Source organism: Ornithorhynchus anatinus, chromosome X1, assembly GCF_004115215.2.
Source record: "Ornithorhynchus anatinus isolate Pmale09 chromosome X1, mOrnAna1.pri.v4, whole genome shotgun sequence".
Classification (NCBI taxonomy): Eukaryota; Metazoa; Chordata; class Mammalia; order Monotremata; family Ornithorhynchidae; genus Ornithorhynchus; species Ornithorhynchus anatinus.
In genome coordinates, this window is record NC_041749.1 from 122103365 (window position 1) to 122175453 (window position 72089).

Consider the following 72089-nt stretch of genomic DNA (forward strand, 5'->3'; position numbering starts at 1 on the left):
TTTACAGAGTGATCGTTGTGTGCCAAGCACTGAACTAAGGGCTTGGGAGAAGACAGTGTAATAGAGTGGGTATCTTACAATTGAGCGAGGGAGACAGGCACTCAAAAACATTTCAGGTAGGAGGAAGCAACTCTAGAATCAAGCTATGCATATAAGTGCTGTGAGGGTGGGGGGTGGGGAAGCTAAGTGCCCAGGTGACATAGAGGATCTGAAATGACAGTTGATGGGGAGATGGATTAATCATAGAAGGCCTACTGGGGGAGATATGATCTAAGAAGAACTCTGACAATAATAATAATTGCGCGATTGGATAAGTAGTAATACTACTTCTCGCAAAAGTCGTTTCCAACACCACATTTCAAAAGAATCGATGTTCTTTCTATCCTGTATTTTCACTGTCCAGCTTTCAGATCCAAACATTGTCACTGGAAACACCGTAGAGTTGACAATTTGTATTTTTGCGGCAATTGCTACAAAGGCATATTGCATGACTTTTTCCAGGCTCTTCATAGCAAATCTTCCTAACATTAATCTTCGGGCATATTTCATGGCTGCTAGTTCCTTCATTATTGATTATCGATCCCGGGGGAAAAAAAAATTGTCAACTCTTTCAACCTTCTCTCCGTCCACTACGAACGCTTTAAAACTTCCGGTTGTTATGATCTTTGTTTTCTTGACATTCAATACAGGCCCATCTTTTTGCTCTGTTCCTTAACTTTGAATAATAAGCCCTCCAAATCTTCTTCACTTTATGCTAGTAGGATTATGGCAGAGGACAGGATGTTCTGGAGGAAGTATATCCATGGAGTCGCCCTGAATTGGAAATGACTCGATGGCACTTAATAATGAAGTATTACTACTACTGCTGCTGCTTCTGCTCTTACTATTTCTTCTCTTACTACTACTTCCACTATTATAACTATGGCTGCTACTACTCCTTGAGGAGACGGAACAGTGTGAAATGAAAACACTGTTTTCTCATTTCCAGGAACTCTAATCTGCCTCAACCAGGATCAGTACACAAGATAGTCAAATGTTCATCACCTACACTTGTCCTCCGGCCTACCTCATTCATTCATTCATTCATTCAATCGTATTTTTGGAGTGCTTACTGTGTGCGGAACACTGTATTAAGAGCTTGGAAAGTACACTTCAGCATCAAAGAGAGAAAATCCCTATCCACAGGGGGCTCACAATCTAGAGGTGGGGAGGCAGACATCAAAACAAGTAAACAGGCATCAATAGCATCAATATAAATAGAATTATAGATATATACATATCAAAACAAGTAAACAGACATTACTATAAATAAATAGAATTATAGATATGTATTCATTCAGTCGTATTTATTGAGCGCTTACTGTGCACAGAGCACTGAACCAAGCTCTTGGAAAGTACAATTCAGCAACAAATAAAGACAATCCCTACCCAACAGCAGGCTCACAGACTACATATATACACCAGTGCTGTGGAGTGGGGAGGGAAGGTAGAGCAAAGGGAGCGAGTCAGGGCAATGGGGAGAGGAGGGGGAGCTGAGGAAAAGGGGGCTTAGTCTGGAAAGGCTTCCTGGAGGGGGTGAGCCTTCAGTAGGGCTTTGAAGGGGGAAGTGTGCTGGTTTGTCGGATAATAATGTTGGTATTTGTTAAGCGCTTACTATGTGCAGAGCACTGTTCTAAGTGCTGGGGTAAACACAGGGGAATCAGGTTGTCCCACGTGGGGCTCACAGTCTTAATCCCCATTTTACAGATGAGGGAACTGAGGCACAGAGAAGTTAAGTTACTTGCCCACAGTCACACAGCTGACAAGTGGCAGAGCTGGGATTCGAACTCATGAGCCCTGACTCCAAAGCCCGTGCTCTTTCCACTGCGCCACGCTGCTTCTCAGATGTGAGGGGGAGGGCGCTCCAGGCTAAAGGTAGGAGGTGGGCCAGGGGTCAACGACAGTATGGATGAGAAGGAGACATAGTGAGAAGGTTAGCGGCACCAGAGGAGTGGAGTGTGTAGGCTGGGATGTAGAAGGAGAGAAGGGAGGTGAGGTAGGAGGGGACAAATTGATGGGGAGCTTTGAAGCCAATAGTAAGGAGTTTTTGCTTGATACAAAAGTTGATAGGCAACCACTGGAGATTTTTGAGGAGGGGGGTGACATGCCCAAAACATTTCTATAGGAAGATAATCTGGGCAGCAGAGTGAAGCATTGATTGAAGTGAGGAGAGACAGGAGGTTGGGAGATCAGAAAGGATGCTGATGCAGTAATCCAGTCGGGTTAGGAAAAGTGATTGTACTAATGTAGTAGTGGTTTGGATGGAGAGGAAAGGGAGGATCTTGGCGGTGTTATGAAGGTGAGACTGGCAGGCATTGGTGATGGATTGGATAGGTGGGGTGAATGAGAGAGCGGAGTCAAGGACTACACCAAAGTTGCAGGCTTGTGCGACAGAAAAGATGGCTGTGCCATCCACAGTGATGGGAAAGTCAGGCAGAGGACAGGGTTTGGGAGGAAAGATAAGGAGCTCTGTCTTGGATATGTTGAGTTTTAGGTGGCGGGAGGACATCCAAGTGGAGATGTCCTGAAGGCAGAAGGAGATGCAAGCCTGGAGGAAGGGAGAGAGAACAGGGGAGGAGATATAGATTTGGGTATCATCCACACAGAGATGATAGTTGAGCTGTGGGAGCAAATGAGTGCACCAAGGGAGTGAGTGTAGATGGAAAATAGAAGGGGACCAAGAACTGACCCTTAAGGAACCCCTACAGTTAGGGGATGGGATGGGGAAGAGGATCCCACAAAGGAGATGGAGATCATTTTTGTTAAGTGCTTACTATGTGCCAGGCACTGTAATCAGCACTGGGGTAGTTACAAGATAATCAGAACAGACACAGTCCCTGTCCTGCATGGGGCTCACAGTTTAAGGGAAAGGGAAAACTATGATCAAATTCCCATTTTACAGATGAGGAAACTGATTCACAGAGGAGTTAAGTGACTTGCCCAAGGTCACACAGCAGGCCGGTGGTGGAGGCAGGATTAGAACACAGGTCTCCTGACTCTGTGTCCTGAGCTCTTTCCACTAGGCCATACTTCTTCTTAACCTAACCATCAGGTTTTCTTATTTAACCATTACCTGGGTTTGGCTTTCCTTGACAGTCAGTTCTTCACTTGACATCTTCTTTTTACTGGTTTAACAAAGTTCACTGGATCTGCTTAGCTACTGATACCATTAATTAGACTTGACAAATTCACATTATACCATATTAACTATCTTTTATAGAAATATTTTTAAGAGACCGCATGTTAACAATAGTAATCTTTAAGGCGTTTAAGGCTAACTGGAGAGAAGTAAAAGTCATCCTTAACAATCTCGATTCGTGTTACTCTATCATATTCATCTTTAATTTTAGAGACTACGATATTAATTACATAGAGTACATGCCATAATGAAAACATGGGAGGGAAGGGAAGGGAAAAGAAGAGAAGACTCATCTATATACCTGTAATTTATTTTAATGTCTGTCTCCCCCAGTATATTGTAGACTCCTTGAAGATAGGGATCGTTTCTACCAACTCCATTGTACTCTCCCAAGTGCTTAGTACAGTGCTCTGCACACAGTGCTTGATAAACATCCCTGAGAGATTGATCAGCACGTGACCATAATGAACATGGTCTCTCTGAGGAAAATATGAGTTTGTTGAAGAAGCCAAGGTGGGCATGGGGTGGTCTGTATTGAATTGAATAAGACAATGTTTAATTGGGAATTATTTTTCTGGCACGTCCTACCACATCTTTTCTTCCACTGAATAGAGCTAAACTTATTTTTTTGTTAATAACATTTATCCAGTACTTACTGTGTGCTGGGGTAATAATAATGGTAATAACTGTGGTATTTGGTAAGCACTTACTATGTGCCAAGCACTGTACTAAGCATTGGGACAGATCCAAGATAATCAGGTTCCACATGGAGCTCACAGTCTAAGTAAGAGAGAGAGAAGTTATTGAATTCACATTTTGCAGATGAGGGAACTGAGGCACAGAGAAGTTATATGACTTGTCCACGGTTCTGTAAACAGCAGACAAGATAGAGAAGGGTAATCAGATCACACATGATCCCTATCCCATAAGAGGTTCACAGTCTAAGAGGGAGGAAGAATAGAGCTATTATCCCCTGTTGAGAAGCAGCATGGCGTAGTGGATAGAGCACGGGCCTAGGACTCAGAAGGTCATGAGTTCTAATCTTAACTCTGCCACTGATCTGCTGTGTGACCTTGGGCAAGTCACTTCACTTCTCTGTGCCTCAGTTACCTCATCTGCAAAATGGGGATTGAGACTTTGAGCCCCATGTGGGACAAGGGGCTGTGTCCAACCCACTTAGCTTGTATGAGCCCTGGCATTTAGAACAGTGCCTGGCACATAGTAAGTGCTTAACAAATACCATCATAATTATTATGAGAAAGTGATAACCAGAGAGGTTAAGTAACTTCCCCAAGGTCACACAGCAGGACAGTGGCAGAACTGGGTTTAAAACCCAGTATTCCCAACTCTCAGTCCGCTGCTCGTTTGACTCTATCTATTAGTTAATTTCTGATGGATTCCTTATAATGTCTCTCACACACACAAACACACACACACACAAAAACACTCTGTTCGCTTCTGATCAATCCACCACAGACACAACTTGAGCACTGGGCAGAACTGGGGAGAAAGACACAAGGATGGAACTGAAGACTGCTCCTAACATCTTGATTAAGCAAGATGGTGGAAAATGACTTCTTTCTCCCCGCCTGAAAGTAGCAGTGTCATTCACCCTCCTCCCCTACCTGCCAGGTGCTGGAGTGATTGTTCTGCCATGAACATGAGGCGGCATAATTGGGAAAAGAGAAGCAGATGAGGTTGATTTGAGTTCTCGCTTTCACCCCTAAGAAACTAAATCCATCCTTCATTTTCCTGACAGTCTTGCTCAACAAGTCAGAACTGACAGAAGCTGAAATTGTCTGCTGCCGTTTGTCAGGTAGCTGGATGCATATCATGCTTGAACAAGTGCAAAATGAATTTAAGAGTGAAAGAGACATGACTGAAAATTGCAGTCTACAGGGGAGGGAATATGTAGAAAGCTTTCCCATGGACAAACATATGGTGGCAAACCAGGCTGATCCAGATTTTAACTGCAGAAATGAAACCAGGTATGCATTCATGCAGATATGCTAACTTAGGCTGCTGCAAAATCAATCGATCAGTAGTATTTATTGAGCGCTTTCTGTGCACAGGACACTACTAAGGGCTGTTAAAGATAATGTTGTCATCCTTATCCCCCACACACTATGCTCCAGCCACATCTTAGACAACTAGGGGAACTCCATCAATCGATCGATCGATCAATGATATTTATTGAGCACTTCCCAGCACTTGGGAGAGGAAGATATAACAAAGTTGGTAGTCACATTCCAAATCCACAAGAAGCTTGCAGTCTAGAAGGGAAACCAGAATTTACAATCTAGATGGCCACAGTATTTCAATAGTCTACTAAACTACTTGTGGGCAGGGAACACATCTACCAACGCTCTTATATTGTCCTTCCCAAGCATTTAGTACAGTTCCCCGCACACAGAAAGCACTCAATAAATTCCATTGATCGATCGATTGACTAATCACACTTTCTACCATGGAAGTTGAGGCCCAACAAATGAGACGTTTATCCCAACTGCGAAAGGAGACTGGAAACTCCTTAAGGATCGTCTACCTCAATTGCATTTTTCTCAAATTACTAATACAAGGAGCTTACAGACTTGAAGGGGAGACAGCATTACAATCAAGTACTGTTAGGGAAAGTGGCAGAGGATAAGGATCAGGACATAAGTGCCAATCATGCTTTGTTGAAGCTTAGTACAGTCCTCTACGCATAGTAAGTGCTTAATAAATAGGATTGAATGAATGAGAAAGGCTGGCCAGTTAGGGAATTTGTAGAGCCTCTTTGGGTGGCAAAAAATTAAGTTGACTGACAGCCTTAACAAGCAAAGAGAACAAATAAACTGTGTCCCACCTGATTATCTTGTATCAACCCCAGTGCTTAGTACAGTGCTTAGCCCACTAGTAAGCGCTTAACAAATTTCACAATTATTATTTTCATTAACACATTATGCAGTAATGTAATGCTACTTCTTCATAAGGAAACTGAAGACATCGCTGTTGAGAGGCCTGAGGATGTTTTCCTATGTAGGTCTCTGAAAAAGACATTAGACCTCAGGATGGCTTGCCAGGAACAACATGCAATTTTGGTAGAAGGAGGTTTCAGTTCATTTAGGAGGTTTATAATGAAGTGGTTTCAATGTGTTTCCATTAGCTTGAACTAGCTAGTCTTGCTTTATGCATTTTACCCGGTCGAATTTACTCTCTCTGCTAAAATCATGACAGCAAACTGAAATAAGATTGAGATCTTGGTCTTTGGTAAGTACCTTGCAGCAGGGTAAACTAAATTCATTGGCATTCACTCATCCAATCCGTAGTATTTATTGAGTACACTGGACTAGGTGCTTGTGCAATAAAAACAGGTGCATTGTACAATAAAAGTAGAAAAAATAGTCCCTGCCCTAGGGGAACCTGCAATCTAATTGGGGAGAAAGGCAGACATAAACTGTCTATATCCCTGTGGTGCAGGAGGAGAATTATAGACGCAACCTGTGTTGGCCGCGTGGCCTAGAGGATAGGGCCTGGTAGTCAAAAGAACCGATGTTCTAATTCTTGCTCTGCCACTTGTTTGCTGTGTGACCTTGGACCAGTCACCTAATAATAATTGATAACAATAGTATTTGTTAAGCACTTACTAGGTGCCAGGCACTGTACTAAGCACTGGATACAAGCAAATGGGATTGGATGCAATCCCTGCCCCATATAGGACTCACAGTCTCGATGCCCGTTTTACAAAAGAGGTGACTGAGGCACAGAGAAGACTGAGGCACAGAGAAGTGAAGCGACTTGCCCAGGTTCACACAGCAGACAAGTGGCAGAACCGAGAATAGAACCCATGGCCTTCTGACTCCCAGGCCCGTGCTCTATCCATTATATCATGCTGCTTCTCTAATAATTGTGGTATTTGCTAAGTGCTTACTATGTGCCAGGCACTGTATTAAGCACTGGGGTGGAAACGAGCAAATTGGGTTGGATACAGTCCCAGCCCCATGTGGCATGTGGGGTTCAGAGTCTCAATGTCCATTTTCCAGATGAGCTAACTGAGGCACAGAGAAGTTAAGTGATTTGCCCAAGGACACACAGCAGGCAAGTGGTGGAGATGGGATTAGAACCCATAACTTACTGACTCCCAAGCCTGTGCCCTATCCACGACACCAGGCTGCACCACTTCCTTTCTCTGTGCCTCAGTTCCTTCATCTTTAAAATGGGGATTAAGTCTGTGAACCCCATGTGACCCTCTGGACTGTAAGCTCCTTGTGGGCAGAGAATGTGTCTGTTTATTGTTGTGCTGTACTCTCCCAAGTTCTTAGTACGGTGATCTGCATACAGTAAGTGTTCAATAAATATGATTGAATGAATGAATGACATGGCCTTGTGTCCAACCTGATTACCTTGTATCTACCCCAGGGCTTAGAACAGTGCCTGGCCCATAGTAAGCACTTAACAAATATAAAAAAAGAGTATGGAAAAATGTAATCAATAAACATGTTGTGATGGGATGACATGGGAAGGCCACCTGCGGGGTGAGTTTTCAGTAGGGCTTTGAGAAGCAGTGTGGATAGAGTATGGGCCTGGGAGTCAGAAGGACCTGGGTTCTAATCCCACCTCTGCCACTTATGTGCTGTGTGACCTTAGGCAAGTCACTCCCTTCTTTGTGCCTCAGTTACCTCATTTGTTAAATGGGGAATAAGACTGTGAGCCCCACGTGGGACAGGGATTGTGTCCAACCTGATTTCTTTGCTGAATTGTACTTTCCAAGCACTTGGTACAGTGTTCTGCACACAGTAAGTGCTCAATAAACACAATTGAATGAATGAATGAACTTGTATCAACCCCAGTGCTTAGAGCTGTGCTTGACACATATTAAGCACTTGACAAATACCAGTTAAGAAAAAATAAAAAGTTGGGGACAGTGGCATTCTGGTAGATTTGAAGGGATGGGGGAGACGGGGAAAAGGCCATGAGAGAGGAGTTGGCAGTGGGAGGGGTGAGGGAGCTTGAAGCCCACTGAGTAGATGACTGCAAACTGAAGAGACTTTGTGATGTTCCTTTCCATTTCTTCACTCCTTTTTTATGCTAAATGCAGGTGAAATCCTATTCTGTGGGCTTTGAGGTCTTTAGCCATCGGATGGGAATCTCTGCTTTCTCATTCCAATAGAGAATTCCACTTCATTTGGTAAAATATTCACCATCTTTGGTCAAAGGAAAAGCTCAGTGCTCGAGTGATAAACACAATTTACAGCGAAGTGGAAGAATTCTTCCTGACTGAAATGCTTAGAAATATAAACTGAGACAGATGATTTTTTAAAATCTCATACCGAAGGTCCAGATGGTGACGCATTGGCTCTGTCGGATGTTGAAAATCTCTGCTTCGCAAAATTCACTGGTCCTTGAACCATGTAGCCCTTAGCTAGAGCAAGGGAGAATATGACTTCTTCCCTCATTAATTCCCAGCTCCCCCAGTCACGTGTCTACTTACTTGTACACGCCCTCAGCACGTCTGTATACAGAGATCTTAGACTGTACCGTCTCCATTTGGATTACTCCGCACTTCTATGCGGGCAGGGAACATGTCGACTAAATCTGTTCTTTCGCATTCTCTGAAGCACTTAGTACAGTGTACAGTATTGACTGGAAGCGCTCAAGAAACACCACTGATTGATTGAATATATGTCCCTGTCCTCCGGAAGTGCCTTATGGGCATAGAACATGTCGCTTTCTCGTTGTGTCCTTCCCAAGTACTTATGCAGCAAGTATCTACCATTACTACTGCTGCTGCTGCTACTACTACTACCACCTCAACTCTACTACTTCTAGTACTAGTATTCCTACTACTGCGGCTTCTGCTGCTACTCTCCAAGTCACTTCACTTCTCTGGGCCTCAGTTGCCTCATCTGTAAAATGGGGATTGAGACTGTGAGCCCCACGTGGGGCAACCTGTTCACCTTGTATTTATCACAGTGCTTAGAAAGTGCTCGGCACATAGTAAGCACTTAACAAATACCATCATCATCACTACTGCTACTACCACTGCTACTTCTAATGTTACTACTACTATTATTACTACCGCTACTACTACTAGTAGAAAAGCAGCGTGGCTCGGTGGAAAGAGCCCGGGCTTGGGAGTCAGAGGTCGTGGCTTTGAATCCCGGCTCTGCCACTTGTCAGCTGTGGGACTGTGGGCAAGTCACTTAATTTCTCTGGGCCTCAGTGACCTCATCTGTAAAATGGGGATTAAGACTGTGAGCCTCACGTGGGACAACCTGATTACCCTGTATCTACCCCAGCGTTTAGAACAGTGCTCTGCACATAGTAAGAGCTTAACAAATACCACCATTATTATTATTACTACTACTTTTAATACTACTACATCTACTGCTACTACTACTACTCCTACTGCTGCTCTACTACTATTACTTTTAATACTACTACTTCAACTGCTACTACTACTTTAACTGCTGCTTTACAACTTCTACTGCTACTTCTACTACTGCTACTACTACTCCTACTGCTGCTCTACTCCTACTAATGCTACTTCTGCTAATTAGAAGCTAATTAGTAGCTTCTGCTACTAATGCTACTAATGCTATCTACCCCAGTGCTTAGAACAGTGCTCTGCACATAGTAAGCGCTTAACAACTACCATCATCATTACTTCTGCTACTACTACTGCTACTCCTACTTCTACTGCTGCTCTAGTTTAATAGTATCTAAGTAGTTCATTCAATAGTATTTATTGAGCGCTTACTATGTGCAGAGCACTATACTAAGTGCTTGGAATGAACAAGTCAGCAACAGATAGAGACAGTCCCTGCCCTTTGACGGGCTTACAGTCAAATCGGGGGAGACGGACAGACAAGAACAATAGCAATAAATAGAATCGAGGGGATGAACGTCTCATTAAAACAATAGCAAATAAATAGAATCAAGGTGATGTCCATCTCATTAACAAAATAAATAGGGTAATGAAAATATATACAATTGAGTGGACGAGTACAGTACTGAGGGGATGGGAAGGGAGAAGGGGAGGAGCAGAGGGAAAGGGGGGAAAAGAGGGCTTACCTGCGGAGAGGTGAAGGGGGGGTAAAGGGAGCAGAGGGAAAAGGGGAGCTCAGTCCGGGAAGGCTTCTTGGAGGAGGTGAGCTTTAAGTAGGGTTTTGAAGAGGGGAAGAGAATTAGTTTGGCAGAGGTGAGGAGGGAGGGCATTCCGGGACCGCGGGAGGATGTAGCCCGGGGGTCGATGGCTAGATAGGCGAGAACTGGGGATGGTGAGGAGGTGGGCGGCAGAGGAGCGGAGCGTGTGGGGTGGGCAGTGGAAAGACATAAGGGAGGAGAGGTAGGAGGCCTTCTCTCTGATCTCCCTTCCTCCTCTCTCACCCCGCTCCAGTCTATTCTTCACTCCGCTGCCCGGCTCATCTTCCTGCAGAAACGATCTGGGCATGTCACTCCCCTTCTTAAACAACTCCAGTGGTTGCCTATCAACCTCCGCTCCAAACAAAAACTCCTCACTCTAGGCTTCGAGACTCTACATCACCTTGCCCCTTCCTACCTCTCCTCCCTTCTCTCTTTCTACCGCCCACCCCGCACGCTCCGCTCCTCCGCCGCCCACCTCCTCGCCGTCCCTCGGTCTCGCCCATCACGCCGTCGACCCCCGGGCCGCGTCCTCCCGCGGTCCTGGAACGCCCTCCCTCCTCACCTCCGCCAGACTGATTCTCTTCCCCTCTTCAAAACCCTACTTAAAACTCACCTCCTCCGAGAGGCCTTCCCAGACTGAGCTCCTCTTCTCCCTCTACTCCCTCTACCACCCCCCCTTCACCTCTCCGCAGCTTAACCCTCCTTTCCCCCCATTTCCCTCTGCTCCTCCCCCTCTCCCTTCCCATCCCCTCAGCACTGTACTTGTCTGCTCAACTGTATATATTTTCATCACCCTATTTATTTTGTTAATGAAATGTACATCGCCTCGATTCTATTTAGTTGCCATTGTTTTTACGAGATGTTCTTCCCCTCGACTCTATTTATTGCCATTGTTCCTGTCTGTCCGTCTCCCCCGATTAGACCGTAAGCCCGTCAAACGGCAGGGACTGTCTCTATCTGTTGCCGACTTGTTCATTCCAAGCACTTAGTACAGTGCTCTGCACATAGTAAGTGCTCAATAAATACTATTGAATGAATGAGTGAATGAATGAGGGGGATACTACTACTTCTACTACTGCTTTACTCCTACTAATGCTACTTCTGTTACTGCTCCTGCTACTCCTACTCCTCCTGCTGCTCTACTGCTACTACTATTACTTTTAATCCTACTACTTCTACTGCTGCTTTACTCCAACTACTGCTACTTCTGCTACTACTGCTGCTCTACTACTACTACTGCTACTTTTAATACTACTACTTCTACAGCTACTACTACTCCTACTGCTGCTTTACTACTACTACTACTGCTACTTCTGCTATTACTGTTGTTCTACTATTATTACTGCTACTGCTGCTTTACTACTACTGCTATTTCAGCAACTACTATTACTTCTGCTACTACTACTTCTGCTGCTACTCTACCATTACTACTACTTCTGCTATTACTACTGCTACTGCTACTATACTACTACTGTGCTACTACTACTGCTGCTACTTCTGCTACTGCTACTACTGCTTCTGCTGCTATTCTACTCCTACTTCTGCTATTACTACTGCTACTGCTACTATACTACTGTTCTACTACTACTACTGCTACTTCTGCTACTACTACTGCTATTACTACTGCTACTGCTACTACTGCTACTTCCGCTACTACTACTGCTATTACTACTGCTACTGCTACTACTGCTACTTCAGCTATTACTACTGCTACTGCTACTACTACTTCTTCTGCTACTACTACTAGCAGCATGGCTCAGTGGAATGATCCCGGGGCTTGGGAGTCAGAAATCATGGGTTCGAATCCCGGCTCTGCCACTTTTCATTCATTCATTCATTCAATAGTATTTATTGAGCGCTTACTATGTGCAGAGCACTGTACTAAGCGCTTGGGATGAACAAGTCGGCAACAGATAGAGACGGTCCCTGCCGTTGGACGGGCTTACGGTCTAATCGGGGGAGATGGACAGACAAGAACAATGGCAATAAATAGAGTCGAGGGGAAGAACATCTCGTAAAAACAATGGCAACTAAATAGAATCGAGGCGATGTACAATTCATTAACAAAATAAATAGGGTAATGAAAATATATACAGTTGAGCGGACGAGTACAGTGCTGTGGGGATGGGAAGGGAGAGGTGGAGGAGCAGAGGGAAAAGGGGAAAAGAGGGTTTAGCTGCAGAGAGGTAAAGGGGGGGTGGCAGAGGGAGTAGAGGGAGAAGAGGAGCTCAGTCTGGAAAGGCCTCTTGGAGGAGGTGAGTTTTAAGTAGGGTTTTGAAGAGGGAAAGAGAATCAGTTTGGCGGAGGTGAGGAGGGAGGGCGTTCCGGGACCGCGGGAGGACGTGGCCCAGGGGTCGACGGCGGGATAGGCGAGACCGAGGGACGGTGAGGAGGTGGGCGGCAGAGGAGCGGAGCGTGCGGGGTGGGTGGTAGAAAGAGAGAAGGGAGGAGAGGTAGGAAGGGGCGAGGTGATGGAGAGCCTCGAAGCCTAGAGTGAGGAGTTTTTGTTTGGAGCGGCGGTTGATAGGCAACCACTGGAGTTGTTTAAGAAGGGGAGTGACATGCCCAGATCGTTTCTGCGGGAAGATGAGCCGGGCAGCGGAGTGAAGAATAGACTGGAGCGGGGCGAGAGAGGAGGAAGGGAGGTCAGAGAGAAGGCTGACACAGTAGTCTAGCTGGGATATAATGAGAGCCTGTGTGACTCTGGGCAAGTCACTTCACTTCTCTGTGCTTCAGTTACCTCATCTGTAAAAATGGGGATTAACTGTGAGCCTCGCGTGGGACAACCTGATTACCCTGTATCTATCCCAGCACTTAGAACAGTGCTCTGCACATAGTAAGCGCTTAACAAATATCAACATTATTATTATTATTACTACTACTGCTGCTACTATTTCTACTGCTACTCTACTACCACTACTTCTGCTACTACTACTGCTACTACACTACTACTGCTGTTCTGCTACTACTACTTCTACTGCTACTGCTACTTCTGCTACTGCTATTACTACTGCTACTACTAGCTGCTGAGAAGCAGCATGGCTCAGCGGAGAGAGCCCGGGCTTGGGAGTCAGAGGTTATGGGTTCTAATCCTGGCTCACCTGCTGGTCCGCTGTGTGACTTGAGGCAAGTCACTTCACTTCTCTGCGCCTCAGTTCCCTCATCTGCAAAATAGGGATGGAGACTGTGAGCCCCACATGGGACAACCTGATGACCTTGGATCTACCCCAGCACTTAGAACAGTGTTTGGCACATAGCGCTTCACAAATACCATCATTATTATTATTACTACTTCTACTGCTACTCTACTACTACTGCTAGAGAAGCAGCGTGGCTCAGTGGAAAGAGCATGGGCTTTGGAGTCAGAGGTCATGAGTTCGAATCCCAGCTCTTCCACTTGTCAGCTGTGTGACTGTGGGCAAGTCACTTAACTTCTCTGTGCCTCAGTTCCCTCATCTGTAAAATGGGGATGAAGACTGTGAGCCCTACGTGGGACAACCTGATTCCTCTGTGTCTACCCCAGCGCTTAGAACAGTGCTCAGCACATAGTAAGCGCTTAACAAATACCAACATTATTATTATTATTATTTTATACCACTACTGCTACTTCTGCTACTACTACTGCTCCTGCTACCTAACGAATCTTTGTCCCCCCGAGTTGCTCTTTGCCCATCTTTATCTCAACCCTGATTTTAATCTGATAATCCCATTGCTTGGAAGGAGTGGGCTGTTTGATCAATTAGTGATATTTATTGAGCACTTACTGTGTGCAGAACACTGCATTAAGCACTTGAGAGAGCACAGTGCAACAGAGTTGGTAGACATGACCTCTGCCCACCAGAACCTCACATACTAAAGGGAAAGACAGACTTTCAAATTATTTACAGATGGATGCTTACGTAACTGTTGTGGACCTGGAGAAGAGGTGAGTGCATTGGACTGTGACAGGACTCGCAAACACTGAAATGTGAGAAAACCAAAGGAGGAGAATCGGTCGAGATGACCTACACGTCACTGCCAGTTGGACAAGGGATTTCTGGCCAAGTTGTTTGTTCTTTTCGTGTTCCTGGAATATCGGTTTTGGATTGTGAGTTAGTTTTTCCAAAGATCCCTTAGCTCTTTTCATCCTTGCCCGTTGTTTCTTCTTTGCAGAAAATGAAACCCCCACCTGAGAAGTGGATGCTACCCTGCCTTTGATGTAGCCAAACCTTCTTTCCCATATTAATATTTGATCTGGAATCCTAAAATTCTGAGGTTCGAGAATAACTTCACTTTGGTTTCCCTATGAAAAAAAAACCAAGAAAAATGTCTCATAGCATCCCAAGCTTTGCTCTCTACTGATTAGGTCTGTCTTTATCTTCTGATGGACAATTTTGGTTCCTTTCAAGGTAATTACAAAGGATAAAGTAAGCCCACTTCCATTTTTCAAGATGCTGCTTGCTGTTATGGGATTTTTCTCTGTAGGTGGATGGAAGAGGAGAAATATAACAAGGAAAAATTATGCCCTGGTAATCATAGTCATAGTTCTCCTATACTAATTTCCACCCTTTCTTATTATACTCTGTCTCTATTTCCTGGCATGGGTCTATTTAGCTAACTGCCTTTTTAGGGCATTTCTCTAGGTTTGGTCTGCTTCCTTTCCACTAAATGAAGACATATGATATACTTCTAGGAGCTATGCCTTTTAGGACAAGAGAAGAGAATAGGTTAGGAGACTATCTATGAGCATCGATATGTTGGCTTTTTGTAGCTCTAATTATGACTTGGAGCCTTGCTACAACTCATCTCTTGACTAGAGTATCCTAATTGAAGCCTGAGGCTTTTGAGGCTGGGCAGAGACAATCTCCTAGCATCGGAGACCAGAGATGATCGGGGAGGAAATGCTAGGATCCCCGAAGAAGCTAATAGTCACTCTTTGGAAAGGAAGACTGTAAGCTCACTGTGGGCAGGGACTGTGTCTGTTAATTGTTGTACTATACTCTCTCAAGTCCCCCCTCAGGGTCGCACCTGTAGAGTTTCCAGTAGTCTACCAGTCTCGGCTACAGGAGGGAGAGTCAAGCAGAGGCCTGTCCATTCCATTCCTAGCTTGGGCAGTGGCTAGCGAGTGGAAGGCCATCTACTACAAGTCAAAACTCACCCGTGCTGGGCAGCAGCGGCACGGGAGAGAGACGAGGGCGGAGATTCGAGTTTATTGTGCGGAAGGCAGCAATGGTAAACCACTTTCGGATTTTACCAAGAAAAATTTATGGAAAATTCACTATCAGAGTGATTGCAGATAGAGAGCGGGGCGTTCTGGGAGAGATGTTGTCCGATGTGTCGTTATGGGTCGGAAATGACTCGACGGCATAAGCCAGTACAAGACTTTGCCAGGAGCTCAGTACAGTGCTCTGCATCCAGTAAGCGCTCAATAAATATAATTGACTGACTGACGTAGTAAATCTGAAAATTGACCATAGTAATCTGGACCCTGGCTGGTTGAATTACTCTGACTTTGATGCGACCAGATGGAATCTTCCTCCCAGGAATTCCTTCCCCTTCCCTATTTAGTAGACCACTACTCTCTCCACCTTCAAAGTCCTCTTAAAAGCACATCTCCTCTAAGAGAGCCCTCATTTATCCTACTTCTTCCTTCTGTAATAATAATCATAATAATAATGATGGTATTTGTTAAGTGCTTACTATATGCCAAGCACTGTTCTAAACACTGGGGTAGATACAAGGTAGTTAGGTTGCCCCACGTGGGGCTCACAGTCTTAATCCACATTTTACAGATGTGGCAACTGAGGCACTGAGAAATGAAGTGACTTGCCCAAGGTCATAAAGCTTATAGGTAGTAGAGCTGGGATTAAAACCCCTGACCTCTGACTCCCAAGCCCGTGCTCTTTCCACTAAGCCACACTGCTACTCTATCACCTGTATCACCTATGCAAGTGAATCTATACCTTCTAACCACTTGATATTCACGCCACCCTCAAACCCACAACAGTTTCAGACATATCAGTAATTTATTCTAATGCATCACCCTCCGCCCCTCAAGAATTTAAGCTCCTTTCATCTCTTCCAACTTGTTGTGGGGAAGGAACATATTTACCAACTCTCCTATATTGTACTCTCCCAAGCACTTAGTACAGTACTCTGCACAAAGTAAGCACTCAAAAAATATGCTTGATTGATTATTGTACTTTCCCAAGTGTTTAGAACAGTGCCCTGTACACAGTAAGCACTCAATAAATACCACTGAATGATTAGCTTACAGTTTAAAGAATCCTGGGAAGTTGCTTAGTAGCGGTCTCTGCTTCTCTATCATCTTATCAATCATATGTATTAAATATTTACTGTGTGCAGAGCACTCTACTAAGCTCTTGGGAGAGCTCAGTACAACAGAATTGGTAGACACATTTCCTGCCTGCAATGAGATAAAAATCACAGATTCAAGCTATCTCCCTGCCTGGATGCAGGAATGACCTGAATGCTGGGTCTCCACAGAAAAATCAAAGGATTCTGGGAGCTTTTTAAAATGGCATTAAGGGCTAAGGAGTAGGGGGTAAGTTAAAAACAAATCACATTGGCTACAGACCCAGTTCACACAGGGGTTCAGAGTTTAAGAGGCAGAAAGAGTGGTCATCTTATATCCCCATTTAACAGATGAGAAAACTGAGGTCCAGAGGGACTACAGGATTTAGCCTCCCTCCATTTTAGATGGTAAAATAGAGTCTGTGTCTGAGCTGATGATCTTGAGCATCTCGCTTAACACTTAACACCATGTTTGGCATAGGAGTAAACCATGCATAAATGGAATGATCATTATTGGGGTTTTTTAACCTTTCACACAGCAGGTGACTAGTCATTTCTCATTTCTTTTGTGGTATTGGTTAAGCGCTTATTACATGTTGGGGAAGATACAAGCTATTCAGGTTGGACACAGTCCATGTCCCACATGAGGCTCACAGTCTTAATCCCCATTTTGCAGTTGAGGTAATTGAAGCCCAGAGATGTGAAGTGATTTGTCCAAAGTCACACAGCGGACAGGTGGTGGAGCCAGAACTAGAACCCAGGTCCTTCTGTCTCCCAGGCCCATGCTCTATCCACTAGGCCACGCTGCTTCTCATGAGTCACTCTACCTCACTTCCGACCTCTCGCCCACATCCTGCCTCTGGCCTGGAACACCCTCCCTCCTCATATTTGACAGACAATGACTCTCTCCACCTTCAAAGCCTTATTGAAGGCACATCTCCTCCAAGAGGCCTTCCCTGACTAAGCCCTCCTTTCCTCTTCTCCCACACCCTTCTGGGTCACCCTGACTCGCTCCCTTTATTCACCACCACCCCCACCCAGCCCCACAGTACTTAAGTACATACCTGCAATTTTATTTATGTCTATCTCTATCTCCTCCTCTAGACTGTTTCTACCAGGTATCAACACAGCCCCGAGATTCATTATGGCTGTAGAGACATCAACTCCAAGGATCTAATAATGTTGGTATTTGTTAAGCGCTTACTATGTGCAGAGCACTGTTCTAAGCGCTGGGGTAGATACAGGGTAATCAGGTTGTCCCACGTGAGGCTCACAGTTAATCCCCATTTTACAGATGAGGGAACTGAGGCACAGGGAAGTGAAGTGACTTGCCCACAGTCACACAGCTGACAAGTGGCAGAGCCGGGAGTCGAACCCATGACCCCTGACTCCGAAGCCCAGGCTCTTTCCACTGAGCCACGCTGCTTCCTCTCTGGGACTCTGCAGGATCACATGCCTCCAGAAACTTCATCAGTTGAATGCACAACGTGTCCAAAAAGAATGAGATGATGAGAAGATTATGGTATTTGTTATGTGCTTATCCCGCTTCTGCCACTTGTCAGCTGTGTGACTTTGGGCAAGTCACTTCACATCTCTGGGCCTTAGTTCCCTCATCTGTAAAATGGGGATGAAGCCTGTGAGCCCTACGTGGGATACCCCTTCATTACCTTGTATCTACCCCAGCGTTTAGAACAGTGCTTTGCACATAGTAAGTGCTTAACAAATGCCATCATTATTACTATATGCCAAGCACTGTACTAACCGCTGAGGTAGATACAAGGTAATCAGGTCCCACATGGAGCTCACAGTCTAAGAGGGAGAACAGGAATTGAATCCCTATTTTGCCAATGAGGGAACCGAGGACCAGAGAAGCAAGTGACTTGCCCAAGGTCACACAGCAGGCAAGTGGCAGAGTCCAGATTAGAACCCAGGGCCTCTGGCTTCCAGGCCCACAGGATACACTGCAGAGAAGCAGAGAAGCAGCGTGGTTTAGTGGAAAAGCATGGGCTTGGGAGTCAGAGATTGCGGGTTTTAATCCTGGCTCTGCCACTTGTCAGCTGTGTGACTTTAGGCAAGTCGCTTAACTTCTCTGTGCCTCAGTTACCTCATCTGTAAAATAGGGATTAAGACTGTGAGCCTCACGTGGGACAAGCTGATTACCTTGTATCTACTCCAGGGCTTAGAACAGTGCTTGGCACATTCATTCATTCAATTCATTCAATAGTATTTATTGAGCGCTTACTATGTGCAGAGCACTGTACTAAGCACTTAGAATGTACAAATCGGCAACAGATAGAGACAGTCCCTGCCCTTGGACGGGCTTACAGTCTAATCGGGGGAGACAGGCAGACAAGAACAATGGCAATAAATAGAGTCAAGGGGAAGAACACCTCATAAAAACAATGGCAAATAAATAGAATCAGGGTGATGTACATCTCATTAAACAAAATAAACAAAATAAATAGGATGATGAAGATATATACAGTTGAGCGGACGAGAACAGTGCTGAGGGGGTGGGACAGGAGAGGGGGAGGAGGATACGGAAAGGGGGGAGAAGAGGGTTTAGCTGTGGAGAGGTGAAGGGGGAGATAGAGGGAGCAGAGGGAAAAAGGGGGGAGCTCAGTCTGGGAAGGCCTCTTGGAGGAGGTGGCATATAGTAAGCGCTTACTAAATACCATCATTGTTATTACACTGCATCCATTCATTCAGTTCGGTCATATTTATTGAGCAATTACTGTGTGCAGAGCACTGTACTAAAAGCACCCCAGTTAAACTGAAATCCATGCAAAGCCAATCAACTGTTTCTCAAACTGCTATAAAGAAGATTTCCCTTGAATAGGTTGGCCCGAATTGAAGAAAATGCCATCTGTTCCATAAAATGCTTATATTAAGTTGGCCTTCACAACAGTTGGTTCTTTCATATCTAAAGAATTGGCGACATTGTCTAAAAAACTTCATTTTCTCTCGACTACCTGACTTCTAGAATCACGTAGTTGTACCCGGAAGCATTTACCGGAGTTCACTCCATATTCAAATTGGATTGTTGGAGTCTCAGAGAGTCTTTCCTCCACAGAGGGCAATGGGCCCCAGAGTGACCTGGCGTTTCCAGGCCAAGAGGGCCCCCGTCAAACCCTACTCCCTCCCTCCCCTCTCCCAAGTTGCTTTACATCAACGCCTGCTCTTATCATGGAGAATTCTACCACGGCCTGAAATTTGAAACCAGCTGCGGCATTGTTCTGAGCCGGGTGGAAATGGGACTTGTTTCGGCTGCAACTGAAAAAAATTTCTGACTGGAGACTGAGCGGAGTCAGTCCTGGGCGCTAACCCCGCAGGCCACCCCGGGTGTCAAAGCTGTCAGCGATGGATGCCTTGATTTTTCCGGATTTGCTCCAAATGCAAAGGGATCTTTCACCGTGTGACACTTGTACGTTTCCTGGATAAATATTTCCACTCATTCTAAGCATTCTGAAGGTGCTTATTCGATTGATATATTCAGTGATTTATTCTGACTCTTTCTGTACTTTCCATGTGTTAATCCAGTGCACTGCACCAAGTAAGTGATGCATTTCACCAGAGAAGTGGTATGGCTTAGTGAAAAAATCACAGGTCTGGGAGCCAGAAGACCTGGGTTCTAGTCCCAGTTCCACCTCTTGTCTATTGTGTGACCTTGAGTATGTCACTTCACTTTTCTGGGCCTCAGTTACCTCATCTGCAAAAGGGGGATTAAGGCTTTGAGCCCTATGTGGGACAAGGACTGTGTCCAACCTGATTATATTGTATAATAATAATAATAACAATGGTATTTGTTAAGCACTTACTATAGGCCAGGCACCATACTAAGCTCTGGGGTAGATGCAAGCAAACCGGGTTGGACACAGTCCCTATCCCACATGGAGCTCACGGTTTCAATCCCCATTTTACAGATGGGGTAACTATATCACAGAGAAGCAAAGTGATTTTCCCTAGGTCACACAACAGAAAAGTGGAGGAGCTGGGATTAGAACCTGTGACCTTCTGACTTCCAGGCCCGTGCTCTATCCACTACACTGCGCTGCTTCCCTCATCTACCCCAGCACTTGTATCTACCCCAGCGCTTACTACAATGACTGGAACATAGTAAAATTTTAACAAATACCATAAAAAAGGGAGCACTCAATAAATACTGCTAATCTCTCTCTTGAATGCCAACGAGTCATGTCCAATTCACAGCGACACCATGGGGACATCTTCTCCAGAACGTTCCATCCTCTATTGTACTCCACAGCCCCGCCAACAGCTCTTCCGTCATCGTTGTCATGGTCTCCATCCCTCTAGCTGCCGGTCTGCCTCTTCCACATCATTCTGGCAGGTGTATCCATAGAGTTTTCCTGGTAAAAAATACGGAAGGGGTTTACTGTTGCCTTCTTCCATGCAATGTCTCTGCCATTGTCTTCAATCGAAATTTTGATTGCTTGATCATCCGCCTTTGACTCTTTCCCACACCGCTGCTGCCCAGCACAGGCGAATTGACTTTGATGCTTCGGTTTACACCTTTACATCTTGAGTAACCCTGGCGAGAGAATATGTCCCAGTGGCGTAGCTCTAAGCATCATTGGCGTACGTAAACTCTCCTGCCATGGTAAGGCCTTGATTCATAGGGCAGAAATACTGCTAATACTATCATTATTGTAAATGTTAATCACTTACTACGTGCCATGCACTGTTCTAAGCACTGGTATAGATACAAGTTAATCAGGTTGGACACAGTCTCTGACCCACATGGGGGTCACATTCATTCATTCATTCAATAGTATTTATTGAGCTCTTACTATGTGCAGAGCACTGTACTAAGCACTTGGACTGTACAAATCGGCAACAGATAGAGACAGTCCCTGCCCTTTGATGGGCTTACAGTCTACTGTAACTATCACTGCTACTGTAACTACTGCTAATAATTATGGTACTTGTTAAGTGTTTACTATGTGCTAAGCACTGTTCTAAGTGCTGGGGTAGAATCAGGGTAATCAGGTTGCCCCATGTGAGGCTCACACTTTTAATCTCCATTTTCCAGATGAGGTAACTGGGGCACAGAGAAGGGAAGTGACTTGCTCAAGGTCACACAGCAGACAAATGGCAGGGCCAGGATTAGAACCTGTTTCCTCTGATGACTACTACTAAGCAGCATGGCTCAGTGGAAAGAGCCCGGGCTTGGGAGTCAGAGGTTGTGGGTTCTAATCCCGGCTCCGCCACTTGTCAGCTGTGTGACTTTGGGCAAGTCACTTGACTTCTCTGGGCCTCAGTTCCCTCATCTGGAAAATGGGGATTAAGACTGTGAGCTCCACATGGGAAAGCATGATTACCTTGTATCTACCCCAGAGCTTAGAACAGTGCTTGGCACATAGTAAGCGCTTAACAAATACCATCATCCTCATCATCACTACTATTACTCCTATTACTGCTCCTATTACAATTACTACTACTGCTTGCAGGACTTCGGTACACAGTGCCTACATGCTACACTCTTGAAGAACTTCATCGTCCACGTATCCATCTTTTTAGTCTGTGGATTGTAAACTCCTTTTGGACAGGGATCATGTCTACCAACTCCATTTTGTCGTACTTTCCCAAGTGCTTAGACCAGTGCTCTGCACTCAGTAAGCGTTCAGTGAATACGATCGATCAAGAGTCTTAATTCTCCTCCTTACTTTAAGTATTTAGAGTCTGTCTCCCCTGCGGGATTGTATGCTCTGTGAGGGCAGGGTCTTCCAGCTCCGTTTTACTTTTCCGAGCACCTACTACAGTCATCTGCACAAAACAGGTGCTCAGTCAATACTATTGCTTGACCAATTGATTGACAAGAGCCTGTGGGGCTGGCGCCTTGCTCTTTTTTATTCTATCTGGTTTCCTAAGGGCAGTAACGGGTTAAGCCTGTCAAAAAGAGCACCGTGGGCAACGGAGAGTGAGCGGAAGATGAGGATATTTTATGATTCGTGGATTGATTAAATTTCTGTTTTCTTGGACAGAAAATTGCTAAAATGATTGCTTATGAGTTCTAAAACTTGTAATCAGAGCAATGTGTCCAAGCATCCTAAACTCTAAACTGATGAAAATGTGCCTCACTTCTTATCATTGAATCTGTTGGGAAGGGGCAGAATGTCTTTTTGCAGCCTCCCGGGTCGTGGGTGATTTGCTGAGCCTTTTTCTTCCAGAGGGCAGCAGGGAGGCAGAATAGGCTGAAACTTCTGGGAAGCTGTTGAGGGTTCAAGGGCTTTACCTTCTCTTCCTGCCACCCCCCACATTATCAAAATCACCCCCTATATCCAGCCAAGTGTAGGGGAGATTAGGAGGCATTAACTGGCCTTCCCCAGCCACGGCTGTTGGCACTTTGAAGCACTCTGCCCTCACAGATGTTTGGGCAGACTGTGTGTCTGGAAACTTTCCCAGAAACCGGGGCGCTCTTGGAAGTGTTTCTAGAGATAGGCTAGGTCCCCTCCAGAGACACCACCCTCATCCCCCCATCACCCAGCCACCAACACCGAGCCCAGCCAGAGGAATAGAGGGTCCAGAGAGTCCAGCCGGAGATCAGAAAGCCTCCGGCCCCCAGCGATCCCTGTCGCTGAAGCAGGGCTGGGACCAGAGCCAGGCCAGGCAGAGGGGGGGAGCAGGATGGGAATGGTGCTAAGCTGGTCCTCTGGAAGGTGGGATTAGCCCTGAGAATTGGCCTTCTGTACCTTTCCATGTGAGTTCCCTTTTTCTCTCTTGGAGGACAGAATGATAACGAGCAAGGAAAAAGTAGGCCTGGGGAAATGAAGGCCAGCTATGGCTGAGGGTGATTGGGGTGAAGGATTTTCCACTCCTGAAAGAGAAAGACCAAGCACAGAGTTTTTCAAAACAGATCTCCTCTGGTTTTACGGTACCCCTTCTGTACTACTGGCCCTCAAATTCATTCATTCATTCAATCACATTTATTGACCGCTTTACTGTGTGCAGAGCACTGTACTAAGTGCTTGGGAGAGTATACTATACTAATAAACAGACACATTCCCTGCCCACAATGAGCTCACGGTCAGGGGGCGGGGGGTGGGGGGGGAGACAGACATTAATATGTATAAATGAATAAGTAAATTACAGATCTATACGTAAGTGCCATGGGACTGAGAGGTAGGGGGGATGAATGAAGGCAGCAAATGCCACTGAAAGATCCGCAAATGTGGAAAGGCATCAAGGGGTTCTAATGGACTAGAACTCCACGCTCGCCTCGTCCCCCGCCCTCTCCCCAGCATCTCTGCCCTACCCTCATGCTCTAAGCAGCGTGGCTCAGTGGAAAGAGCATGGGTTTTGGAGTCAGGGCTCATGAGTTCAAATCCCAGCTCTGCCACTTGTTGGCTGTGTGACTGTGGGCAAGTCACTTAACTTCTCTGTGCCTCAGTTACCTCATCTGTAAAATGGGGATTAAGACTGTGAGCCCCACGTGGGACAACCTGATTTCCCTATGTCTACCCCAGCGCTTAGTACAGTGCTCGGCACATAGTAAGCACTTAACAAATACCAACATTATTATTATCATTATTATTATTACCGTCTCATCCACCCTGCACTGGTGAAGCTAGTTGGTGCATTCGCTCTTTGGAATCTGTTCCAGTCCCTTCTAAATGAAGCAATAGGTACGAGGGTGAGAATGGATTTGGTCACCATGGCAACGTGGCTTCCCTCCTTTCTCAGTTTTATGTGGCCAATAAGTAACTTTCAATAGAAATTCTCCTGAGCCTTCCAGAGAATCCGAGTTAATTATCGTTCTAAAAGTAGAAGAAAATTAGAATGAGAGGGAGCGCGCCGAACATAGCAAATAAAAGCAAACAAGTGAAGCAGAACTTATACAAATGCCTCTCTATATAGGATTTCAAAGGAGGTAATAATTTGCTCCAATAAACAAAGGATTTTTCACTTTCCATACATCCTGGGCATGTAAATACAGCTAAGGAGTTCTGCTGTCTACAAAAAAGAGGCGTGATTAGACAAAAGAAGAAATTCCATCCTATTGTCTCCAGTCCAAGAAATCAATGGAAAATGGACAAAACTCATGAATGTTTACACTCTCATATGATTTTCTGTGCTCACCAATGCTTAGGCCTGAACACGATCACTCTTGAGGAATTGAATGCTCATGGGATGGGGCATGAGAGATGGGCTAGTTTTTCCTCTTTAACAGCCTCACCATATCTTCCTGCAAATGCACTCTGATTCAACACTCCTAAATAAGTGAAGTCACCAAAAAATGCCCATACTGTTTTCTGGGCAGCAGCTATCGGGGGAAGCAACATAGCCTAGCGGAAAGAGCCAGGGTCTGGAAGTCAGAGGACCTGGGTTCTGACCCCCCTCTGCCGATTCCTTGCTTTGTGCTTTCTTGACCTTTGGGCAAGTCGCTTCACTTCTCTGGGCCTCCGTTTCCTCAGCTGTAAAATGGGGATTATATTCAGCTCTTAGAACAGTGATTTGCACATAGTTAGTGCTTATCAAATACCATCGTTATTATTATTATACCTTTTCTACCTCCTACTTAGACCTGGAGCCCCACGAGATCTTTGTCCGACCTAACTAACTTGTACCTACCCCGGTGCTTAGAACAGTGCTGGACACAGAGTAAGTGTTCACCAAATACCATAAAGAAAAAAAAAAGTGATGGTGATGATGATGATGCTGAGTAGAATGCTCTATGCACAGTAAGCACTCAATAAATACAATTGATTGAGTATTTGCTGATGATAATGATGGAGCTGATTCAGGTTGGTTGATTTTTCTCACAAACGATGGGAATCTCCCATTGGGAATGACGGAAGAGTCCCGGTCCTGAGGCTTCAGGACCCAGAACCTGAAGAAGGATACAGCATCAGTGACTTGCACTCTGCCACTTTAACTCTTCCATGCCTGCCTGCCAGCTTGTCAAGTTCGTGCTGGGCGCAGAATGCGCTGGGCAAAGAGGCGGGGAAGGCCACAACATTTGGAAGAGTCTATGCAAGCATTTTTCGAGCAGGGCCCATCTTCGGACAAAGAGACTGCAGCATAGTGCTGTTATTGCTGAGCCCAAATACCCAGCAAACGGTTGCCTCGGTAACCACCCCCCCCAGCCCCTGACCTTCCGCACCAGTCAGGCTTTTTTTCACGTTTCCTGCAGGACCTGTCCACCTCACAGAACACCGCTCAGTGGTTCTTTCATTGAAAGAGTCGTCCCACAGAACACGATGCTTGCGATTCAGTCGTGTCAATCCATCAATCATAGAACAGTGCTCGGCACATAGTAAGCGCTTAACAAATACCAACATTATTATTATTATTATTATTATCAATCAATGGAGCCCGCCTCACCCGAAAGAGTTCTTACACGGCTTGCGACAGACAGGAACGGCCAAATCTCCTCCTTAAACGCATTCACCCTGAGAGGGAACAGCCCAGCCACGACTGTCTATCAGGACCACTGGGAACCTGGATGGTGAGAAAGCATCTGAGCTAGCTCTCCCGAACCCCGCCGGTCACTCATTCCCTAACACATTTGGGCAGACGAACACTCCTGACCTAGCTCAAAATCATTTCACTCCTTCCGAGCAGATCTTTAAAGGCTAATTAATTAACTCAAACGGGAGATTAACGCAAGTTTAAAAAGTTGTGGTCGATGGAATATTGAAAAGGGCTCAGACCTCTGTCTGTCTTTTTCACACTGGATAACCATGAGGGCATTCCTTCAAAGCCCTGAGGTTTGCCTTGACTGTGAACCTGTGAGGCTGAAAGACGAGAGGTGGTTTGGAAGTGAGCAGCAGAGGGCACTCCTACAGCATTTATGCTGCCGCCTTTTTTTTTTTTTTGCCTTCAATTCAGTGGACCCTCGTTCGGTTATAATGTCAGAGCAGTCTACAGTGATGAGCTGAGCTAGTTGCGAGGGGGTATATTTGAAGCAACCCATTAGAGGCCTAAGAAATGCAAATTGCCGTTCTATCCATCTTGCTTCATCCTGTCTCTAGAACATGAGCAGATTGGATCCGATTGTCCGGCACGGCGCAACCTGCTTCCGTCTTCCTATCGAAACCTTTCCGTCATCTCAGATGTCAAGCAAAGATTCCAAAAATCAATACCAAAAAATATTTGGTGTGACATGGTGAAGTTTAATTTGTCTCGGGGATGGGAAAGAAGAGGAAAGTAACAGCTTTTTTGTTGTTGTTTTTCCACCATCTCCTGTCCTTCCAATCAATAGTTGATTTGATTACCCCGTCTCTAAGTCTAATTTCTAGTATCTCACGTTCCTAAAAATTGGGAGGGAGTCATGTCCTCATCTCAAGTGGCTTTTCCATTGGTCACCAGAGGAGCTTGGGAGCTTGGAAGCTTCTCTCCTGGGATCGGATCCCTCTGAGGGGGAAGGAGCCATAGTCTCCGTTAGTAATGACAACTAGCAGCCGCTTAAGGGAAAGGTCCTGGCATTGGTGAGAAAGGTCATCTAGTAGACATGCTGCATTTCTGCAGCTAGCACTCTAGGCCGGTTGATGTCATAAACCCAATTACTTATGTCTCGCATGTCCTCAGAAACCTGTCGGATTGAGCCAACAAGCTATTACCATAGTGTTGCAGTAGTGGCATTATAGTCATGGTTGAGAAGCCACATCCATTTTGTGAACCTATTTTCAGGTGCTTATAACTCCTCTGAAAAAATAAATTAGACTTTCAGCTGAAATTTGTCACTGAAAGCTGAATTGTTTGGGAGTGTTTTAAGAATTCCAACTTGCTTCTTCCAAGAGACTAAGGAGAAACATGTTTGCATGAGTTGTGGAGAGCTTCTGTGGGGAAACCAAAGGTATTTTGAGGTGTTCAGGTAGTAAGGGACCCTTAATAATATTTGTGGTATTTGTTAAGCGCATACTATGTGTCAAGCACTGTACTAAGCCCTGGGGTAGATACAAGATAATCAGACCCCCCCCACCCCCATGGGGCTCAGAGTCTAAGTAAATGGGAGAACAGATATAGAATCGCTATTTTTGCAGATGAGGGAACTGAGGCCCAGAGAAGTGAAGTAATTTGCCCAGTTCATACAGCAGTCAAGTGGTGGGAGCCGGAAGTAGGATTTAGGTCCTCTGACTCCCAGGTTTGTGCTCTTTCCATTAGGCCACACTGCTTCTCCACTCCTTAATGAGAACACCAGAATGATTCAGTTTTTAAATCGACTCTAAGCTCTTTGAGGGCAGGGGTTGCATCTTCTAATTCTGCTGTACTCTCCCAAACACCCAAACACTTAGTACAGTGCTCTACACAGTATACAGTGGTCCTTCTTGTTCACAGGAGATGCCACTGACAGTGAAATTCACCTATGAGTGTATCTGTGACTGAAGAGATCGTCTTACTTAAGCACTCACTCACCTGTGTATTCACTTTTCTTTTTCCCTCCTTGTCTTGTCCTATGCCGTCGAGTTGTTTCCGACCCATAGCGACACCAGGGACACATCTCTCCCAGAAGGCCCCGCTCTCCATCTGCTATCATTCTGGTAGTGTATTTGTAGAGTTTTCTTCGTAAAAATATGGACGTAGTTTGCCATTGCCACCTTCCGCGCAGTAAACTCGAGTCTCCGCCCTCAACTGTTCCCGGGCCACTGCTGCCCAGCAAGGGTGAGTTTTGACTTGTAGCAGATGGCCTTCCACTCGCTAGCCACTGCCCAAGCTAAGAATGGAATGGATATGCCTCTGCTTGACTCTTTCTCCCGTAGCTGAGACTGGTAGAGTACTGGAAACTCTCCAGGTGTGACAGGCTCTATGTCACCTTGCCCCTTCCTACCTCTCCTCCCTTCTCTCTTTCTACTGCCCACCCCGCACGCTCCGCTCCTCTGCCGCCCACCTCCTCACCGTCCCTCGGTCTCGCCTATCCCGCCGTCGACCCCTGGGCCACGTCCTCCCGCGGTCCCGGAACGCCCTCCCTCCTCACCTCCGCCAAACTGATTCTCTTTCCCTCTTCAAAACCCTACTTAAAACTCACCTCCTCCAAGAGGCCTTCCCAGACTGAGCTCCCCTTCTCCCTCTACTCCCTCTACCACCCCCCCTTCACCTCTCTGCAGCTTAACCCTCTTTTCCCCCCATTTCCCTCTGCTCCTCCCCCTCTCCCTTCCCATCCCCTCAGCACTGTACTTGTCTGCTCAACTGTATATATTTTCATTACCCTATTTATTTTGTTAATGAAATGTACATCGCCTCGATTCTATTTAGTTGCCATTGATTTTACGAGATGTTCTTCCCCTTGACTCTATTTATCAACATTGTTCTCGTCTGTCTGTCTCCCCCGATTAGACTGTAAGCCCGTCAAACGACAGGGACTGTCTCTATCTGTTGCCGACTTGTTCATTCCAAGTGCTTAGTACAGTGCTCTGCACATAGTAAGTGCTCAATAAATACTATTGAATGAATGAATATCGAATGAATGACCCTGAGAGGGGGACTTAAGCACCTCTCACCTGTATATTCACTTTTCTTTTTTCCTCCTAGCTGTAAATTATTTCAGTGTCTGTCTCCCCCACTAGGTTTCAAACGCCTCGAGGGCAAAGATCATGTCTACTAACTATTTTACTCTCCTGTGTGCTTAGGACAGTGCTCTGCACAGAGTAGGCACGAAACAAATAGTACTTACAGAATGATTGAAAAATGTCTCTATGAGGAAAAATTAAACTGGTTTAGGGGTAGAAGCTGTTATCAAAAAATAATAATCATACTGATAATAATAGTAGTAATCATAGTGTTTGTTAAGTACTTACTATGTGCCAAGCACTGTACTAAGTGCTGGGAAAGATACAAGATAATCAGGCTGGACACAGTCAGGAGTATGAGGCTCACAGTCTTAGAGAGAAGGAGAGCAGGTATTAACTCCCTATTTTATGGAGGAGAAATCTGAGGCTCAGAGAAGTTAAGAGATTTGCCAAAGTCTCTTATTGCTTGGCTGATGTGAAGACACACGATGACCTCCTCAGAACAGTCTGGATGAGAATAATAATAATAATCATAGTATTTGTTAAGTGCTTACTCTGTGCCAAGCACTGTTCTAAGCGCTGGGGTAATCAGGTTGTCCCAGGTGGGGCTCACAGTCTTAATCCCCATTTTACTTTAATTAATTAATTAATTCATTCATTCAATTGTAGTTATTGAGCACTTACTGTGTGCAGAGCACTGTACTAAGTGCTTGGAATATGCAATTTGGGAGCAGATGAAGACAATCCCTGCCCAACTATGTGCTCACAGTCTAAAAGGGGGCAGATGAGATAACTAAGGCACAGAGAAGTTAAGTGGCTTGCCCAAGGTCGCACAGCAGAGAAGTGGTGGAGTCAATATTAGAACCCACATCCTCTAACTCCCAAACCCGTGCTCTTTCCACTAAGCCAAGCTGATTTTCTTTGAGAATCTCAAAGAAGGACTAACACAGGGAAACCTGGCACAGAATAAGCGCTTAACAATTATGATAATAATTATAATAATAATAAGTAAATCTCAGGTCTGTCAGCAGAATCTCCATAGGCTCCAAAATAGCAGAAATTTCTTTTTTGCAACAAACTATTAGAAAGTTCCTACTTTGAATGTGCCAGCATCCCACACATTCTGTTAATGATCTGGCATCTTGAATAATACTTTATTGTGGAAGTTTAACAGGTTCACTGTTCACATAATTCATGCCACTGCAGAACAAGCTCAAAGATATCAAGTAATAATAATTGAAATGATAAATTGTATTTATATGGTGCCCTTCTGCCTTGCAAAACAAACAGAGAACAGTCTAGTGAATCATGGAAATGAGCTCTTGGAGTCCTTTCAGTAATATGATCACCTCAAATCCTCCGTTTATATCACCGAGCCCTAACAAAGATCTAGAGGTCAGACCATGTTCAGGACTCACATGACCTTTTGTGGCACTAGATTGATGATTCAGCATGACCAATTTCTCCCACTGAAACAGGCTCATCATTAACCCCTTCTTCCCTACTTCTCCTCCCCCTCCTCCCCTCCCTTTCTGTCTCTCTATCCTCTGTACTCCTGGGCAAGAATCAGGCCTCCATAGTTTATCTGATGACCAATTCTCGGGCAGATAGGACCTGTGATGTGTTCATCTTAGGTACATTCCCAAATAATAAAGTGATGCAACACAAATGTGAAAGCAATCCTTCTACTTTGATGATTGTGGCATTTCTTAAGCACTTTTTTAGGCGCCATCACACTTACTAAGTGTTATGGGCTGGGGACTGTACTAAGTGCTGGGTTAGATACATGCTGATCAGGTTGGACACAGTCCATGTCTAATATGGAGCTCAAAGGAGACCTCGTCCCCATTTTACAGGTGAGGTAACTGAGGCACAGAGAAGTACAGTGACTTGTCCAAGGTCTCACAGCAGACAAGCGGCAGAGTGGGATTAATAATAATAATAATAATAATAATAATGATGATGATGGTATTTGTTAAGGGCTTACTATGTACGAAGCGCTGTTCTAAGCGCTGGGGGGGGTGGAAGGTGATCAGGTTGTCCCATGTGGGGCTCACAGTCTTAATCCCCATTTTACAGATGAGGGTACTGAGACATAGAGAAGTTAAGTGACTTGCCCAAAGTCACACAGCTGACAAGTGCAGAAGCCGAAATTAGAACCCAGGTCCTTCTGACTCCCAGGCCTGTGCTCTGTCCTCTGAGCTATGTGGCTTCCTCAGGCCACACTTCTTCTCACTTGTTTTGTGCCAGGCAGTTGGGCTAGAGAAAAGATAACCAGGTTGGATACAGTCCCTATCCTACACTGGGCTCCCATTCTAAAGGAGAGGAAGATACATATGCATGGCTCAATGGAAAGAGTACAGGCTTGGGAGTCAGAGGTCATGGGTTCGATTCCCGGCTCTGTCACTTGTCAGCTGTGTGTCTGTGGGCAAGTCACTTAACTTCTCTGTGCCTCTGTGACCTCATCTGTAAAATGGGGATTAACTGTGAGCCTCACCTGGGACAACCTGATTACCCTGTATCTACCCCAGTGCTTAGAACAGTGCTCTGCACATAGTAAGTGCTTAACAAATACCAACATTATTATATATATCTATTACCTTGAGTTGGGACAGTGCTTTCAGTTTTCCAAAGTGCTTTCACATCATTGAACTACTTTAGTCTTCCCAGCATCCTGTGAGAGAGGATGAGCTATTATTTTCCTCATTATACAGATGAGGAAACTGAGAAACAGTGATGTTAAAGGACTCACCCGAGGTCCCATAGCAGGCCAGAATTAGAGCTGGAAGTAGAACCAGGTCCTCTGATTCCCAGTTCTGTGCTCTTTCCACCAGGCCAAGCAAGTTTACAGGCATGTATCTCATTTTCATTTTCAGATAAGGAAACTGAGGTCCAGAGAGGTTAAGTGAGTTGTCCATGGTCACACAGCGGGCAAGTTCAAAGAGGGGATTAGAACCCAGGGCCTCTGGTTCCCAGTCCCATGCTCCTTCCACTAGGCTGCACCATCTCTGATCATATTTCCATCTATTTGGGTCTACATAAAGAAATTCAAATTACTGGAACATATGGGCCTTCTAGTTCTGATAATAGCAGGGCTTGATTCTTGCCTTAAAGTGAAAGAAATACTATTACTAATGACAACATTTTGTTCATTAGAGAATGTCAATTTTTTCAAAAACTTCAGCGGATGGAGTCCTGAAAATTCATCTTGTTAAAAAATGAAAATGACCCCCACCACCAGCATACTGCATTCAACAAGGGACTGTGTGGAGATTTCCTTCTTAATATTCTTCTGGGTGTCCCCTCCCTACACCAAAAGCTCCTTTTTAAAAAAATATGGCATTTGTTAAGTGCCTACTAGGTGCCAGTTACTATACTAAGCGCTGGGGTAGATATAAGCTAATTGGGTTGGACACAGTCCCTGTCCCACATGGGGCTCACGGCCTTTTTCCCCATTTCACAGATGAGGTAAATGAGGCACAGAGAAGTGATGTGACTTGGCTGAGGTCACCCAGCAGAGCTGGAATTAGAACCCAGGTCCTTCAGACTCCCGGCCCCACACTCTATCCACTAATAATAATAATAAAGATGGTATTTGTTAAGCACTTACTATAATACGAGAATTTGGGGTGGGGGGTTAATATAATTTGTTAAGTACTTACTATGTGCCAGGGACTGTACTAAGATCTTGGGTAGATGCAAGCTAATCAGGTTGGACACAGTCAATGTCCCACGTGGGCCTCACAGTCTTAATATCCTTTTAACATGTGAGGGAAATGAGGCACAGGGAAGTTATCTGACATGCCCAAGGTCACACAGCAGACAAGTGGAGGAGGCAGGATTAGAACTCAAGTTCTTCTGACACACAGGCCCATGTTCTGTCCACTAGGCAATGCTGCTTCATAAGTAATAATAATAATTATGGCATTTGTTAATAAAATAAAATTTGTAAAATTTGTAAAATATGGCTTTGTGCCAAGCACTGTTCTAAGCGCTGGGGTAGGTACAAGGTAATCAAGTTGTCCCACATAGGGCTCACAGTCTTAATCCCCATTTTACAGATGAGGGAAGAGAGGCACAGAGAAGTTAAGTGGCTTGCTCCAAGTCACACAGCTGACAAGAGGCGGATCCGGGATTAGAACCCACGACCTCTGACTCCCAAGCCTGGGTTCTCTCTACTAAGCCACGCTGCTTCTCCCTGCCCTACCTAAACCTAAACCGACCCCTGCCCTGAAGGACCTTACAGTGTAGAGTGTAGAGGAGTCTGGTGTTGTAGAAAGAATGGACTGGACACTGAAGGGATCAATCAATGACATTTATTGAGCACCTACTCTGTGCTTAATACTTTACCCTTACTATTTTGTGTTTACTTATTATTTCTTTAGTATTCATTCATTCATTTGTTCAATCTATTTATTGAGCATTTATTAAATTAGTGCACTTGGCTCTCTACTAAGTGCTTGGAAAAGGACAATAGAGTTAGTAGACACGATCCCTGCCCTCAAGGAGCTGAAAGTCTACTGTGTACAAGGTACTGTACTAAGCACTTGGGAGAGGAGAAGAGAGAGTTGTTGTTGTTGTTGTCTTATGCTGTCGCCATGGACACATCTTTCCTGGAACACCCTACCTCCATCTGCGATCATTCCGGTAGTGTATCCATAGAGTTTTCTTGGTAAAAATCCAGAAGCGGTTTACCATCGCCTTCTGCCGCGCAGTAAACCTGAGTCTCCGCCCTTGGCTCTCCCATGCCGCTGCTGCCCGGCACCAGTGAGTTTTGACTTGTAGCAGATGGCCCGCCACTCGCTAGCCACTGGCCAAACCAGGAATGGAATGGACAGGCCTCTCTTTGACTGTCCCTCCCATAGTTGAAACTGGTAGAGGACTGGAAACTATCCAGGTGCAACCCTAAGAGTTAGTAGACGTGATCTCTGTACTCAAGGAATTTATAATCTAGCTGGGGAAAGAGATACTTGTACCTACTCCAGCAATTACAATAGTGCTTGACACATTGTAAACAACAAATATCATAATAATAATAATAATTACAAGTAGAGTAGAGCAACACTATTTAAAGAGATGGACATAAGTGCTATGGGAATGGGATGGTGGATGACTACCTAAATGAAGCAGCGTGGCTCAGTGGAAAGAGCATAGGCTTGGGAGTCAGAGAACATGGGTTAGTATCCTGGCTCTGCTACTTGTCAGCTGTGTGACTGTGGGCAAGTCACTTCACTTCTCTGTGCCTCAGTTACCTCATCTGTAAAATGGGCATTAAGATTGTGAGCCTCACGTGAGACAACCTGATGATCCTGTATCTACCCCAGTGCTTAGAACAGTGCTCTGCACATAGTAAGCACTTAACAAATACCAACATTATTATTACCTAGCGGGTGAAGACTCAACAACTGGAGGGTGCAGAAGCGCTGAATTGGCAATGTCGAGGGTGGAGATTAGAATTGAATCAGGGAAGGTCTCCTGGAAGAGTTGTGATCTCAGCAGAACTTTGAAAATGGGGAAAGCAGTAGTTTGCCAGAAGTGAAGGGGAAGGGAGATCCCTGCCGGAGGGAGAGTTTTCTGTTTCATGCAGAAATGATCAGAAGCCTCAGCCACCGAACACGATCTTTGATGACGGAGGCTTTGTAACCGGGATTTAAATGGGGAGAACCTCACTAGATGATGAATATTTTATAGCCCTGCTATGACTCATTGCCGGAGTCTGAGTTGAACCAGGAGTAAATGAGATATCTGTCAGTTGACTTATATGTTCTGAAAGTGGTTCGGTCCATGAATGCCTGAGTTTCCAAGTGACATCCTATCTGTACATCACACTTCATTGTCAGGTTGGTATTATCCATTCTCTATGCATACAAATTACTCCAAGGTGTACAGGGTGATACAATTATTTCCAATTTAAATTAAGTCCCTCCAGCAATTCTTTATTTGATTTCCTTATCTTTATCATAGTTCCTCTCTTATTTCCTTTCACTAGCAACATTAACATGCTGTGGAGTTGGAAAGAGGCACCCTTCCACACCAATTTTCAACTAAAGGTCACTCATCTGTAGATAGACATACATCTATATAAATATATTATATATATGTATATATGTATATATATATATATATGTATTAATGGTTTTATTAAGGCCTTCAAACTTAATTCGTTTTTTTTTCCTCCTGTGGAGGAAGAATGCCACAGAAGTCATTTATGGATTTGAAAAGAGAAAATGGACTGAAGATTGGATTTCAGTTTAAGATTCCAGATTTGAAAGTTGGATAGGTATTGAACAACAGGCTTCTTTTGGTCTCACTTTCCGAAGAAAGGTTCAAGGGACCATGTATTCCTCCTGCATTGCGCCGATGAAATGTTTCCTGTTGGCGAGAAATGAACATTAAGCCATTAAGTCATCTAAAAGGAAGACAATCTTCAGGAAAAGAGATGCAGATTCTGTATTTGTTCTGTGCCAATTCTTGCGGGGGAAAGGACTATTTTGGCCTAGACGTTGGCATCGTCCTGTGATGAATGAAGAATCATCAGCTGCTAATGGTCTATACCTTAGATCATAAGTAGCAAGGGACTGGGAAACTGGAAGTGTGCATTTAATAGTAATAATTGTGGTATTTCTTAAGGACTACTATGTGCCAAGCACTGTTCTAAGGGCAACCTGATACAAGGTAATCAGGTTGGACACAGTCCCTCACAATCTTGATCCCCATTTTACAGATGACGTAAATGAGGCACGAGAAGTAAAGTGATTTGCCCAAGGTCACAAAGCAGACATGTGGCAGAGCAGGGATTAGAACCCACGACCTCTGACTCCCAGCTTGCTGTGTGAACTTGGGCACAGTCACTTAACCTCTCTGGGACTTAGATAAATGACAGAAAAATATTTTGGAAAAGTTGCAAAAAAGGATCTGTGATCTTACTATAGAAAACACAGTAAGCACTGTCTAGTAAGCAATAAAAATAATATCTTTGGGACCAGAGAGAATTGAAGGTAAACCGTGACCACACAATCCTCAGGGGCTTTATTCAACCTTACCTATTAGCTTCATGTAAATGAAGACCAGCTTGACACCCAGCACCTTGACAGGGATGGAGAAGGGGAGAAAGGAAGAATCTTGCAATTCATAAAGAAAGGGAAGTGTTGGGGATCGGGTGGTAATTAATGGGCCTTTCAGATCCCGGTCAAGGAGATGCCACAGAGTAAGTCACACTTTCTGTGTGCAGAGCACTGTTCTATGAGTTTGGGAGAGTTCAATACAATAATAAATGGGAACATTCCCTGCCCACAATGAGCTGACAGTCTAGAGGCTCACACAAAACACCTTTCCTCCCCAAGATGTGAAACCTGGTATCAGAGAGGCTCTAGACCTCAAAGAGACACCCACTCTCTTGGAAAACTCATTTGCTCTGTCGGCTTCAACTACCATCTCTATATGGATGATTCCCAAATCTACATCTCCGGTCCCAACCTCCCTTCGTTGTGGCAATCTCGTGCATCCTCCTGCCTCCTTGGCATCTCTACTTGGATATCCCACCAAAACCTCAAACTTAAAATGTCCAAGACGGAACTCCCCATCTTCCCACCCAAACTTTGTCTTCCCCCTGACTTTCTCGTCTCTTCTGCTGTGTGACTTTGGGCAAGTCACTTCTCTGTGCCTCAGTTATCTCATCTGATAACAGGGATTGAGACTGTGAGCCCCAAATAAAACAGAGACTGTGTCCAACCTGATTTGCTTGTATCTACCCCAGCACTTAGAACAGTGCCTGACACACAGTAAGTGCTCAACAAATACCATTATTATTATTATTATGATTATTAATAATGAGACATTTTGGGTTGGGTTTGTGGAACATCCTCTTTGACTCACAAGCCTGAAACTCTAGTGTTATCCTCAACTCATTTCTTTCATTCAATCCACATTCAGTCCTTCTCCCTTTCCCTTCTCCATCACCCTGATTTGCTCCCAGCACTTAGAACAGTGCTTGGCACATAGTAAGCACTTTACAAATACCATCATTATTATTCCTTCTCTGACTCAGCCCCACACCACTTACGTCCATATCTGTAATTCATTTATATTAATGTCTGTCACCCCTCTATACTGTAAGTTCATCATGGGCAGGCAATGTGTCTACTAACTCTGCTATATTGTTATATTGTATGCTCCCAAGTGGTTAATATGGTGCTCTGGACACAGTAAACACTCAATAAATAATGACATTGATTGAGTGATTGAATCCACATATTCAGGCAGTCACTAAACCATGTTGGTTCTACTTTCATGACATCACTAAAATCCACCCTTTCCTCTCCATACAAAACATTGCCACACTGATTCTAGCTCTTATCCTACCCCTTCTTGACTGCTGCAACAGCCTCCTTGCTGACCGCCCTGCCTCCAGCCTCTTCCCTCTCCAGTCCTCTCTACTACATGTTTCTCCCCATTTCTCAAAAACCCTCAATGATTATTCATGCAGGTCCACATCAGGCAGAACCCCCTCACCATCAGCTCTAAGGCACTCAATCAACTCTCTTCCTGCTATTCTCTCACTACAGCTCAGCCCTCACACTTTGCTCCTCTAACGCCAACCTACTACCGTGCCTCAATCTCGTCTCCCTTGCTCTCGCCCTCCCTCCAGGCTGGAGCTCCTTCTCCCATCACATCCGTCAAAACACCACTCTTCCCATCTTCAAAGCCCTACTAAAATCATATCTTCACCTCCAGGAAGACTTCTTTTATCCCTCCATCCTACTCTCCCTCCCTCTGCATCATCCCTAAATTTGAGTTCATATCCCCTAGCACTTTCACCTCACACTCCATCCCCATGGCATTTATGTACATAGCTTTATACTCTGCTGTTTTCCCTACTTATACTTCATTTTAATGTCTGTCTCCCCTACTAGACTGTAAGCTCCTTGAGGGCAAGGATCATGTCTACCAACCCTATTTTACTGTACTTTCCCACAGGCTCAGTACAGTGCTCTGCATGAGGTAAGGACTCAACAGAAACCACTCATTGACTGATTAGTGGAAGGGGTTCAAAATGTAATCAGGAGAGAGTTGGCAGAGAGCCTTGAAGAAAATGGTCAGGAAAAAAATGGTTTTTCCTTGATGTAGCTTGCTGTAGACAGGGAACGTGACCACCAAATCTATTATAATTGCATTCTCCCAAGTGCTTAGCACAGTGCTCTGCATGCAGTAAGCACTCAATAAATACGCTTGATGGATCAATTGATTGATGTGAACGGAAGAGGCTAACTATTGGAGGTTTTCAAGGTCCAACCGGGAGCTGAATAGTGGGAGAGGCCTCAACAGGATGATTTAGTCAGCAAACTGAAGCGGGGAGAGGTGGGAGGTGTCAAGTCGAAAATACGGAGCAGTCACAGACACAATGTAATAATTATGGTATTTGTTAAGCACTTACTATGTGTCAAGCAATGGGTTAATGATAATTGTGGTATTTGTTAAGCTCTTACTGTTTGCCAAGCACTTTGCTAAGCTCTGGGGTAGATACAAGATCACCAGATCCCACATAGGGCTCACAGTCTAAGAAGGAGGTATCGAATCTCCATTTTGCAGATGAGGGAACTGAGGCACAGAGAAGTGAAGTGACTTGCCCAAGGTCACACAGCAGTGACTTTGAAGCTGTCAATAGAACCCATGTCCTCTGACTCCAAGGTCCGTGTTCTTTCTACTAAACTATACTGCTTCCGAGCATGGAAGATACGAGTTAGTCAGGTTGGACACAGTCCCTGCCCAACATACGGCTCACGAGCTAAGTAGGAAGGAGACAGGTATTGAATCCCCATTCCCATTTTACAGGTGAGGAAACTGAAGCATATAGATGTGAAGTGACTTGACCGGGGTCACACAACAAGCAAGTTCCCGAATCTGCATTAGAACTCAGATGCTTTGACTTCCAGGCCTGTGTTCTGTGGGAAGCAGCTTGGCTTAGTGGAGAGAGCACGAGCTTCCGAGTCAGAGGGTGTGTGTTCTAATCCCAGCTCTGGCACCTTTCTGCTGTGTGACCTTGGGGAAGTCATTTAACTTCTCTGTGCCTCAATTACCTCATTTGTAAAATAGGGATTGAGATTGTGAGCCCCATGTGGGCAACCTGATTACCTTGTGTCTGCCCCAGCGCTTAGAAGAGTGCTTGGCAGATAGTAAGCACTTAACAAATACCATAATTATTATTATTATAATTTCCACTAGGCCACACTGCTTCTCTATGGGGCCTGGTGTATTTTCTTACATTATCATTATTAATATTATGGTATTCATTAAGTGGTTACTATATATCAAGCACAGTTCTAAGCACTGGGATAGACACAAGTTAATCAAGTTAGACATAGTCCCTATCCCACATGGTCTCACAGTAGGAAGACAGGTATTAAATCCCCATTCTGAAGCTGAGGAAACTGAGGCACAGAGATGTGACTTACCCAAGGCCACACGGCAGGCAATTGGCAGAGCCAGGATTAGAGTCCAGGCCTTTTGGCTCCCAGGCCCAGACCCTTTCCACTGAGCCATGCTGCTTCTCAAGGCCTTCTCACTGAAGGTACTAAAAATATTTAATAAGGGAAAAAATAGTAATAATAATAGTAGTATTTGTTAAGTGCTTACTATGTGCCAGGCCCTGTACTAAGCACTGGGGTAGATATGATCAAATTGGGTTGGACACAGTCCCTGTCCCATGTGGCTCACTGTCTCAACCCCCATTTTACAGATGCGAGAAGTGAAGTGACTCACCCAAGGTCACACAGCAGACAAGTGGCAGAGCCAGGATTAGAACCCATGATCCTGTGACTCCCAGACCCGTGCTCTAACTACTATGTCATGAAGCAGAGACATCCAGGTTCTGCCACTTGAAAAGTTAGTTTTCTTCCTTTCAGAGCTACCTGGTCCTGGGTTCTACCTCATGATGTGTTGCTCACCCTCTTTTCATTCAGAAAAAAAAGAAAAAAAAGGTTGCAAAGTTAGGTCACCATCTGACCTACTTGATTTTTCTGAATGGGCAGCCCAAGTCTCCGCTCTGAATAATGAAAGCATGTGTGTACGTACTTTATTGGCAGGTACGGAGTGATATTTATAGCCATTCAAGAGGTTGGAAGGGATTGTCTCTCCTTGATGGCAGCAGCTCTCCTTTATATAGCTCTGATCACCTCTGGCATTAATCAAAGACATGCTGATGTTTTGAAAATCTCCAAAGGGTCAGGATGGAATTGCTATTGGTTAAGATTTGAATATTGCAGAGGGGAACTTTCACTTGCACGGAGACATGTTTCCACAGATAGAAGAGACCCAGTGACCTATCTAGAGGGTTTCAAAAGATCAGTGAGAGTAATTAATCTTTTTATTGAGTCACGATTTCTGCCTACCAACCCCTCGACCCTCTCTCCCACCCCTGGATCGATATTGCTATTTTTTTCAAGAATTATGGAAGGAGCTCCTGGCTTCGGTATTGCTGAAATGTTGGTCAGATCAGAGTAAAAGCTGGAATTGATCAACCAAGTCCAGAACAAGAGGAGGTTGCTACTCTTTTTGCCCACTGGATCCCTAGAGCAAACGGACCACCCAGGGACATCCTGTAGACTGGTAGTTCCTTGCGGGCTGGGAATCTGTGCCTCAGTTACCTCATCTGGAAAATGAGGATTAAGACTATGAGCCTCACGCAGGACAACCTGATTACCCTGTATCTACCCCAGCGCTTAGAACAGTGCTCTGCACATAGTAAGCACTTAACAAATACCAACATTATTATTATTATTATTATGTTGAACTCTCACAACTCCTTAGCACAGTGCTCTGCACATGGTAAGCGCTCGATGGAGAAAACGCCAGGCACTGCAAACGTTAAATACAACATGACAAGGCCTTTCCAACCACCCACACGCTCAAAGGTGAACCTCATTGTCAGTGCTCTCCTCTAAATAATAATGACAATAATGATAATGGCATTTGTTAAGTGCTTACTATGTGCCAGGCTCTGTACTAAGTGCTGAGGTGGTTACAAGTAAACTGGGTTGGACACAGTCCCTGTCCCACATGGGGCTCACAGTCTTAATTCCCATTTTACAGATGAGGTAACTGAGGCCCAGAGAAGTCATGTGACTTGCCCAAGGCCACACAGCAGACAAGTGGTGGAACCAGGATTAGAACCCATGACCTTCTGACTCTCAGGCCCGTGCTCTATCCACTATGCCACATATCTGAGTGTTCAATGATATCATTGTGATGAATTGATTGATTAGACTAAAGCTCTTTGTGGACAGGGAACATGTCTACCAACTCTGTGCTATTGTACGATAACGTCAAATCCCTGCGGGACGGAGACACACGCAGAGAGCTTTACAGCAATCTCAAAGTCCTTAGAGGGCAAAAAATGCCATCTGTCTTAGCGATCCATCGATCACTAGTATTTTTAGAGCACCTGCCATGTTCAGAACACTGCTCGTAAGATCTCAGTTGATAACAGTCCCATAAGTGGCGGTGGAGGCTCCAGCCTTGGGCAGGCACTAGAGGCAGGAGGGGACGGGGGACCCTCATTTGACCCACAACACGGCCAGAATCTCCTTCCCCACACTGCAGCAGGCCTCAACCCAGACCAACATTTGGAGCCACAGAGGGGAAGGAGGGGAAGGGGCAGTGGAGGAAACCATCAGGGCAGCCCAAGTATACCTCACTGAAGCATTCATTCATTCAATCGTATTTATTGAGCGCTTACTGTGTGCAGAGCACTGTACTAAACACTTGGAAAGTACAATTCGGCAACAAATAGAGACAATCCCTACTCAATGACGGGCTCACAGTCTAGAAGCCCAGGGGGGAGCAAAGGCTGTATACACGGGCTCCCTGTTAGACGGCTTCCAGAGAACAGTTATCCACCCTGGAGCCCAAGCCTGAGGAGAACACAATCGGGAAAGGACAATCCAATCGCGAAATACGCTTCCCGCCCTCTAGGACGAACTCATGGTCTACTGTGGGTAGGGCACTGCAGTAAATGCTTGGAGGGGTCCAATAGAGTTAGTAGACACTCTCCCAGAAAGAGCATACAGTCTACCGTGTGCAGAGCCCCATACTAACAGCTTGGGAGAGGGTAGAAGAGTTAGTAGACATGACTACTCCACCCTCTCTACGCATCTCAACTCTCTCGCCCCCCTTTCCCTCCGCCGCTCTCGCTCCATTAACCCACAGCCCTGGATCACCTCCTCTGTCCACCTCCTATGCTCCTATGCTCGAGCTGCTGAGCGCTGCTGGCCAAAGTCCAAGCACCAAGCCGACCACACACACTACAAATTTATCCTTTCCTGCCTTAACTCTGCCCTCTCCTCCGCCAGGCAAAACTTCTTCTCCTCCCTCAACAACACCCATGTCCGTCACCCCGCCAATTGTTCCGGACCTTTAACTCTCTCCTTAGGCCCCCTGTTCCTCCCCCTCCCCCATCTCTCACCCCCAATGATCTGGCCACCTACCTCATCACAAAAATCAACACAATTAGGTCTGAGGTCCCCAAAGTCACCCCTCCCCCTCTCCCGTCCCCCCCACCAACCCTCTCCCCTACTTTCCCATCCTTCCCTGCAATATCCTCAGAGGAGATCTCCTCCCTCCTTGCAAGTGCCACCCCCTCCACCTGCGCCTCGGACCCCATTCCCTCTCACCTTATAAAAACCATCGCCCCTGCCCTCCTCCCTTCCTTAACTTCTATTTTTAACCACTCAATCTCCAATGGCTCCTTCCCCTCTGCCTTCAAACATGCCCACGTCTCCCCCATCCTAAAAAAACCCGCTCTTGACCCCACTTCCCCTTCCAGTTATCGCCCTATCTCCCTACTACCCTTCCTTTCCAAAATCCTAGAACGAGTCATCTACAATCGCTGCTTAGAATTCCTTAATTCCCATTCTCTCCTGGACCCCCTCCAATCTGGCTTCCGTCCCCTCCACTCTATCGAGACTGCTCTCTCTAAGGTCACCCGTGACCTCCTTCTTGCCAAATCCAATAGCTTCTATTCCATTTTAATCTTCCTTGAACTCTCAGCTACCTTTGACACTGTCAACCATCCCCTCCTCCACACCTTATCTCACCTTGGCTTCATGGACTCCGTCCTCTCCTGGTTCTCCTCTTATCTCTCTGGCCGGTCATTCTCGGTCTCCTTCGCAGGCGCCTCCCCCCCCCCCCCCCCCCCCCTTTAACTGTTGGAGTTCCTCAAGGGTCAGTTCTTGGCCCTCTTCTGTTCTCCATTTACACTCACTCCCTCGGTGAACTCATTCGCTCTCACGGCTTTGACTACCATCTCTACGCAGATGACACACAGATCTACATCTCCGCCCCTGTCCTCTCCCCCTCCCTTCAGGCTCGCATCTCCTCCTGCCTCCGGGATGTCTCCACCTGGATGTCGGCCCGCCACCTAAAACTCAACCTGAGCAAGACTGAGCTCCTCATCTTCCCTCCCAAGCCCGGTCCTCTCCCAGACTTCCCTATCACCGTGGATGGCACGACCATCCTTCCCGTCTCTCGGGCCCGCAATCTCAGTGTCATCTTTGACTCGTCTCTCTCGTTCACCCCACACATCCTATCCATTACCGAGACCTGCTGGTTTCACCTTTACAATATCGCCAAGATCCGCCCTTTCCCCTCCACCCAAATGGCTACCTTACTGCTACGGGCTCTTGTTATATCCCGGCTAGACCACTGTGTCAGCCCTCTCTCTGATCTCCCTTCCTCCTCTCTCGCCCCGCTCCGGTCTATTCTTCACTCCACTGCCCGGCTCATCTTCCTGCAGAAACGATCTGGGCATGTCACTCCCCTTCTTAAACAACTCCAGTGGTTGCCTATCAACCTCCGCTCCAAACAAAAACTCCTCACTCTAGGCTTCAAGGCTCTCCATCACCTTGCCCCTTCCTACCTCTCCTCCCTTCTCTCTTTCTACTGCCCACCCCACATGCTCCGTTCCTCTGCCGCCCACCTCCTCACCGTCCCTCGGTCTCGCCTATCCCACCGTCGACCCCCGGGCCACGTCCTCTCGTGGTCCTGGAATGCCCTCCCTCCTCACCTCCACCAAACTAATTCTCTTCCCCTCTTCAAAACCTTACTTAAAACTCACCTCCTCCAAGAGGCCTTCCCAGACTGAGCTCCCCTTCTCCCTCTACTCCCTCTACTGCCCCCCCTTCACCTCTCCGCAGCTAAACCATCTTTTCCCCCCATCTCCCTCTGCTCCTCCCCCTCTCCCTTCCCATCCCCTCAGCACTGTACTCATCTGCTCAACTGTATATATTTATTTTGTTAATGAAATGTACATTGCCTCGATTCTATTTAGTTGCCATTGTTTTTATGAGATGTTCTTCCCCTTGACTCTATTTATTGCCATTGTTCTTGCCTGCCTGTCTCCCCCGATTAGACTGTAAGCCCGTCAAACAGCAGGGACTGTATCTGTTGACGACTTGTTCATTCCAAGCGCTTAGTACAGTGCTCTGCACATAGTAAGAGCTCAATAAATACTATTGAATGAATGAATAAACATGATTCCTGCCCTTGCAAAGCTTACAATCCATTGCGTGCAGAGCACCTGGGAGAGGACAATAGAGCCAGGAGACCTGATCTCGGCCTTCAAGGAGCTTACATCTAGCAGGGGAGATGGATTCTAAAATGAATTACAAGTAGGGGAAAGCAACAGAGTATAAAGATATGAGCGTACTTACTACTGGGAGTATGCCCGATGTGATGTGACAGATGGGTAGGGAGATACTGATGTGATTAATCAGTCACTCAATCGATCATATTTACTGGGTTGTTACTAGGTGCCGAGGACTGTAATAAGCGCTTAGGAGAGTACAGCATAACAGAGTTGGCAGGCACATTCCCTGCCCACAATGAGCTTGTGGTCTAGACGGGGAGACAGACATTAATATGAATAAGGTAAGCATACAGACATAAGTACTGTGGGGATGAGGGAGGGGTGAATAAAGGGTGCAAATCCAAGCGCCAGGGTGACACAGAAGAGGAAGAGAAGAGGAAAGGAGGGCTTATTCAGGGAAACTCTCTTGGACATGTGCTTTTAATAAGGCTTTGAAGGTGGGGAGGGAGATATGAAGCAGGAGGGAGTTCCAGACCAGAGGCAGGATGTGGGCAAGAGGTCAGCAGCAGAATAGATGAGACCGAAGTATAGTGAGTAGGTTGGTGTTGGGGTAGCGAAATATGCAGGCTTGGTTGTAGTAGGAGAAGTCCTCAGTAAATGTGATTAATTGAAAGCAACAGGTTAAGGTATTAATGATTGGGGTCTTCATGATTCTCTACTGGTGCTACAGCAGGAGTTCCTCGTGGGCAGCAACCATATCTTTTGCTTCTTTGACATTTTCCTAAGCACTTAGTACAGTACATATCACTCAAATACCATTACAACTAATTGTAACCAGAGGCCCCAGGGACTGTGGAAACTTCCAGAAGAAAACACCAGTTCTGGTGTGATGAGGATGATTTGGAGATCAAAGAGTCACTCTGGCCAAATAAGCAGCCTCTTGACTCCTGGCAGATCCTCACAAACCTGACATTGAGGTGTCCAAAGAGAGCCAAGAATCATTCATGAAAAGGACTCAAGAGGTGGCCCAGGTGGAAACTAAAACAAAGACTTCAATTTGGAGTGAAGCCATGGTCTTTGGTTTGGTTTTTTTGTATGGTATTTGTTAAGCACATAGTAAGTGCTTAACAAGAACTATTATTATTATTATCATTATTATCATCATCATTATTAAGTGTTTAGGCAGATACAAGCTAAGCAGGTTGGGCACCATCCCTGTCCTGCATAGGACTCACAGTTTTCATTCCTATTTTACAGATCAGGTAACTGAGGCACAGAAAAGTGACATCACTTTGCTCAAGGTCACAGAGCAGGTAAGTGGTGGAACCAAGATTAGAACCCAGATCCTTCTTAATCCCAGGCCCGTGCTCCATTCACTAGGCCATACTGCTTCATGCTACTTCTACTGTTTCTATAATCTAACTAATAGTGCATGGGTCTAGGGGGCAGGAGATCTGTGTTCTAATCATAATTACAGTTAAAGTCTTGAAAAAAATTCCGAGTACCTGGATCTGATGCCGGCTGTATCAGCCTAGATATACAAGCAAGGAGAGGACACTCTGCCTAGTGGCTTCCACAGACTCTTCCTCATCACATAATAACAATAATAATTGCGATACTTGTTAAGCACTTACTATGCGTCAAGCACTATTCTAAGCACTGGGGAAGATCCAATATAATCAAGTTGAACGTAGTCCCTGTCCCAGGGCTCACAGTCTAAGTGGGAGGGAGAACAGGTATTGAATCCCCATTTTACAGATGAAGGAACTGTGGTACAGAGAAGGTCAGTGACTCACCCAAGGTCACATAGCAGGCACGTGGCAGAGCCAGGATTAAAACCCAGGTCCTCTGATTCCCAGGCCTGTACTCTTTCCACTAGGCCACGCTGCTCCTCTACACATGGATCACAGAGACTTTCAAAAATGTCACCATTAACGCCACCTGCAAGAAGAAAGGGGAGAGAACTGAGTGTGGAAATTACCAGGGACCATCGGGGCTTTCCATCGCTGGCAAAATTTTAGTAACAGACTATGGAAAAACACGGCTAAGCAGGGGATTCCAGAATGGCGATGTGGTTTTAGACCTAACATGACCTTTGCTGCACGTTAAATACAGGAGAAATGCAAGGAACAGCATCAAGATCTCTCTAAGAGATATCAGCAGGGCACGATGGGGAAGGGATTGTCAATCACACATAAGTCTGGTTAAAATAATGACTATGGTATTTGCCAAGTGCTGTACCAAGTGCTGGGGTAAATACAGCATAGAGCCTGGGCTTGGGAGTCAGAGGTCATGGGTTCTAATTCCGCTCAGCTGCTTGTCAGCTGTGTGACCATGTGTGACCACTTAACTTCTCTGTGCCTCAGTTACCTCATCTCTATAATGGGGATGAAGACTGTGAGCCCTACTTGGGACAACCTGATGACCTTGTATCTCCCCCAGCGCTTAGAACAGTGCTTGGCACTTAGTAAGTGCTTAACAAATGCCAACATTATTATTATTATTTTACAGGATGATCAAGTCAGAGAGAGTTCCTTTACCACATGGACCTCATAGTCGAAGGGGGAACAAGTCCAGGTTTTGAATCTCCATTTTACAGGTGAGGAAACTGGGGCACAGAGAACAATAATAATAAGAAGAACAACGGTACTTGTTAAGAGCTTACTATGTGCCATATGCGTAAGAACTGGGAAAGATCCAAGATAATCACAGTTAAAGTTAGAGGGAGAACAGCACTGAATCTTCATTTTGCAGATGAGGGCACTGAGGCACAGAGAAGCAAACTGAGTTGCCCAAGGTCACAGAGCAGGCAAGTGGTAGAGCAAGAAATAGAAGTCAGGTCCTCTGACTCCCAGGCCCGAACTCTTTCCACTAGGCAACACTGTCCAGCCACACCCACACCCCTTGACAAAATCTCACCAACGGTAGCAACATCTTGCAATCCAAAAGACTACAATATCAGAAGGTTCATTATAGAACAATAGTCAAATTGACTGGAAAAAAGGCCTATTCACTTTACGTTTAACGTCCTCTGTCTCCAGCAAAGACCAAATGGCTTCCAAGTCACTAAGCATCATTTACATGGAGTCAGACTGGCTTTCCTCAGACTTTCATAAGGTTTAATCATCTAATGAGACTGGCCAGATAATAGACAGTGGAAAAGTTGAGTCCTTTGATAAAAATGTATCTCCCTAGATGTGTTTCTCAGAAACTGGTTGGAAAATTAGAAGGTCTATACTGGGGTGTCTAAATGTGTTGACAAATATATGCCCATAGCTATTGTTCCTCTCCTAAAATAGCTGCTGTGAGTCTAATACAAATGCTTCCGGGATTCCCTTTGTCTAGAATAACATAGCCCTGCAGCTGAAAATGCTATAGAATGTGGAGCTCATTTTGTCACTGGTATTAATAAGGGAAAATTGTTCAGCTGCATGAACCAGACTGTATTAAGTGGCTCACTTCCAGTGAATTTTGCCAGAGAACTTGAACAATCTCAAAGAAAAAAAACCAACCATTTTTAAAGAACACAGTCTGCCTGCCTGTTCCCGAATGGTTGGTTTATAGCTTCCAGGAGGGTTTTTGGTGCAGTGCTAAAAATGTTGTGTCTGGCTAATCTCCTGTAGCTCTAGTGTGGGAGCACCTGACACCTACTATTCAAATTCAATAACCTTCTCCTATGAAGGCAAAGTGACACTCATGGAATTGGCTTGAATCAGTGAACGCCCTTGTCAGGAGAAGAATTTCTTCCTCCGTCCAAGGGAATGGTAAATGCAGAGGAAAGACAACTCAGTCGTCCGATTACGTTTCCGCAATTTCCTGGGCTGTGAAGAAGGTTCTGGTGGAAAGGCGTTTCTGACCAAGCCGTCACGTTTGGAATCATTTCTTAAAGGCCTGACCAAGTCAGAGTTATATAGCTATTCATTCGATCATATTTACTGAGCGCTTACTGTTTGCAGAGCACTGTACTAAAGCGCTTGGGAAAGTACCATACAACAATAAATGGTGACATTCCATTCTCACAATGGTCTGGGGGTGGGGGAGACAGACATGAATGCAAATAAATAAAATGACAGATATGTACATAAGTGCTGTGGGGCTGGGAGGGGGGAAGAGGAAGATGAAAGGGAGCAAGTCAGGGCCATACAGAAGGGAGCGGGAGATAAGGAAAAATGGGGTTTAATCTGCCTTCGCTAGGCATCTTAAGATGCATAGTTCATCTAGAACACGGAGGTTGTGGTCTCACAGGACCACGCATCGATGAAAACTCTGCCCGGAGCTGTCGCACTGCGACTGAGGTCAGGTGAACGGGTCCTGATTTGGTCAACTCATTCTAGTCAAAGTGTGTAGTGACGACGGGCAACTCTGGCCCAAACCACACGTTTGAAGGCCTTGCACATAAGGGGTTATGCCAGACCAGCTTTATGTTTCTCAGGAAAGACATTTTGAGAGAGGAGGATTTATTGATTTTCTTTAATTGTAATGAATTTATTTCTATCCATCTCTGTCTCCCCCTCTAGACTGTAAGCTCAGTGTGGGCAGGGAATATGTCTGTTTATTGTTATATTGTACTCTCCCAAGTACTTAGTACAGTGCTTTGCACACATTAAGTGCTCAATAAATACAATTGAATGAATGAATAAATGAGGAGGAAGAGTGGGGGAGTAAGAGGGGACAATAATAATTATAATGGTATTTGGGAAGCACTTACTATGTGCCAAGCACTGTTCTAAGTGCTGGGATAGATACAAGGTAATCAATTTGTCCCATGTGGGGCTCATAGTCTTCATCCCCAATTTACAGATGAGGGAACTGAGGCACAGAGAAGTTAAGTGACTTGCCCAAAGTCACACAGCTGATAAGTGGCAGAGCCAGGATTAGAACCCATGACCTCTGACTCCCAAGCCCGTGCTCTTGCCACTAAGCCATGCAGTTTCTCTATAAAGAAAGGAAGAGAGAGGATGGGAGACTGAGAAAGAAAGTAGGACAGTTGAGAGTAAAATACTGAGTGTGAGGGAAAGGCTGAAAGATGATGATTCCTTAGTCAATCAATCAATGGTATTTACTGAGCATTTACTGTGTGCAGAGCACTGTATTAAGCACTTGGAAGAGTCCAATACAAAAGAGGTCATAGACACAATCTGACAGTCAGTCATGAGAAGCAGTGTGATCTAATGGATAGAGCACCAGCCTGGGAGTCAGAAGGTCCTGACTTTAATCCCAGTTCTGCCACTTGTCTGTTGTGTGACCTTGGGCAAGTCATTTCACTTCTCTGGACCTCAGTTACCTCAACTGTAAAATCGGGATTAAGACCATGACCCTTATGCGGGACAGGGACTGTGTTCGACCTGATTAACTTGAATTTCCCCCAGCACTTAGTACAGTGCCTTGCACATAATAAGGACTTTATTATTTTTTTAAAAAGATAATTCATTTGCCCATAGTAACCTCAAAGAGCACAGAGTTTTGTGTTGGGCTGCTGGACTGGATTTTTGCTGAACATGTCACTGTATGCGCACCTGCCCATTAGAGACATCCAGAGGACAGAGCTCAAATATCCCAGAAGCCCCCTGGCAAATGTTACAGATGTAAAAATGATAACAATTGTGGAATTTGTTAGGCTCTTACTATGGGCCAACCACTGTACTAAGTACTGGGGTGGTTACAAGCAAATCGGTCTGGACTCAGTCCCTGTCCTATGTGGGACTCACAGTCTCAATCCCCCTTTTACAGATGAGGTAACTGAGACCCAGAGAAGTGAAGTGACTCACCCAAGGTCATACAGACAAGTGGCAGAGCTGGGATTGAGAACCCAGGACCTTCTGACTCCCAGACCCCTCCACTAGGCCATGCTGTGGGGGTGCCCAAGGATGAGTACTAGCAATTCTGATGACAGCCACACCTTCCCACAGCTTCCGACTCCCTCCCTGATTAACCATTCATTCTAGAGTGCCAAGCAGTGGAGTAAGATGCAAAATCTAGACTGTAAACCCATTGTGGGCAGGGAATATGACTGTTTATTGTTGCATTGTACTCTCTCAAGTTCTTAGTACAGTGCTCTGCATACAGTAAGTCCTCAATAAATACAATTGAATGAATGAATGAAACGTAATCAGATCAAACACAGTCCCTGTCCCACACGGCAATTCCGACCTAAGAGGGAGGGAGAACAGGGATCTGATCCCCATTTCACAGAGGAGGAAAATGAGGCCCAGAGAGGTGAAGTGGCCTGCCCGAGGTCAACAGTAAAGCGGGGACAAGAACCCAGAGTTTCCTGACACTGAAGCCCAGGCTCTTTCCACTAGGCCACCCTGCCTCTAGATGGTGGGCTTTAAGAGAGCTCATGGCTACCTAAAATAGTCACCTTCCTGGAGGAAGGAATGGCAAATGGGGAAAGCGTAAGCGTAGTTAAGATTGATGAAACTGGAGGAGAAAGTTCACAGCTTGGTGGGTAGGGTCTGACAGCTGAAAACGATATCTAATTAGGCAGCCGCTAACAATGGTTGTAATTGGTCTGTTGGGAAGCGTAATAAAATCTTTAAATCAAAGAAAGTGATTTTAATTGGAAAGTTATTATTTCTGTTCCTTTGAAGGGAGGGACTTGGAGATTATAATTTACTTAGCAAACTGAAGTACAACCATGTAGTAATCGCCTGGGAATGTGGAGTAGATTATGAATTACTTTCTTATTAAATGGAATTTATCCTATGATGGTATTTTCAATTAATGTGAGCTGCAACTTTTGGGAAAGGCCTTGGGAAATGGTTGGCAGAATCCTGAAGCCATATTTCACTAGAACCAAACTTGAGCCGTTAGAAAATGGACCCCCCCCCCCCCACCACCACCTGTACCCAGCGTGGTTTAGGGGAAAGAGCAGGGACGCGGGATTCAGAGGTTGTGCGTTCTAATCACGGCTCTGCCACTTGTCTGCTATGTGATTGTGGACAAGTCACTTAACTTTTCTGTGCCTCAGTGACCTCGTCTATAAAATGGGGATTAAGACTGTGAGCCCCACGTGGGACAACCTGATCACCTTGTGCCTACCCCAACGCTTAGAAAAGTGCTTAGCACATAGTAAGTGCTTAATAAATACCATTATTATTAAGCCGAACTCAGATGGAAGAGGAGCATTAGCTTGCCCAGACAATATTAAAGAAGATTGGATAGAATTCATTTTGTCCAAATCTGACCACTGCCTAGATTGTCTGAAGGCTTTTGAAAGTCAAATAAAAGGAAAAGTTGAATGAAGCAAAGCCACTTTGGACTGATGGGTTTTTCTAGCAGATGTTGTTCCGGCAACCAACCTCCCCTCCCTTCGTCCCGGAATCAGGAGCTCCCAGCTCTTCTCCCGGCTTAGCCACTGACTTGCTGTGTGACCTTAGGGAAGTCACTTCACCTCACCATGGGCCCCACTTTCCACATCGTTAAAGTAGAAATAACATACCTGGCTCTCTTAGATTGCTAACCCCATTTGGAACAGGGATTATATCTGATCTAATTATATCTACCCTAGTGTTTAGGGCACTGCTTGGCACAGGGCGAGTGCTTAATAAATACCAGAATTACTTCAGTTATGGCAACACTAAGAGGAAATAATGAAAACGGCACCAGGCACCGTGGGTAACAAATGTAAGAGTGCAGCTGGGGGCAATCTTTACCTTCACACATTGGTCTGATCAGGCACACACACACATACAGACACACAGATAACAGTTCACCACCAGTAGGGTCATCTTTGAACCCAAAGGATGGCTATATAATGTATAATACATAAGCTTATATAAATGAATATCATAGCTGGACCGTTTGGGAAGTGGCCTCAAGAAATCAGTGTTTATTTCTAGCTCTTGGCCAAAGCAAATGAAGACCACCGATGCCCATCTGAAGGAACAGATTTGCACCTAAGTGCTTTTCTGGTAAGTGCAGTTCTCAAGGACAGGGGGAAAGTCTGCCAGATAAAATTCTTTCAAGGGAATCTCGGCCTATTCGTCACCGTGTCAGGATCAATTAAGTTAACCACTCATGCAAACCACTACCTCCCTCGATATTTACTTACCTCTCTGAGCACTTTGCCTAAAGCATCACTATGACAACCAGTCATTTCCAAATTTGTCCACATCAGTGTTCTTCATACAATCCACCGGTTTTAGTTAAATTGATACTGAGCATTATCAACACCCTCAATACGACGGGCTCAATTCTCATTCCCAATTTCTAGAGGAGCCAAGCAGGCCCAAACCTTTCATCCGGTCCATCCTCTGGACGCCTGGAGGAAGGAAAGGACAAATTCCAAATGGGTCGATGAAGCAGCATGGTCTAGTGTCAGCAGCCCGGGCTTGGGAGTCAGAGGACGTGGGTTCTAATCCCGGCTCTGCCACTTGTCTGCTGTGTGACCTTAGGCAACTCACTTCATTTCTCTGTGCCTCTGTTACCTCATCTGTAAAATGAGGATTAAGAACTGTGAGCCCATGTGGAACTACCTGATTACCTTGTATCTACCCCAGCACTTAGAACAGTGCTAGGCACACAGTAAGTGCTAAACAAATACCATCATTAGAGAAGCAGCGTGGCTCAGTAGAAAGAGCACGGGCTTGGAAGTCAGAGGTCATGGGTTCGAATCCCTGCTCTGCCACTTGTCAGCTGGGTGACTGTGGGCAAGACACTTAACTTCTCTGTGCCTCAGTTACCTCATCTGTAAAATGGGGATTAAGACTGTGAGCCTCACGTAGGACAACCTGATGACCCTCTATCTCCCCCAGTGCTTAGAACAGTGCTCTGCACATAGTAAGTGCTTAACAAATACCAACATTATTATTATTATTATTATTATTATCAATGGTATTTAGTCAGTGCTTTCTCTGCAGAGCGCTGAACTGGGAGCTTGGGGGAGGGCAATAGAGTGAGTAGACAGGATCCCTGGGCTCAAGGAACTAACAGTCTAGTGGGAGAGACAGACACTGACAAAATTTATAGCTTGGAGGAGGAAGAAAGAGCAGACACATAGATGAGTTGGAGTTTACATAGTAAGGCGTGTAAATTGTTACGTACAGAAGCACTGTAATCTGAGGTGCTCCAAAGTCCGCAAAGAGTGAAAGAATGGTAAATTGGATTGTTCAGGCCGTCTCTCCACATCGCAAAATTCCAGACACGTTGATTGATTTGGCAATTAGATCTGTCTGCCCCATAATTTGTAAAACGAGGACACGTAGGCGGTGACCATAGATTGGATCTTCCACCGTCACTGACCTGAAATGCCCTCTCTCCTCACATCTGCCAAACTAACTTTCTTCCCCTCTTCAAAGCCCTACTGAGGGCTCACCTCCTCAGGAGGCCTTCCCACACTGAGCCCTCCCTTTCCCTCTGCTCCTCCTCCCCTCCACATTCTCCCTCCTCCCTCCCTCTGCTCTTCCCCCTTCCCCTCCCCACAGCACTTGTGCATATTTGTATATATTATTTATTACTCTATTTATTTTGTTAACGATGTATATATATATATATTTATTATTCTATTTAACTTGATGATATTGATGTCAGACTACTTGGTTTCTTTTGTTTTGTTGTGTTGTCTGTCTCCCCCGTTTAGACTGTGAGCCCATTGTTGGGCAGGGATTGTCTCAATCTGTTGCCGAATTGTACATTCCAAGTGCTTAGTACAGTGCTCTGCACATAGTAAGCGCTTAATAAATATGATTGAATGAGCGAATGAATGAATGAAGTGCAGGAAAGGTAGACGATATGGTACAGGCCCTCTGGTACCTGCCCTCTGCACTCTAATAATGCTCATCATCCTCCAGTATCTGAACTTTTGCCCTATAGAACAACCTCCCACCTCTTCACTAATCTCTTTGCAAGACTCATGTCTTCCAAGAAGATCTCCTTGACCAATACCAATCACTGGACCAGTTCCCTGCCCAGTTCAACCACCCGCCATCAAATGTGACTATGGCTCTTCTGTGGTTGCCCTAAATGGGTCTAAACTATGGGGTGGGCAGGAAGTGAACATAATAATTGTTAATTATAGTATTCATTAAGCACTTACTGTGTGCCAGGCACTGTACTAAGCACTGGGGTAGATGCAAGCTAATCGGGTTGGACACAGCCCCTTCTCCCATATGGTGTACCCAGTCTTGATCCCCATTTTACAGATGAGGTAACCAAGGTAAGGAGAAGTGAACTGACTTACCTAAGGTCACACAGCAAACAAGAGGTGGAGCCGGGATTAGAACCTACAACCTTCTGACTTCCAAGCCCATGTTCTAAGGGAAGTAAGAAGCTTTTTAAAGAAACAGAGAAACATCACCTTAGCCCGGTACTTCAAGCAGCAAATGCGGTGACCCAGCAATGACTGGTTTTTATCTGCAGGATGTGGAAAGGATTGTCAGTCATGCAACAGCTTTTTCAGTTTCACTTTTATGCATGACTAAAATTTCACTGTCAGTAAGGTACCCATCAAACTGGAAGGATCTTTCTCTTCTCTCTCTCTCTCATGCTCTCATTCTCTGTCTCCTTTAACTGTATATGCTACTAGCATCATCAATTGAGCTCCTACTGTGTGCAGAGCACTGTACTGAGCACTTGAGAGAGTTCAGTACACCAGAGTTGTCAGACACGTCCCCTTATTGTCTCCTTCTTGGGGAGACTGTAAACTTCTCTAGAACAGAGATCTTACCCTAATCTCCCTCACTTACCCTAGAGTTTAACCCTGTGTGGGTGCTTAATGAATACTTACCAACTCAACTCTAAAAACAGAAACACCAACATATATCATATTATTCAGGACGTGGAAGCCAAATTTAAAAAATACTGGGTTCCTATCATTTCAATAAAATTGTTGCCTTACCCTCTATAATGAGCAATTTTAAGGAATATAGGGCCGTGGAAGAGGGAGGGAGTTATCTCTCACAGTAGCTTGTGGCAGCCAGAATCAGCCTCTCTCAAACTCGCTGCCTTCATTTCTTTTCCCAGAAACACTGGGGAACAAAGAGGGCATCAGACTGTGTTCATCCTGGGATGTTTGTGCTTCCTGAACCCTTGAATATTTTGATCCTGGACACTTCCATTTGCCAACCCCAGGGGCAGAGCTAAGAGAAACACTGTCAGATCTTGTTCAAGCATCGAGTCCAAGCCTGTTGGAAATATCAAAATGATCCCCAGCCATTAAATCAATGGCACAGTTATTAGCTGGTTGTATTATCTCTGTGACAGGGGGATATTTGCTTTCTTTGAACCACAGGAAACCCTTAAGTCCTCAGCAAACAGCTTGGTGGTTTTCTAATTGTTTTCTGATGTTTTTTCATATCCTTCCATCTTTGGTTTTCCTCTTGACAGTCTTCATTTTACAATCCCTCTTGGTGTTCTTAGCTAAGTAGAAGAAGTTCAAGAGTTTGGAAGAGTACTGGTGAGGATGTTGAATCCCTCTCATCAGACAGGTGCAAGGAAAGGCTGGGATTCTGTTGGAAAATATGTGAAGTCCATTCCGCGAGGCTGATCTTCCTGCCTTTTGATCGTGCTCACAGTCTTTTCTTCCAGCACTGAATCCACTTGGACAGCAGGTGGATGGTATTATACCAGAAGAGGCTGGTTTTGTGAGAAGAACATTCCCTGTGTCTCTCTTCGCATCCTTTCCAGATTATGTCTTGGAAATGGCTGTTCTAGGAAAGGGGCTGCAATGCTTTTTTTTTGTGCAAGAGCCAGGTTAAATTAAATCTTTGAGAAAGTGGTGTGTGTACAGGCAGTCATGCAATTTAACAGAAGAGTGGAGGAAGAAGAGGCAGAGATATATTTAGAGAAGCCCCCTTTCTTGCAAAATAATCTGTGGATGTGTGTGTGTATGTACATATATATATATATATATATATATATATATATAATACATATATGGTTATGTGTGTATACTCTCTCTCTCATTCTTGTTTGACCATCCTTAAATATTAAATATTGAATTCACCTGCCCCAAAATAGAATCCTTCAAAGAGAGTTTGCAGCACATTTTTACTGTAACTCAAAGGATACGGAGATGATGCATACGATGGGACCAGACCGGCGCTTTGGGCGATCGATGCATCAAAGTGAATAATTGGATTTGAAATTTGATGAAAAATATAAAAATTGGGAACCCAGATCTGTCTTGCCATGTTTTAGGAAACAATACCATCATGTCAGTGTCTTCCTAAATTCGGGATGTGCCGAGATCTTGTTACTGGGTGGGAAATCGGCTACAGGAACTTCCCTGGGGAAAGGGAGAATGATTGTTTTGGTTGAGCAAGAGCAAAAGAATTGAAAGTAAACACCAGGAAGAATTTGCACGGAAAGAGCAGTGGATGGTAATGGCGGATGGAGTGCTACCTCCTTGGAGAGAAATGATACTAAATTGGGGTTATTTTACAAATGGGGATACTGTAGATGTCATATTGCTCTGAAATCGAGTTGATCCTCTATTTACGACAACTCCCTGAATCGGACTGTCCTGAAAAGAAAACAATATCAATGCTCCATTCCCCTTTCTCCACACCTCGGTGCATTTAGCATTTATCTTCTGTCTCGAAGTGACCTTCGGTCATTCTCCTTACCTTTCTCCTTTGTTTTGCTTTAAGTGACCCTTCCCTGCCTGGATCTCTTTTTCCCTTGGATGTAGATGTTGTGAGAGGGAAGGAGCAGAGCAGTGATCTCGGTTGCTCTAACCTGAACAGACCACGAACTCACGGAAGTCTCCCTGGGCCCGGATGCTAAAGGACATGGAGATATATCATGACACCCAGAGACAGAGAGACAGCGAGAGAAAGAGATGGGGTGGGAATCAATGATGGTATTTAAGTGCTTACTATGTGCCAAGCACAATCCCCCTACTCTCCACCCCTTCAAAGCCTTATTGAAGGCAATCCTCCAAGAAGCCTTCCCTGACTGCACCCTCCTCTTCTCCCACTCCCTTCTGCATCACCCTGATTTGCTCCCTTTATTCATCCCTGCTCCCAGCCTCACAGCACTTATATACTTAATGTTGGTATTAAATGTTTACTATGTGCCAAGCACTGTTCCAAGTGCTGGGGTAGATACAAGGTAATCAGGTTGTCCCAAGTAGAGCTCACAGTCTCCAACCTCATTTTACAGATGAGGTAACTGAGACACAGAGAGGTTAAGTGACTTGCCCAAGGTCATGCAGCTGACAAGAGGCGGAGCTGGGATTAGAATCCATGACCTCTGACTCCCAATCCCCCAATCCCAAACTCTTTCCACTAAACCACAATGCTTCTCTGTAATATATATATATATATATATATATATATATATATATATATACATATACATTAATTTCTGTCTCCCCACTCTAGACCATAAGCTCATTGTGGGCCAGGAATATGTCTGTTTATTGTTATATTGTACTCTCCCAAGCACGTAGTACAGTGCTCTGCACACAGTAAGCACTCAATAAATACGATTGACTGATTGACTGACTTTTAAGCACTGGAATAGATATAAGATAATCAAGTTAGACACAGTCCCTGACCCACATGGAGCTTACAGTCTAAGGAGGAGGGAGAAGAGAGATCAAATCCCCATTTTACAGATGCAAAAACTGAAACAGAGAAATGAAGTGATTTGCCCCAGGTCACACAGCAGGGAAGTGGCAAAGCTGGGATCAGACCCCAGGACTTCATATTTTCAGACCTGGCTTCTTTCCACTGGTTCATGCTACCTCTCTCAACCAGAACTAGCACCAGAAAGGAAAAGCAAGACAAAGAGAAGGAGGGAGGGAGAAACTGAGAAAGACAGAGAAGCAGCATGGCCAAGTGGATAGATCACTGGACTGGGAGTCAGAAGGACCTGGATTCTAATCTTGACTCCTCCACGGGTCTGCTGTGTGACTTTGGGCAAGTTGCTTGACTTCTCTGTACCAGAGTTACTTCATCTGTAAAATGGAAATAAAGACAGTGAGTCCCATATGGGATGTAGACTGTGTCCAACCTGATTAGTCTGTGTCTACCCCAGGGCTTAAAACAGTGCCTGGCACATAGTAAGCATTTAACAAATACCATCAAAAAAAGGATAAAAAGAGAATGAAGGGGGAGAGAGGGGGGCAGGGGGGGAATGGTGAAAATGTAATCCAAAGTACATATTGATTTTTCTCTTGTGCTGAAGCTTTCCAAATAGAGTTCTGCCTCCACTTTGGGTATTTACTGGTGAAAGGCAGGGGACAGAAAGTGCTCTCTAAGGCATTCAAGCTGGACTTGAGAGGGTTAATGGGCTTACAGTTGTTATAGTCACACAGGTCTAGAGTAGGGGATGGGGGTCCTTAAGGGCCATGTTCTGAATGAAAGTGCTCCTTCAAGACTCTTTCCAGTACCAATCAAATACAGATATTAGCTGCTTTGTGGACATAAAAGGCACTCTGGTTTAGTGGAAAAGGTATGGGACTGGGTGCTGGAGACCTGGGTTCTAATCCCAGCTCTGCCACTGGCCTGCTACGTGACTTCGTACAAGTCAGTTAACCTCTCTGGGCCTGAGTGTTCTAAACTGTCAAATGGAGATACGATTCTCGCTCACTATTCCTTTTATACTGTAAGCCCTGTGTGGGGCAGGGACTGGATCCAATCTGATGATCTTGTATAACAAGAATTAATAATTATGGCACTTACTATGTGTCAAACACTGTACTAATCACTGGGATAGGTACAAGGCAATTAGGTTGGACACAGTACATGTCCCACGTAGGGCTCATAGTCTCAATCCCCATTTTACAGATGAAGTAACTGAGGCACAGAGAAGTTAAGTGACTTGCCTAAGGTCACACATAGACAAGTGGCAGACCCGGGAATTGAACCCGTGATCTCTGACTCCCAAGCCCATGCTCTTGCCAGTAATAATAATAATAATAATTATGGTACTTGTTAAGCACTTATATGTGCCAAGCACTGTTCTAAACACTGGGGTAGATGCAAGTAATTAGGTTGTCCCATGTGGGGCTCACAGTCTTAATCCCCATTTTACAGATGAGGTAACTGAGGCACAGAAAAGTTAAGTGGCTTGCCCAAGGTCACACAGCAGAGAAGTGGTAGTGCCGGGATTAGAAACCATGTCCTCTGACTTCCAAGCCCGTGCTCTTTCCACTAAGCCATGCTGCTTCTCAAGTAGACCATGCTTCTCAGTAGGCCATGCTGCTGCTCTATCTCCCCCAGTGCTCAGCACAATCATTCAGTGGTATTACTAAAGTGCTTACTTAGTACAAAGTACTGTACTAGATGCTTGGGACAGTACAATAGAACTGGAAGACATGATCAAGCAAAAACTCCTCACTCTTGGCTTCAGAGCTCTCTATCACCTTGCCCCCTCCTACCTCACCTCCCTTCTCTCCATCTACAGCCCACCCTGTACACTCCACTCCTCTGCCGCTAACCTCCTCACGGTGCCTCGTTTTCACCTGTCCCTTCGTCGACCCCGGCACACGTCCTACCTCTGGCCTGGAATGCCCTCCCTCCTCACATCCGCCAAAGTAGCACACTTCCTCCCTTCAAAGCCCTACTGAGAGCTCACCTCCTCCAGGAGGTCTTCCCAGACTGAGGCCCCTTTTCCTCAGCTCTTCCTCCCCTCCCCATCACCCCAACTCCCTCCCTCTGCTCTACCCCACCCCGCGCCCCATGGCACTTGTGTATATAAGTACATATTTATTATTCTATTTATGTTATTAATGATGTGTATATAGCAATAATTCTATTTATTTATATTGATACTCCTGATGCCTGTCTACTTGTTTTTGTTTTGTTTTGTTGTCTGTCTCTCCCCTTCTAGACTGTGAGTCCGTTGTTGGGTAGGGATTGTCTCTGTTGCCAAATTGTACTTTCCAAGTGCTTAGTACAGTGCTCTGCACACAGTAAGCACTCAATAACTATGAATGAATCAATAAATATGATTGAACACGATAGCTGCTCTTGAGGAGTTTACAGTCTGGGGGGTGGAGAGCTCACTTCCTCCAAGAGGCCTCCCCAGACTGAGCTACCCCTTTTCCCTCTGCTCCCTCTGCTCCTTCTCTGCTCCCCCTCTGTCCTCTGCTCCCTCTCCCTTCCCCCCTTCACTTCCCCTCAGCTAAGCCCCCTTTCCCTCTGCTCCTCCCCCTCTCCCTTCCCCTCCCCTCAGCACTGTGTTCATTTGTATATATTTTTATTACCCTATTTATTTTGTTAATGAGGTGTACATCCCCTTGATTCCATTTATCGTGATTATGTTGTCTTGTTTTTGTCCGTCTGCCTCCCCCGATTAAACTGTGAGCCCGTCACTGGGCAGGGATTGTCTCTATCTGTTGCCAAACTGTACATTCCAAGCACTTAGTACAGTGCTCTGCACATAGTAAGCATTCAATAAATACTATTAAAGTAAAGTGAAGGGTAGGGGCATGGACATTGAAATCAATTAGAGATAGGGGAAATAGGGATATAGATATAGGGGTATGTACATAAGTGTTATGGGTCTGGAGGTGAATATTAAGTGCTTAAGGGGTAGAGATCCACACGCATAGGCGACATGAAAGGGAGGGCAAAGAGAGTAAATGAGGGCTTAGTCACTGAAGGCTTCTTGGAGGAGGTATGGTTTAAATACCACAGTGCTCGGGACAGTAAATACCATGATCAGTTACAGGAGCAGAAGCTTTTGAAGCCTAGATATGACTGTCTGATTGATTGATTGATTGATTGATTGATTAATTGTCTGGCGGAGGGAATATGTAAATGACCAAAGCAATAAAAGGCCAGATGTCCAGACAACCACCTGGACCTGCAGACATGTGCTGGATCCACCAGGGAAGAAACAGGAATAAAGGCACTTGGACTGGATCGACCTGCTGTTTGGCTTTTTTTCATTCATTCATTCAATCGTATTTAATGAGCACTTACTGTGTGCAGAGCACTGTACTAAGCACTTGGAAAAGTACAATACAATAATAGAGACAATCCCTGCCCACAGTGACCTCACAGTCTGGGGCTGGGGAGAGACACATATCAACACAAATAAATCTAGGCTATGCTCCTCTGAGGAGTGGTAGCCTATCCCTCTATCTACTCCCTCTTGTCCATCAATCTTATGGTCCTTTAGTGTTAGATTTTTGATGCCACTGGCTTTGTGGTAAGGCCAGTTCTTGGTTAAATTGTGGAAATTCATGCATTAGCACAGTTACATTCAGAGACAGAAGCCCAGCTATTATTGCTATTTTTCAAATTTCATGGAATTTGTTAAGCACTCACTAAGGGCCAGGGACTGTACTGAGGACAGGGGCAGATACAAGCTAATCAGGTTAGACACAGTCCATGTCCACATGGGGCTCACAGCCTTATTCTCCATTTTATGGGTGAGGTAACTGAGGCCCAGAGAAGTGAAGTGACTAGCTCAAGGTCACCCAGCAGACAAGTGGCAGGGCTGGGATTAGAACCCGAGTCTTTCTGATTCCCGGTCCCATGCTCTTTTCACTAGGCCACCCTGCTTCTCCCGTTAGGCCATGTTGCTTCTCTTATCCCTACTCAAGTACTGCATCAGCCTCCTTGCTGATCTCCCTGCCTCTAGTGCCCTCCCTCTGCAGTCTTTCCTTCACTCTGCTGCCCGTATCATTTTTCTAAAACATCATTCTCACGGGTATCCTCACTCCTCAGACCTCCAATGGTTGCCCATTCCTCTCAAGTAGCAAGCAGAAACTCCTAGCTGTTGGCTTTAAGGCACTCAATCAACTCTCCCCCCACCCCTCACCTCCCACCCTATTTAGCCTCACTCTAATCCCACTATCCCAGATTCAGCCATGCTTTACACCTCTCAAGCTAATCATTCTCACCGCCAACATCTTCCTCACACCCTCCCTCCCCCTTCACATCCGGCAGACCACCGAGCTCCCCATCTTCAAAGCCTTTCTGAAACCACATCTCCTCCAGGAGGCCTCCTTTCCCGATTCATCTCTCATCTCCACACTCTACTCCTCCACTTTCCGCCACTTCAGCACTTTGCTTCCACCTAAGCACTTAGAAACTCGCTTCTGGTCACAGTACTAAAGTACATGTCTTTATACTCCATTGCTTTGTCCTATCAAAAATTGATTTTACTGTCTCCCTGACCAGTTCCTTGATGACAGGGAACCGATCTACTAACTCTATTGTCCTCTTCTAAACTTTAAGTACAGTGCCCTGACTCTGGACTCACAGTAACACTCTAGACTGTAAGCTCGTTGTGGGCAGAGGATGTGTCCACCAACTCCATCAAAGCATACTCTTCCAAGCATTTAGTACAGTGCTCTGCTCAAAGTAAGCTCTCAACAAATAGGATCGATTGATTTATCACACAGTGTAGGTGCTCGATAAATACTATTGTTTGCAAGGTTGGTGCGTACTATGAAAGAGCATTTTCCCTCCATTTTATGAAACATCCTCACCATTTCAGCCTTGTCTTGGAGTGGGCACTTTGGGATTCTTCTTTGGTTGTTTCCTAACATTGTTCTTTCTAGTCTAGGCAGAGCTTTTCTACAATTCAACAACATCAAACACCCTCTTGCTCTGTTGTAGTCTCCATGAAAGAAGAGCCGAGAATCCTTTTCTGGAGGCCTTTGAAAGGGAGGTCTGCTAATCTCTGTACCTAGGTAGCTGGGAAGTTCCTAACCTTAGTCGAACTGTGATTTTCCTTTGAAACATCTGGGTGAGCATTTCTCAATGGCAGAAGATTAAGACGGCATCCTTCAAGCGCTAAGCCGTTCATCTTCAGAAATGCATATTTTGTGCAGGTTTTTTTAATGGTATTTGTTAAGTTCTTACTACGTGCCAGTACATGGTACTGGCAGGGAATGGATTAATCCCTATTTTACAGATGAGGGAACTGAGGCACAGGGAATTTAAGTGACTTAACCAAGATCACACAGCAGCCGGGTCACAGATTAGAAGCCGGGTCCTCTGAATCTCAGATCTATGTCCAATCCACTAGGCCATGCTGCTCTTCCTCAGGCTTCTGAAATCTTCATTTTTCATTTGAGGTGATCGCCAAGGAAGGAAGGAGAGAAGTAAGGGATAAAGAAGGGAGGAGAGAAGTAAAGGAGGGATTTTAAACAATATGAGGGACTGTCACAATTATACCTCAAAATGAAATATAAATAGACTTGCCTAGAAATATAATCTCATTCTCTTCCACTAAATTACGGTCAAGAATCATAAAGGAAGACAGCCAAAGTATATTTGGAGGTGATAAGTTTATTGCTGAGTGAAAGAAATAAAGCCTTGATTTCAAGGCTCTGAGCTCTGAGAAACACCAACGAAAGCTTGACAGTTTTATGGACTTCAAGCGGTCAATAAATCTATAGTATTTATTAAACACCTCCCGCACAAGGGAGGGCACAATAGAATTAAGTAGACATGATCCCTGCCCTCTTGATGCTTACAGCCTCCTCTTCTGCTGTGGGTACAGCACAGCACCAAACACTTGGAAGAGTAAAATAGGGTTAATAGACACCATCCCTGCCCTCAAGGACCTTACAGTCTACTGTGTGCAGAGCACTGTATTAAGCCCTCGGGAGAGGATGATTCGGGGTAGAACACATGAACCCTGCCCTCGAAGGAGTTTACAGGCAGCCTCGAGACTTTTAAGCAGTATCTTGGTCTGTGTCACGGGACTGAAAATCCAATAGAACTAACTTGCAAACTGTTTATTTTCTTTTTCTGTAGCCTACTAGAGTACAGTCAGATGTCTTCATTTGCACAGTTTTCTCTTTAGCTTTAATTAGTTATCTCTCCCAAAGCAGCCACTCTGATTTCTTGGCAGCCTGAATACTATTAACTTTCTCCATCTTTACATAATTCTGGGTGGCAAATCCATATTTTAATTTCTGCAGCTAGTGTACAAGGCCTGAGCGAATCTGAAGATTAAACATCGATTAGCACATTAAACAAATGTGTCAGGTTTCCCTTGCTCCCCTTAATCTTTCGGTCAGGGGCCAAATCAGTGTGATGCAGAAGAAGATACCAAAGTCATGTTAACGAATGCATACCTGTGGCTTGCATTAATCACCACTGCTTTTTCCTTTTTGAAAACTTCCAAATACTTTAAGTCAGTAGTAAATGAATGAGAATTCACCATGACAATGAGCCTGCTTTCACCTTCTTCTAGGTATTTGAGTTCCCCCAATCCCTCAGTGTTCACATGCAATTACCATATGCCTCCTGGACTTGGAAAAGGAGACCTGCTTTCACTCTTTATAAATAAGCTGCCTTTTCCAAAATGGGTACGGGCTGCAGAAAGCATCGCTTTCTTGAAGGATCTCAGTCGATCTTGAACATTTCCTTAGCATGGGCTGAGTGTGAAGCATTGTACCCGCCCCTTGGGAGAATAGCACAATTTCCTGTCCCCAAGGAGCTTACAGTCCAAACAGTGGAGGAAACACGAGTGTCAAGCAGGAGGACGAACAAAGCTATAGCAGGCGTTGGGCAACGATGTAGGGTGAATTAGTCTAAAAGATAATTGAGTCTATGAATAAATTTATAGATCCCTAAATGCCAAAGACAGGGATGAAATAGATACATGTTAAGGGTGGATGTTGGACAGATGAGATTTGGGTTGGGGAATCAATTTATCTATTTGACAGTGTTCTAAATAATAATAATAATAACAATAATAATAATAATAATGGTGGTATTTGTTAAGCAGCGAGAAGCAGGGAGAAGCAGGGAGAAGGCAGTGTGGCTGGGAGAAGCAGCGTGGCTCAGCTGAAAGAGCACGGGCTTGGGAGTCAGAGGTCATGGGTTCGAATCCCTGCTCTGCCACTTGTCAGCTGGGTGACTGTGGGCAAGTCACTTAACTTCTCTGTGCCTCAGTTACCTCATCTGCAAAATGGGGATGAAGACTGTGAGACTCATGTGGGACAACCTGATGACCCTGTATCTACCTCAGCGCTTAGAACAGTGCTCTGCACATAGTAAGTGCTTAACAAATACCAACATTATTATTATTATTATTATTAAGTGCTTACTATGTGCAGAGCACTGTTCTAAGCACTGGGATAGATACAGGGTAATCAGATTGTCCCACCTAGGGCTGACAGTCTTCATCCCCATTTTACAGATGAAGTAATTGAGAGGCACAGAGAAGTGAAGTGACTTGCCCAAAGTCACACAGCTGACAAGTAGCAGCGTCGGGATTTGAACCCACGACCTCTGACTCCCAAGCCCGGGCTCTTTCCATTGAACCACGCTGCTACTCTAAATATCTGTAGCACTTTCTCCCTGTTAGAATGGAAGCTCCCTGTGGGCAGAGAAATGCATCAATTCATTCTGTATTTACCAAGTGCCTAGTAACAATAATAATAATAATGATAATAATAATAATTGTGGTATTTGTTAAGTGCTTGCTATGTGCCAGGCAATGTACTAAGCACTGGGGTAAATACATGCAAATTCAGTTGGACACACTCCCTGTCCCACATGGGACTCACGGCTTTAATCCCCATTTTACAGATGAGGTAACTGAGGCCCAGAGAAATTAATGGACTTGCCCAAGGTCACACAGGGCACAAGTCCTGGAGTCAGGATTAGAACTCAGGTCCTTCTGACTCCTAAGCCCGTGTTCCATCCACTAGGTCACACTGCTTCTTAGTAAGGTACAGGTGCACCATACCGAGTGGGTGCTTGTCAAATGCTACTCCTATTACTAATGAATCTGTGGGAACAGATCCTGATTCAAGCAATCAATCAATTGATTTTTTTGATTACTGTGTGCAGAGCACTGCACTAAGCACTTGGGAGAGGAAAATACAACAGAGTTGGTTGGCATGTTCCTTGCCCACAAGGAACTTAGAGTTAAAGAAGAAGCAGAGAAGCAGCGTGGCTCAGTGGAAAGAGCCCGGGCTTAGGAGTCAGAGATCGTGGGTTCGAATCCCGACTTTGCCACTTGTCAGCTGTGTGACTGTGGGCAAGTCACTTCACTTCTCTGTGACTCAGTTCCCTCAATTGTAAAATGGGGATGAAGACTGTGAGCCTCACGTGGGACAACCTCATTCCCCTGTATCTACCCCAGCGCTTAGAACAGTGCTCTGCATGTAGTAAGCGCTTAACAAATACCAACATTATTATTATTATTATTATTATTAAAGGGGAGGTCAAATGATTCTCTCGTATGGGCCTCCTGTTTCCAGTGTTGTAGGACAGAGATGGCCTTGGCAGCCCAGCCCCCAGCCCAGCAGCTCAGCTGAGTGGATAGAGCACAGGCTTGACAGTCAGAAGGACGTGGGTTCTGGTCCTGGCTCCGCCACTTGTCTGCTGTGTGACCTTGAGTGGGTCACTTCACTTCTCTGGGCCTCGGTTCCCTCACCTGTAGTAGTAATAGTACTGATTAAGCACTTACTGAAAGACTGTGAGCCCCATGTGGGACAGGGACTGTGACTAATCCAATTACTTTGTATCAAGTCCAGAACCATCATAATAATAATTACAGTATTTATTAAGCTATTATGTGCCAGGCACTGTACTAAACTCTGGGGTAGATACAAGCAAATCAGGTTGAACACAGTCCCTATCCCATGTGGGACTCACAGGCTCATTCCCCATTTTACAGATGAGGGAAGTGAGGCGCAGAGAATTCATTCATTCATTCACTAGTATTTATTGAGCGCTTACTATGTGCAGAGGACTGGACTAAGCGCTTGGAATGTACAATTCGGCAACAGATAGAGACAATCCCTGCCCAATAACGGGCTCACAGTCTAAATGGGGGAGGAGGGAAGTGAAGTTATTTGCCCTAGGTCACATAGCTGACCAGTGGCAGAGCTGGAATTAGAACCCATGACCTTCTGACTCCCAGGCCCGTGCTCTAACCACTATGCCATGCTTGCCTGGCATATAGTAAGTGCTTAACAAATACCACAATTATCCAATTATAATTATTATCCCCAGCCCATCTCTTGCCCCAGGTGCTCTGCCCCTTTATGGTCCCAAAGACTGCTGAGCCTTTCCCTGCCCTATATAAGGCTCCTGAGTTCAGATCAGCTGGAAAGGAGTGTGGTCCATTTAGCTCTTTGGTGAGTAGGGGGTGCTGGCTGCTTCAGCTCATTCCCCCACCCCTACCTTTTTTTAGGGTGGGTCTGGGGTTGCTGAGGCCTACTGTATTGTGCTGATGATAAAGATGATAGGGGGATGGGGGCAATTAAGGTTGGGCTGGTGGAGAGGGTCTGGGGGGAGGGGCTCATGCCAGGGTTGCGGAAATGATTTAGATAGGCATGTTGTTGAACTGGGGATGGGTTGCAAGGGAGGAGTGTTTGTCAGCATGGCTCAGTGGAAAGAGCCCGGGCTTGGGAGTCAGAGGTCATGGGTTCAAATCTCGGCTCAGGCGCTCGTCAGCTGTGTGACTTTGGGCAAGTCCATTAACTTCTCTGTGCTTCAGTTATCTCATCTGGAAAAAGGGGAGTAAGACTGTGAGTCCCACGCGGGATAACCTGATCACCTTGTATCCTCTCCAGTGCTTAGAATAGTGCTTTGCACATAGTAAATGCTTAACAAATGCCATCATTATTATTATTATTATTATTATTATTATTATTATTATTGAGGGGTTGTGACAATTATGATATGGGTGTATATCAGGTATTGCTGAGGGAGGCTGATGAGTTGTGACACTGAATGATGTATGTGTATATATTGTACAGGACCTACCTCACTGGGAAGGGTGGTGGGGGGGTGGATGATGATTGGGTTGAAGACTTTATGATTCTGATATTGTCCGAGGGAGGGGGAGGTTTGGAAGGCCAAGAGCTGCCCTTGTTGGTTTAGGCCGGGGATGTGAAGGGGCATATTTAGGTGGGGTGAGCTGCGGGAAGGTTTTGAGATCAGATGGGCTCAGACCTGGGGAAAGTCAGGCCTGGTTTTGGCGTGACTGAGGAACCCGGGGTCAGAGGTCATGGAAGGCCGAAACCGAGGATGCAGAGGGGCTGTGTGCGGCGTAAGTGAGGTGATGCATGCTCACTGTCTGTCCGTCTCTGTGGTATTCACTGCTCCCACTGGTTGGAAGGGCCTGACACTGCCCCCTCCATCCATCAGAATCAGAGTGGTCTAGTGTACAGATCCCGAGAAGGGGAGTCTGAAGGACCTGGGTTCAAATCTTAGCCCTGCCACTTCTCTGCAGTGTGACTTTGGGCAAGTTATTTCACTGCTCTATTTCACAGTTCCCTCAACGGTAAAACAGTGACTAAGACTGGGCACCCACTGGGGACAGGGACTGTGTCCAAAAGCAGCGTGGCTCAGTGGAAAGAGCCTGGGCTTGGGAGTCAGAGGTCATGGGTTTGAATCCCGGCTCTGCCACTTGTCAGCTGTGTGATTGTGGGCAAGTCACTTAACTTCTCTGTGCCTCAGTTCCCTCATCTGTAAAATGGGCATTAAGACTGTGAGCCCCAAGGGGGACAACCTGATTACCCTGTATCTACCCCAGCACTTAGAACAGTGCTCTGCACATAGTAAGTGCTTAACAAATACCAACATTATTATTATTACCCCAGTGTTTAGTAAAGTGCCTGGCACAAATGCCATAAAGCAAAGGAACAAAGAACCCCCCCAGAGCTCAGTGCTAGGTGCCCAGTGGGTACTGGTCAGGGTGGGGGAGGGGCCACCCTTGCTGCTGCTCCAGGGCTGGGGACGGGTGGCTGTAGCCAGTCCTTCAGTTCCTTCATCCGTAAAATGGAAATTTAATGTCTGATCTCTCTCCTACTTAGAATGAGAGCCCCATGTGGGTGAGCAACTGGGTCAGCCCTGATCAACTTGTACCTAGTATCAGTAACTGTACCTTGTATCAGTGTTTAGAACAGTGCTGAGAAGCAACATGGCCTAGTGAATAGAGCGTGGCCCTGGGAGTCAGGAGGACCTGGGTTCTGATCCCAGTTCTGCCACATGTCTCCTGGGAGACCTTGGTCAAGACACTTCACTTTTCTGGGCCTCAGTTACCTCATCTGTAAAATGGGGATGAAGATTGTGAGCCCCAGGTGGGACAAGGACTGTGTCCAACCTGATAATCATGTATCTAACCCAGCGCTTAATACAGTGCCTGGTGCATAGTAAACCCCAAAAAACAAGAAACACTGTTTGACACACAGTAAGTGCTTAACAAATGCCATCATTTTTTTTTCACATCTGACCTGGCAGGAAATCTCTAGGAAATGGTTTCCCAAGGTCGACTTTAGTTTCTGCCGCAGTAACAGTGGCAGTGCTGACAGAGGGAGAGGGAGAAGTCTGTGTGTGCTCTGCCATAAAGACCAAATCCTCTCTTTCCCACCCTCCTTCCAAAAGAAGTTTCTTTCCTGGAGACTTTTGGGATCGTTGGACTTGTCCCCAAAAAGTTTGACCTCCTCACCCAGGGGAGAGCACTCAATCAGTTCTCTCACTACAACTCAGCTACTGTTTTACTCCTCTCCAGCCAACTTACTCACCGGGGCTCTCTCTCACCACCAACTCCTTGCTCACATCTTCCTTCCTGCCTGAAATTCCCTTCCCTTTCCCAATTAGGCCCTTATTCCCTCTTCTCCCACTCTCTTCTGTGTCACCCTTATACTTGGATTTGCACCCTTTATTCACCCCACTCTCAGCCCCAGCGCACTTATGTCCATATCCGCAATCTATTTACATTAATATCTGTCTCTCCTTCTAGACTATGTCCTTTTTAGCAGGAACATGTCTACCAACTCTGTTATACTGTACTCTCTCAAGTGTTTAGTACAGTACTCTGCACACAGTGCTTAATAAATACAACTGAATGAGTCACATCTGGTAAACCACTTATCTCCCCATCTTCAAAGCCCTTCTAAAAAAAAATCCCACCTCCTCCAGGGAGGCTTCCCAGCTGAATAGCTCATCTCATCTCTCCATCCTCTCCAAGCGACCCTGTTAGTACACATATGTGAACTAAGCCCCTAAGGATTTGCAATCTTCTGCAGCACTTCTGACCATGTCTTTATCTTCTAGTCCTTCCCTCGGCCTGAAATTTATTTTTGCATCTGATCCCCTGCTAGACTGTTAACTCTTTGAGAACAGGGATCGTGGCTGCTTACTCTATTTTACTCTCCCAGGTGTTTGTCCAGTGCTTGGCACACAGTTAATGCTCGATCAGTATAACCGACTGATTGATGGATCGGGATGCCCAGTGAAATGGGGAAGGGAAGAAACCTTTGCCGTCTAGCTCCGCACAGCCAAAACCCAGCAGATGGCTCAGAGCCGTGTTCTGTCTCACTCAAAGGGGAAAACCCGTGTTCTCCTGAATTATGCATTGATTTCTTCACTCCTCTGAGTGCTTTGGCTGTCAGAACCCAGACCGAGTCTGTGCATTACATAACTGCAAAAATGGGCAGAGTTCTCCACAAGTTATTCTCTACTGGCCCTTCTCCTGAGAGTAATAATGAAATATTAATAATAATAATTATTGTGGTATTTATTAAGGGTGCTCTGTGCCAAATATATTAGTAGTGCCTAGTAGGTGCTGTACTAAATGCATGGGGAAAATGTAACAGAAGCGTAAGACCCATTCCCTATCCCTAGAAAGCTTACCTTCTAATGGGGAAGATAGATATAAAAATATTTACAGGTCAAGAAATCAGAATAAATTTTGAATATATAATCAAATATAGTTACACCAGGGTTGCAGAGAGATATGTCAATACATAAGTGATAGGAAGAACGGGGGGATGGAAATACATCAGGGAATGCTTGATGGAGAATGGTAATTTAGAAGAGCTAAGACCATGGAGTGAGAACTGAGGTCTGTTGGATTTGGTAAGGGAGGGAGTTTCACACATGGGAAGCAGTGTGGGAGAAGGGACGGAGGTGGGAGAGTTGAAAGTCAGGAGCAGTTGGAAGGTGAGCTGAGGAGTAGTGTGGCCTAGTGGAAAGAGACGGGCTAGGGAGGTGGAGGACCTGGGTTCTAATCCCAGCTCCACCAGTTGCCGGGTGTGCCACTCTGTACAAGTCATTAAACTTCTCTATGTCTCAAGTTTCCTCATCTATAAAATGGAGATTTCTTTATCCCTTCTCCCTCCTATTTAGTCTCTGAGCCCCACAGGGGATAGGGACTGTGCCTGAACTGATCAAATTGCATCTCCCTCCCCCCAAGTGCTTATAACAGTGCTTGATGTCTGGTAAATGCTTAACAAGTCTATACAGTTTCTATTAATTGAAAATGCAGAGAGTGAACTGGGGAATTAGATGGTGAAGAGAGAGGTTGTGGAAGATTGGGAGAGTTGGTGCAGAGCTTTGAAATGGATTGTGAGGTGTTTCTCCCCCTATAAATTGAAACAAGCATCAGAATTCCCTTGGGTCAGGGAATCTGGGTACATGGCTTTGTTTACCCCAAGAAAACTCGAAACTTCCTTGTTTTGCCAGCTTGTGTGATCTGCCCTGAAATGGAATCTGTGAGTCTCAAAATCTATCAGTCCATCAATAGTATTTACTATATCTCTACTGTTTGCAGAGCAACG

General features: G+C 45.3%; 1 long non-coding RNA gene and 1 other non-coding gene across 2 annotated transcripts; one reads left to right on the forward strand and one right to left on the reverse strand.

Moving 5' to 3' along the window:
* The first annotated feature begins 15292 nt into the window (after positions 1-15292).
* On the forward strand, positions 15293-15430 carry LOC114806757. Its single transcript, XR_003754819.1, has one exon. It is a non-coding gene; the product is annotated as a small nucleolar RNA SNORA7 (small nucleolar RNA).
* A 5327-nt stretch (positions 15431-20757) lies between these two features.
* LOC114806636 lies at positions 20758-24343 on the reverse strand. Its single transcript, XR_003754697.2, has 2 exons — positions 24156-24343; positions 20758-20964 (listed from the first exon to the last, which is right to left on the reverse strand). It is a non-coding gene; the product is annotated as an uncharacterized LOC114806636 (long non-coding RNA).
* Positions 24344-72089: the final 47746 nt, after the last annotated feature.